General features: G+C 55.3%; 3 protein-coding genes and 1 long non-coding RNA gene across 9 annotated transcripts in view; all 4 read left to right on the top strand.

The window, feature by feature from the left end:
* The first annotated feature begins 9,441 nt into the window (after positions 1–9,441).
* Positions 9,442–19,093, top strand: LOC122186999 (proline and arginine rich end leucine rich repeat protein). Its single transcript, XM_042884105.1, has 3 exons — positions 9,442–9,545; positions 15,859–16,819; positions 18,112–19,093. The coding sequence occupies exons 2-3, from the start codon at positions 15,874–15,876 to the stop codon at positions 18,288–18,290; spliced, it is 1,125 nt and encodes a 374-aa protein (XP_042740039.1). The 5' UTR covers positions 9,442–9,545; positions 15,859–15,873; the 3' UTR covers positions 18,291–19,093.
* Positions 19,094–22,754: 3,661 nt separating this feature from the next.
* Positions 22,755–25,464, top strand: OPTC (opticin). Its single transcript, XM_042884450.1, has 6 exons — positions 22,755–22,997; positions 23,413–23,557; positions 24,493–24,651; positions 24,750–24,952; positions 25,098–25,193; positions 25,294–25,464. The coding sequence occupies exons 1-6, from the start codon at positions 22,755–22,757 to the stop codon at positions 25,462–25,464; spliced, it is 1,017 nt and encodes a 338-aa protein (XP_042740384.1).
* A 6,452-nt stretch (positions 25,465–31,916) lies between these two features.
* LOC122187046 lies at positions 31,917–40,287 on the top strand. The gene is made up of 2 exons (XR_006181234.1): positions 31,917–32,169; positions 36,859–40,287. It is a non-coding gene; the product is annotated as an uncharacterized LOC122187046 (long non-coding RNA).
* A 15,574-nt stretch (positions 40,288–55,861) lies between these two features.
* Positions 55,862–68,450, top strand: part of LOC122187045 (plasma membrane calcium-transporting ATPase 4-like) — a 34,981-nt gene continuing 22,392 nt past the window's right edge. For 4 of the 6 annotated variants that reach the window (XM_042884234.1, XM_042884233.1, XM_042884239.1 and 1 more), the window contains exons 1-2: positions 55,862–55,947; positions 67,281–67,710. In XM_042884234.1, the coding sequence (XP_042740168.1) occupies positions 67,515–67,710 (196 nt within the window). In that variant the 5' untranslated portion in view covers positions 55,862–55,947; positions 67,281–67,514. The remainder of the gene's footprint in view (positions 55,948–67,280; positions 67,711–68,450) is intronic. The other 2 variants (XM_042884237.1, XM_042884235.1) reach the window with 1 other exon arrangement.

Here is a 68,450-nt window from a genome sequence, read left to right as displayed (position 1 = left end):
ACTTCCACCAAGGCGAGTTTCATTATGAGATTCCATGTACTGCCAGGGGAGGCAGAAGCCTCCGTACTGCCACCACCTTGCTGCTTCACTGCTCAGCCTCCGTGCTTCTCTGCTTTAAAGAGGAGTGAGCAGCAGTTTGTGCTGGACAGGAGGAAGGTTTTCAGTTCCATTGGAAAGGCTGCACATTCTGCTTTTTTTGTTTTTTCTTTCCCACTCCAAAATAATACGAGAACAAAAATAAGAAGTTTCTCGTAAAACTGTGGTCGTTTGGAGCTGCAGGAAACATTATTTTTCGATACTGTCAGAATACCTCCATTCTATTTTTACTCTCAGTAAAGCACTTGGTGGGAAATCGAAACTCTGGGATGTTTCTGGGGATGCGATGTCACCTGTGGCTGATGCTGGGTGCTCCCCCCAGGGCTCTGTGTGCTGGCAGCTGTGGTGGCACAGGGCACACAGCCACAGCCATCCCCTTGATGCCACCAACTGTCTCTGTGGCAAAGGACAGGCTGAAGCAAACGGATTAGGCTTTGACTTTGCTGCTAAAGCACCCCATTTCTGACCCCTGAAATGGGAAAATGGGGAGCCCCAGCGTCTGCAGAACTTCAGTAGCTCCTTTTGGGTGGTAGATGCTGGCAATGGCAGATGCTGGTACCCCCAGTTTTGGATCTGAGGTTTTGCTCACCTCCCCTTCTGAGCAGCTGCCACAGCCAGCAGCTGCCCGGATTTCTGCTCTGTCCCTTTGCACAATTTCCTCTTCGCACAACCGGGCCTCAAATATTTGGGTGATGAGTGGCTGGAGAAAGGGCTGGGTGAGGAGTCCGTGTTCTGAAGCATTCCCAGCTCTCCCAACCCCAGGGATGATCCAGGGTTAATTATAGCCCTGCTCTTCCTGAGGAGAAAGGAATACGTTTTTGGGGGGGATGTGAGGATATAGTCTCTGGAGGATCAGTCCTAGAGTGTTTTTGGAAATCTGATGCTTGCCTTCAATGTACACAGCTGAGAGACATGCAGAGCTTGTGAGGAAGAGTTAACTCTTACCTGCAAATAGCCACTGCAGGGGAGCAGTGGGGCTGGGTCTGTCCTGTGTCTGGGGCAGCCAGCTGCTTGTGTATGGTCCAGCATGTGAAAGGAAGAATATGGGAAAAGTCAACCTGGAGAGAAAAGAAACCCATCTCCAGTGGGATCTGCCTTCCCTGAAAGAGCCTGAGAGGAGAACATGGAGACTTTGCTCTTGTGGGGAAAAGCACAAGGCAGAGCAGCCACACGGAGTGGTCCCAGCAGTGCTGCAAAAGTAGCCATGGTTCAAGGGGACAGGGGAAAGCTGGCAGGAGGGGAGGGGGGGAATAGATGGTAAGACCTTGGGGACAGAAGGGGTGTGAGAGTGGAGGTTGCACCAGTAGGAGCTTGGGGTATGGTGGGATGCGTATTGCAGACCCTCATGAGGAGCTGCAGGGGGAACAGTGTCTGGTGGGATTCAGCACAAAGCCACCAGGAGAGAGATTGAATCAACCTCCCTGGCAGCTCTGAGCATTTAGAGAAATGAGCTGAATTTATAGCTGTAATATTTGGAGCCATTTCTGGGTATCTCTGGGGTTTTGATGAGGCCTGTTTGCTACTCACACTCTGCCAAGCAATATAGGCAAATCCACACTGAGTGCAATGAGCAGCAATAGAATGGGGCCACTGAGATTGCTTCCCAGCTCAGGCTGCATCCATCACCCCCAGCCTCCTGTGCTCTGCTTTCACCTTCTCATCACACACACATGGTGTGGAGCTGGGGACTGCTGCATGCTCAGTGCACAGCAAGGGACTGCATGTAGGAAATGTCCCCATCTGAGATGTGCAGCTCAGCCCCCAGCTCAGGATGTCTCACGTGCCTTTGGCAGCTGTTGCAGTGAGGCTGTTGGAGGTGTCTGTTGCTCAGGCTGGGGTTTTCCAGGGGGCAGCTGAGCAGGCAAGGGGCTGCTGTGTTGGAAGGGACGGTGTTGTCATTCTGCCCAAAACGCACTGTCAGGTCATCATAGGAGGAGCATATTTATTAAGAAGCAAGACCAGCACCAGGATGTCCCCAGTCATGCCTTTCCCAGCTGGGGTTGCTTGCTGGGAAGGAGCTGTTTTTACCCTCCAGGTCCATCAGCCTTAGCCCACATCACCCCAGTTATCGCCTCTGAGGATACTATGGTGGAGCAGATGCTGGGCGTGGGAGCAGTCCCCCAGGCACTGGTGGGCTGCAGCACTTTGTCCCCTACCACCCTGGGGAGCAGCCAGGATCACAGTGCAGCTGATGTCATGTGAGGGAAGCAGCCGGCTGGCTCCTGCCTTTGGAGAGGAAAAATACTGGGCAAGGAGGAGGAGCAGGGATGAAGGCCAAACCCAAGGGAGGGCTGGAAGGGCCAGATGCGCCTCAGGTGTTTCCTTTGCAAACAGCCAGCAGTGACGCCTGGACAGGGCAAGGGAGGTGACAGAGGCTTTGGGACAGCGCTTCAGCCAGTGGGGAGCTGTGTCACCTGCATGCCAACAGCTGGGTAATCCCTTCCATCCCTCCAGGGGCATAATGCATCACCTGAGAAACAGGCAGATGTCCACCACGGCTTGATGATTCCTTTGCTTCTGTGTCCCCAGCACTTTTCTGCTCATTGGAATGCTTGCTCCCATTGCTCCTGCCGCCCCGAATGACAGCGGTCTCCCTACATGTGGGCATTCCCTCACATATTTTTCATGTATTTATTTAAAACCCCATAGAGCCATTTGGCCTGAGAGGCATCTTGTGATGATGGGTCCCACCAGCTAATTGTGTGCTCGGCTTGGAATATTTGCTTTCATGGTTTCCAGTGTGCTTCATTCCATTGAATCACTGCCTTGTTCTTATTCTGACCAACACTGCCCGCTTTTTCAGCTCCAAGCTGCCCCCAGGAGCCCCCATCCTTCCCTGCCACCATGGGCTGTGGCACAGTGCCCTGTCCCTGCCCCACTGTGGGCTGCAGCGTGTCAAGCAGCACGAAATGCACCAGGGAGCACAGTGAGCTCCTGTCCTGTGTGAATAACAAGAAGAGGGGAGAACTGTCCCCTTTTATCAGGAGCTAAATCAAGTGTGCCTGCTGGAGAGCAAGCAGCTGCACAGCTTGTCTCAACTGACAGCAGCTGTGGGATGCCAGAGTGGGGCCATCTGTAAAGCTCTGCTGGAGCATGTGGCACTACAGAGAGGATGTGGGGCACTGTGTCCACCCCACAGGCATGCCATGGGGCTGGAACTGCAGGCCACCCCATTCCTGGGTGGGAGGGGATGGAGGGGATGGTGGGATGGACATGGGGTGGGTGATGTGGAGGAGCTGTGGATGGGCTCTTGGGGAGGATGCTGGCAGCTGCTGGGTCTGTGTTTGCTGGGCTGTTCCCAGTGCTGGCTCCCAGAAAGCTGCTAATGGGGAGCAGGCACTGCTGCTGCCTTCACCTGGGGGGTGACGGGCATGTGGGGGTGGTGGGAGCAGGAGGGCAGGAAGAGGGGGGAAATCCTCCCCATCTGAGGTCTCTGGGCAGCAGCAATATCCCAGAGCCCGTGGGGTCTGTGGTGGCACTGGGGACTGCAGGGCAGGAGGAGGTGGCTCCCAGCCACCCGAGCTCCTTCCAGGAGCTATCTGAAGCATTTCCATGTACTTTTGGCTGTTTCCTGAAGCATCTGGGTCTGAGATGCTGCCTAAGATCACATGAGCTCCCTAGCCTTGTCTCAGGGACGGGTAAGGCAGTCACTGTGGGGTTACTCGGTCACCTGCCCTTGTCACTGTGCCTGTCTGGGGACCCATTTGAGTCATGGCCCTCTGCCAGAGAAGGACAATGAAGGTCCCCACATCAGCACCATTTATCCCCAGGGGTAATAAATTGCTCCCCTGGGGATTTAGGGCTCTGCAGCCAAAAAATAGCCAACAACAAGAGATGAAATAGACATTGGCGGGGCTCCTGGTCTGCTGGGGCTGGGTAGTGCTGCTGCTGCTGCTCATCCTCTGCTCAGCTGCCAAATGGTTTGCTCCCAGCTTGACATTCATATGAGTTGTTCTGTGAAACCCATCACATATAGTTCAGTGAGTGGTCAAACTGCTTGTAAAGAGCAGGGAGAGGATGTCCTGGGGTTTCCAAGGATTGGAGAGGTGGAGCAGCATGTGCTGGAGCTTGGTAGGGTCTCTTGCAGACCCCAGGGATGTGGGAACACGTTGTTGCCTTCTTGACATCCCTGGACACATGCCTCAGTTTCCCCTCTGTTCACAGGGGCCAAGTGGGCAGGATGGGATCTCTGGGATGAAGCACTGACACTGGGGCAGGGTGGAAGCAGCAACTTCCTCAGGAGCAGCCCTAGGGTTCAGCATGAGCTCCAGAGCCTGGGTCACTTTCTCTTTGTTTATCTAAAATATCAGCCTTAATGTCCTTTCCATAGAATATCCAGACAGGGAATGATGGGGGCCATTTTCCACATAGAGGCTACTGTCACACCCAAGACAGCTTGGAAAAATGCAGCTTTTGCTCAGGGGAGGAAAGGTCCTCGTGTCCTGTGCACTCCTAGTGCAAACCACTGTTGAACCATAGCAAACTGGGCCACGAACCCCAGGAGAGGAGAGGACACGATGGCAGGGCTGGGTGGGGGTGCTCCAGGCAGGGGCACCGTGGGGCAGGGAGGGGGCTCTGGTTGATGCCCCGCAGCTCCCAGCCCCCGGCACTGCGGCTGTGAGCTGAGCACGCAGCAGCAACTTGGCCCAGCGCCGTGCCCCGCTGCCAAGAGCTAATGAGTGGCTGCTCGGCCCTGCAGGAAAAAAAAAAAAAAAGGGGGTTTGGACTTCTCTCCCTCAGAGAAATGAGCTGGATGATTTAATCCCCGAGAAATGCGAGGTCTGATGAATTCTGTATCTCCTCCCTGCACTTAAAGCAGCCATGAGAATAGCCCAGGAGATGTGGAATGGGGAGGAAGGGGCTGGGGGTGTGCTGGGGGGGCTCAGTGGTCACAGTGCAGATGGAGTGGAGCTGACAGCTGTGCCGTGTCCACCACCAGCTATTGGCCAGCCCCACTGCCAGCTGTGTGTGACATGCAGCAGGGACGGGGTCCTCATGAACTGCGATGCCACTTCCCTTCTGCTTTGGTAGCTTTGAGCCCCTTCCTCCATTTTGCCTTTTACTTGGGCTACTTCCTCGGGCTGTTCCAGCAATGAGTTTGCTAGGTCTCAGTCCCTTGGGGAAGCGCTGCTCCATCCCCACGGGGTGACTGCAAGCTCAGCACCGGGGGTGAGATAAATCTCAGTGCTGGCTGTAAAGTACTTGTGCTGGTGTAGGTATGCCAGCTCCCCCATGCCAAGGCTGAAAGAGGAATAACAATAAAACCTTGGCATTGCTTGGGAAATACTGCAGGTTGTGTAAAGGAAAAGACAGCTGGTTTAGAGTGGAGCTCCCTCCTGCCTCAGTTTCCCCAGGTGATGGGGGATGCAGATCCACTTTTTCTCCTCCCTGCATTTCGTCCCATAGCAGGGCAAGACCGACCGCCAGTGCTGTCCTGATCCAATCTGGCCTGTTCCTGCTTCATCACGTCTCTGGCAACAGCCAAGCAGGAAGGGGTTTACGGCTGCAAGCGAGAGGCATTGGGGTTTGCATTCCTTTTCTGCGTCAGCTCTGGTGGGGCTGTGGGACGAGAAGCTTGCAGGCATTTTCCATTCCCTAACCCTTCCCTGGCTGCCGCAGCGCCTGTACTCAGGCACCCAACTGCTGAGGATGATCCTGAGAGGTGATTTGCTTGTAAATTTAATGACCAAAACAGCAGCTGTGCTCAAACCAGGATTATCTCTTGTTTTTCCTCTCTTTCTTTTTAAACACCTGGTTGGGGCAAAGGTCAGCTGGCTTTTTCAGCTGTGTTTCTCACTTGGAATCAAGAGCAGCTCGTTTTTTCCAGGCTGGCTCCATCTGCCTCTGTCTGAGCGGGTGAAGAAGCATGTCCTGGTCCATGGGGTGTTTGCATCCTGGTTCCAGCAGCATGAGATGCCCAGGGATGGATGGAGGGGCCCGGCCACGCTTGGAAGGAAGGCAGCAGTGTTTGGGCTGTGCGTATCTGTGAGGAGCTGATTTGACCAATTTCCTCCGCCTCCGTCCCCCACTTTGTGTCGCATTGACTGAAGTGACCCAATCTCCCACCCCAGCCAAGCACTGGGACGAATCTTTTTGCCTGTAGAGCACTTGGAGCTGGGAGCTGCTTTGTTTGATGGGCATTTTGAACACCTTCCACACATCCCCTTTGCAGCTGCACTCACAGTGCATGTTTCCAAATGTTTGCTGGAGGTGGAAATGTAGGCATGGAGCAGCCGTGCTCTGCCCAGCCCTGTGTGCAGCACATCCTGCAGCATCCCAGTGACGGGAGAGCAGGATCTGTGCATGACAGAGCAGCATACTTTTCCCCTTTGCTCACTTCCACCTCCAGAGCTTTGTTTGTAGCCATATGTTTCTCCTGGTGACGCTTTTACAGCTTCTGACTCCTGGGAATGAGCTCTATGGTGAGTCGGCGGGGGTGGGGGGTGACAGAGCTTAATTCTGCAGGCTGGTGGCAACACCGTGCGCTTCACACAGAGGTGCAGAGCCCCAAGGGAGCTGCAGCTCAGGGCTTCCCTTGTCCCTGCTCAGGACTCGTTCCCATGACTCCGGGTCACCGCAGCAGCACCCGTGGGAGGGGTGGCCTGGGGATGTCACTGCTCAGGGCCGGGGCGCTCGGCGAGGGCAGCCTGCTTTGACGTGGTGCATAAAGCACACGCTGATCCGACCCGCTGGCCGCAGGGGCGGCTCGGATTTCCTGTCTTTATTTTTTCCCTTTCTGATTTTTTCTTTTTTCTTTTTTTTAAAGAAATTTTTGAGCTCTCCAAGGGGAGTTTGAAGATCTGGCTGTCAGAAAGAAGCACCATGCCATTAATCATCTGTGTTTGCACAGCATCGAGCGGAGCAAAGTCTTGGCTTGGGATGGGGCAGCCGATGCTGTCATAACATGAAGAATAAGCATCTTCCTCTGTCCTGGGCATTACCTTTGGGCATCGCGGGCTGTAGCATGGGGAAGAGGAGCCCAGCCTGGGCTCAACTCTTTGCTTGTCAGCATTTGAGAAGTCTCTTGCAGTGCATAATTCTACTTCTTACAGCCCTGGGGCTGCTGGCTCTCAATGGCTTTCACAGAGTGCTCTTGTCACAGATTTCCTCAGACCCCCATTCCTAGCCCTCTCTGCCCACTGTTCCCCCTGTGTGTGCTGCAGCTCATGCCCACCCAGGCGCAGCCTCGGAGCCCACAGCACAGCTCCCTGCTCTGCATGGACGCCCTCAGCAGCCGCCTGCTGCTCTGCCTGGTGGGGACAGGCCATTCTCACAGCCCTGGCTCTGCCTGTTGGTGCTTTCACACTCAGACATTTCCTTCTCTACATCCGCCAGACCAAAGAGGTATTTCTGCTGCAGAGCAAACGCACGAGGGAGGGCCAGAAGCAGGATGGGAAGGGGCATCAACCAAAGGGAGGTGGTACCAGGGATGACCAGAGCCAACAAAACACATAGAGCAGGCATGCCACCGGCTGCCCTCCAGCATCCCTTTTGCCTGCAAGAGCTGGGGAAGGTTTCTCTGCAGCCATGCCATGTGGCAGCCAGGGCTGCAGCTCGCAAACCAAACCAGGACAGCTTTGAAGGTGGATTCAGAACTTGGACTCCGTGAGAAATTCCTGCAGAAAGAAAACTCAACAAAGTCTCTTGGCTGAGAGTAAAATTCAGATTTGCAGGATTTTTCTACAGGTTTTTGTTCTTCCCAGCAATGGAAGCTGTGCGAGCAGCTTCACAGCTCTTACAATGCAGTGGATAGTCTGGAATAGGAGACCTTTCCGTGCTGGGCTTTGCAGGAAAGCTTTTGTGCAAGAAATGCCCCTGTTCAATGCCTTAGTTTCCCCTGTGCATACCTCTGTGCTCAGCTGAGTATGTATTAGGTAACAGGAAAAAAAACAAAACCTAAACACATTAAAAATAGCCGTGTTCATTTCAATTTGGAGGCTTTCAACTATTTTTTCAAAGCAATTGGTGTTAATCTCCATGCTGGAAAACAGCATATTCTTTCCATATTGATTTTGATCTTTTTCCAGCTGGCAAACACGTCTCCATCTCAACCCTTTGTTTAAGCAACATGAAGCACCAACATGGCTTCTCTTTGTGCCTCTTCGGTGTCCTGCAGGTTTTGGGGCATCCATGTCACTGGGGCATCACACTCCCAGGAATCAGTCACCAGTGAGACCCCCATTATGGAGCAAGGAAGAGGCCACTGCTGGAATAGTCAGAAGGGCTGCAGGGAGCTCAGGGCCAAACGGGGGATGCCAGCTGGGGGGAGCTTTGGGGAGGGTCTGATTTTGGCTGTTTGAAGCTTACTGCTGATTGACCTATCAGCCAAGTGGGGCAGTGCAGTATCAGCCCCTGCCAGGCAGCTGCCAGTGTCCAGCAGGTTTTGGTCCAGGTTCTCTTTAAGCAAAAACAGCTTTTCCTGGCCCTTCCTGCAGATCCACATGGCTGGAAGGAGGATGAGGAGCGTGGGAGCCCCTGCCCCCAAACCTGAGTGGTGCTTGGGATGGGGATGCTCATGGCCTGCTGTGCCTGTGGCACTCCCTGCTTGGCCCCAAGCTATTTCTTAGCACAGTGAATATTCACCTGGAGCCCCTGGGAGCAAAACGATCCTCTTGGGCACCCACCAGCCCACCAATCCCTGCAGCCCCAGCACTGAGGTTTCCCAGTACATCCCCTCTGCACAGAGCAGTTTTCCAGCCCAGGACCTGCAGAGACTGAGGTTAAAACCCCACAGCCCTTCACCCACGTCCCACTCAGCCACCCAGCACTGCCAGAGCTCTGCTCCTTCCTCTTCACTGAGCATCATCGGGATTTGAATTAAAGCTCTCACCGACTGGGAGCGAATGAAACCTGTACCATGTCTTATGATGCCATCCTCCAGACCCCTGCACGGGACCGGTTCCATTCTGCAGGACAGAGGGCAGCTGTGTGTCCCCGTGCCGTGTCACCGCCTCGCGTGGGACGGCTCTGGGGATGGGTGGCACACGCAGAGTCCCCACGCTCTGTGCTCCCTCTGTAATCAGAAGCACAGCTGGAAAACACCGGCCCAACGGCACGCTCCTGGAGCAGGGGCCGTGGCAAGGGAAGGGCTTATTGAAATTATTAATTAGCTTTGTTTTTAAACACGGGCTCCGAGCAGCCTCCGCAGCAGAAGGAATTGTTATTAAACGCCAGCCCTCCGGCAGGCAGGCCATGTGTGCGGAGCCCGCAGCGCTTGGCTGCCAGATAAAGACGTTATTGTTGTCATCTCGCCTCCATCCCAGCCCTCCGCCTCCCGCGCTCCCACCCACCCCGCGCCCGCGGTTCCCAGGAACAAAACCCCCGCGCAGCGCCGCGCGCTCGGCCGCCGCTCACTCGTGGAGAGGAGGAGGAGGAGGAGGAGGGAGGCAGCCAGAGGGAAACTGCCCTGGGGATTAATAAGAGGCAGGAGGAGGGAGAGGTGCACGCAGGTAAGCGGTGGGCAGGCGCTTCCCCCGAGGCTCACCTCGCCTTGCCCGATGTCCCAGCCTGGACGCTGCACTGATCCACGATGCTCCTGCCCTCTCCAGCGTCTCTTACATGCACAGCAGCATTCGCTGCTCCTTTTCTCTCTCTTCTTGTGGTTTTTTTTTTTTTTTTTCTTTCTTTCTTTTCCTTCTGTTCTTCCACAGCTGGAGTCTCTTTTTCCTTCACTTTGCTCTGTTTTTGCAAGAGTTTTGCTCAGCGTGGTGCAGGGCTGGGGGTGGAGGGGGCTGAAAGCAGAACTAAGTCCCGTGTGTGACAGCATTGTGCCTACTGCCAGGTGCTTTCTGTGGCAGCTCCCAACCACACGCAGGCTCAGTTCTCCAGCTGGGTAAGAAGTGCTGGGGGTGGACAGGGGGCTGCTCAGCCCACGCCGTGCCCAGAGCAATCTCCTGCTTGGGAAAGCAGTGCGGAAAGTGTTCAAGGAGTGGGAGAGGCTGAGAGGAGAGCGCACACCTCTGGAGTCAGGACTGCTCCCAGGGAACCTCCGTCACTCTGTGTGTTGTGGCACCGGGTCACTGAGCTCTGGGTTTGCAGGGAATGGGGTGGGGGGCTGCTGCAGGGTGCTGCTCCCACAGGAGGAAGGCTGGGATTGTAGAGCGAGGTGGGATGAGGCAGCCAAACAACATCTGGGAGCCTCAGGAGCAATTTTAGCATCCTTTTGTGCACGGTGGTTGAACTTTTCTACCCAACAGGCAATGTCTGTGCCTGGAACACGCAGCCCACTCCCAGGGCACATAACACTGCCTTTGCCACCCCATTAGCTGGAGCAGCTTGGCTCACAGCCGGTTCTTTGTGCCTGCTTCAGCAGGCGAAGGGAGAAAGCAACGGGGCAGGGATGCTCACTTAAATCCTGGAAAAAAAATTTTGGTGTGCAGAAGAGATTCAGTTTTACACCAAACCTGCCCTTCTTTGCCTTTTTGAGAGCTGGATGCTTTTAGGAAAAGAAAGAAATAAATAAAAGGATGAAAAACAGAAATTCATTCTCTTGGCAGCCGAATGCAAAGCACGCAGCATGTGAGGGCTTGGAAACTTTCCTAGGAGCTGTGGGCTGCCTTATGTGGTGCTGGGCTGCAGCATCCCATAGCCTGGGGGAGTGCTGGTTCCTGGGTGCCCCTCTGTGCTGCAGGGCAATGGACTGGGTGCTCCCAGCAGGAGGGATGGAAATATGGCTGTGGGAGGTCTGCTCTGCCTTGGGAAGAGTCTGGGAGAAAGGGATGAGGCGGAAGGAGCTGACAAAGCATCAGGGAGTGTTTCTCAATGTTTTACAAAAGCGGAGCTGGCACAATGCGTCTGCTGGGAGGGGAGTGGGGTGTGCATGGGGGTTTGCTTCTGTGGGTGCAGCATGGAGGTGTGCGGGCTGAGCCAGGAGCAGCCTCAGGGCATGCAGTGCTGGAGGAGGAGAAGAGAGGAATTGCTGAGATGGAGGAAGCAGCAGTGGTGCTTTCTGCCTGCGTTGCCTTCTCACAGACCATCCCAGGGGAAAGAGGTCGTGGCAAACACAACGAGCTTTTCGCAATGAGTCTGGTGACTGTGACACAGCGGGGAGAGCACGCATGGGCTGCTCATCGCCATCCCCACAGCCCGCAGTCCTCAAGCTGAGCCCACAGGCATTGCTTGTGAGCCCATGCTCACATTTGAGCTGCTCTCCAGCCGGACTACAGCTGGTCCCCTGGGACACCCATGTCCTGCATGTTCACATGAGAAGAAATGCAGCACCGACCCCAGCTGGATCAGCAGCCCACAGCTTGTCTTTTGGCTGGGAAATTACTGGGAAAGGGCAAGCAGGGCTGTTGTATCACTGCTCCGCTCTGCTCTGCTCCCCAGGCGCCTCAGGAACGTGCGGGTGGCAGCATGTCTGCCTCCCTCAGAGGACAGCCTGGCACTGTGCACTGTGGTTTTCCAGCATTTCCAGCACTGCGGCACTGCTGGATAAAGAACCCCCTGTTTTGGTTAAAACTGATCAGACCCAGAGCCTTGCAGAGAGCTAATGGGCTGTTATGGAGACTGGAGGTGGAGGGAGACCAATAGGGATTCTTTGCTGGCTCCTTTTGGCTGTTTTTAAAGTCACTATTTCTTGTTCTGCTGTAGAGTGCAGGTTCACAGGGAAGCTGGGGGTATTTTCCAGCCTGGGGAGTGGAGGTGAAATGAGAGATGGAGGTAGCAGTGGGAAAGCTGTGAAGGGAGAGGGGCTATTGGCAATGGGCTGGAATGTAATGGTGCAGCAATCAAGTCTTTACCCTCACCTTCCTAAAGACAAAGGTCCCCTTTATCCCTCCTGGCCCCTCCACAGGAGGAGGGGTCCCAGAAACATCTGTCCAGAGCCTGCTGCTGCTCCCTGTATACCCAGCTGCTTCTGGAGGCAGCCCCGATGGCAGGAGACACCTGAGAGAGAGTGATGTGATTTGTGCCTGCTTAAAATCTCCCAACAGCCTTTACAAAGCTCCCTCCTGTCCCAGAGGCTGTGATTTCTGCACTGGTCGGTCGCTGCGCTAGCAGCAAACATTGCTTCGGCGCAATGGGCTCAGATGCACCAAAGGTAAACTATTTGGAAAGCAAAGTGTTGTTTGGGGATGGAATTTCCAGCTGTTGTGCTGAATTTTTGTTGTTTGTCATGGGATACTGAATGCACAGCTGTCTCTTCTTGGGAAAAGCTCCAGGCTGGCATTTATTGGAGGCTTTGCCATAACTCCAACCAGGGTCTTGTAGGAGATGCTGGTCTTGCACCCAAGCCACTCAGCATGGCTCAAGAGGCGCCTGAACTGTTAAAACTATTCACAAAATGGGGCTTTCCTCTGCAGTGAGCAGTTGGTTTCCTGAAGGCATTCATTGCTTCATGATTTAACTCTATTCCTACTGCAGGGATTCCTTGGGGAGGCACCCCGGACCTGTGTATCAGAGAGTGATGGGAAAGGTGGAGGCATCTGCAGAGCAGACACTGCCACAGATTCAGCAGCCAGTGCTCATGCAGCATCAGGGTGTGGGATTTCAAAATCTATTTCTTGCATTCATGTGAGTGAATTCAGTGGTATGAAAGTTGACAAATAACAGACTGCTGATGGCGCTGTGTCCAGGGAGAGCCAGCTTTGAACCTTCCAGTGTGCTGGAGGCAACTGTAAATCTCATGGCAGCCTCAGGCTTGTTGCAAAAAGCCTGGTTAGTGATGTTTTTCTGGACGTGGGTGCCACAGGCCGTGAGCTGCTGCATGCAAATTGCAGGGGAGAGAGTGCTGCTTTCTGTGCATGGGATGGAAGCAGTGGGCAGACCGGCTGCAGTCCTAGCCCTGCAGGCTGCAGGTTGAAGGCAGTACAGTGGTTAGGAGGGTTTGCATCTGCCTGCTGACACTTTCTTTCTACACTGACAAATGGCACATGATGCTGTCGCTCTTGGGTCTGGATTTCTGGCTCAGACACTATTTCTGCAGAGTCCCTGTGGTGATGGAGGCTCATGCGGAGGGGACAGCATGGCTGTGTGTGTGACAGCATTCATGTGCCAGGTGTTTTCTGAATGGGCTGAAAGCTGACCCAGCTCTTGAGTCTGATGGGGCAATGGGGCAACCTCGTCCTCGCCCCTCGTGGTGAAGTTGCCCCTGCGGCAGGGAGGCGCTGAATGGCTGCACCAAAGAGTGCGCTGAACAGCAGCGTACTGCATCCCAGACACCTCCTCCCTCCACCACCAGCCAAATGCAGGCATCAGATCTCCCCCCACTCCACCAAGCTTTGTGGGTGTGAAAATCTAGAGCTGAGTTTTGGAGCTGATGCAAAAGCCCGCGCAAAAGTTTAGGATAATGTGGGGGGAGAGGGTGTGCAAAGGGGGACGTGGCTGGAGAGGAGGGGGATGCTGTGGGGCCAGGGAGGGGCCTGTGTGTTGGGAATTTGTCTGTACTCCGCAGCCTGCTGTCGAATCTGTCTTCCAACAACTCAGAAGCATGCACGTACATCCCCAAAGGGAACTGACTGCAATACTGCTGAGCTGAATATCTGGCGGTGCTGTTCTTCCCCTGTTCCTCCCTTCCCCCAGCGAGATGCCAGAGCTCTGATTGAAAACAGCAGGCATGGGAGCCTTGTAGGGTTAAACAGAGCCAGATGGGAGCAGAGTGAGACAAAAAGGAAAGTAACACAGGCCAGGGGAGGGCGGGGGGTGGGAACAGGGTTTTTTTTCAAGGAGAAAGTCAATTACTTTGAGCCCCAGGAATGCATGGGATTGCTTCAAAGGGAGCAGGGCTGGCACAGCCTCAGGGGCCGGAAGAAGCACCCACCAGAGTTGGAGTGGAAAGGGGGTTGTTATGCTGGAGGGGACCTAGACAGGCATTTCCATGCCAGGAAAAGGCAACAGGAGGAGATTTGGTGGTGGGTGCTGTGGGTGCTGCTATGCCTTGAGGCAGACTGATTTGAGCTCCAGCATCACCAAAGCCTCCTGCCTCATGCTGCTATCCCAGCTGTAATGTCTCCCACGGCATCTGCTCAGTTAGCCTGGGAGATCCATTCTCCTCTCTGTCTCATCTTCCTCCCCGCCCTCCTCCCTGTCTCCCCACTCTTGGTTCCCCTTCCCATCCCGGTTCTGCCCAGCTTCTCCATCTGCTTTGCTGTTCATCCACCTGGGCTCCATTCTCGCTGGAGTGCCAAATGCCTTTGGTAGAAGCCTGACAAACACCCCCAGGTATCTGCTGCCTGCACAGAAAGTACAGAACCTGGCCTGCTCCTGCTGGCCTGGGGAGCATCCAAAGCACCTCCTTCACCAGGCTTTCTGGGAAGCTCATCTGCAAAGAGCTGGATTCTGCCACCCTCCAGGCTGTCAGCTGGAGAGCACCCAGCAAAAATCTTGCAGGGAAGGTTGCTGCTGCTGTTTCAGGCAACAGGGATGGGACAGAAAGCCTCCGTGGGCTTAGTAACAACTGCAGAAATCACAATGTGGTTGAGAAGGAGAAGTGGGGGATGTGAGCTGTTGGGCTGGTGTCCAGGAGGGGGTCCCAATGGCTAGGGACAATCAGAGGCCTTGTCTGATCCCTCTAGATCCCCCACTGCTATTGCACTCCCCCTAAATTACCAGCCCAGCCTAGCACCCTGCAGTGGGGCTGGAGGTGACGGATCAGTTATCTGGGTAACATAGGGAGCCATATGGCAGAATATCTTCAGTATTGCCCAATCGTAATCTTGCAAATGTCCTTTTTTTATCACACAGCCTTGGAAATGGGCCGTCCTGCATTAAATCCTGGTCCCTGAAGCACAACACTATCCATCTTCGCTGCTCTGCTAGCTGCTGCAGGCCTCCTGCTACTGTTGCTCAGCCAGTTTGTTGCTGAATCATTGATTATTTGGCTCAAGAGCAAAATTAACCCTAATCCATCAGGGCCTCTGAAAGGGCAATCCATCCTTCTGGAAGAAGGGTGCAGTGAGGCTCCCAACCCACACTGGGGACATCTTCCCACCACAGGAGATGCTGCTTATTGAAGCTGAAGGGATGCTGCAGTTCAGAGCAAGAAAATGTCTCCTCGTGGCCCATCTGCTCACCTCTGCTCTATTCAGGGGATTTCTGCCCTCCCTGCCTGTCTTTATGACCACTCGTCTTTTGCCAGAATTACTGCACAGTTTCCTGGCAGTTTTAGGACCCCTGTGTAGCTCTCTTCCCTCTTAATGTGGAATGAGTAGGGTTACCTTGATCTCATTTCTGTGCCCTGCTGTAGGTGACTTTTCTCTCAGCTGTGTTTTGTTCTTTGAAAAGCCAAAAAAGTTAAAGTAAAGATCAACCAACCAACCAACCAAAAAAAAAAAAAAAAAAAGAAAAAAAGAGAAAAAAGATACAAGCCCACCAAAAACACAAATGAAATGGAAAAAAAAGCAACCCCCAATGGCATAAAGCTGAGCCAGAGAAGATCTCAGTGAACTCATGCTTGGGAAAGGGGTTGGATGTAAAGATAACTCCCAGGGGGAAGGAGAAAAAATAGCAGGTTACTGGCAGAGTAGTGGAGTAACTCCTGGTGCCAGAAACTGTGGTGATGGGAGATGATGCAGAACCTAAACTGGTCTCTTCACACAGAGGGTGGTGAGGCACTGGAACAGGTTGCCCAAGGAGGCTGTGGATGCCCCATCCCTGCAGGCATTCAAGGCCAGACTGGATGTGGCTCTGGGCAGCCTGGTCTGCTGTTGGTGACCCTGCACACAGCAGGGGGTTGCTCATCTATGAGCACTGTGGCCCTTTTCAAGCCAGGCCATTCTAGGATTCTGTGATTCTTCCTAACCCACCTCTTGTTGTCTCACTTAGGCAAACATCTGGACCATGAAGTTGGCCTTTAGCTTGCTTCTCCCACTTGTTCTCGTGCTGATCTCAGAGGTGAGTGGGCAGCGGAGGAAGCCTCCACGGAAACCCACCCGCCCGCCTCCTGAGCCCATCGAGCCTGTTGAACCCGTGGAGCCCACCGAGCTGCCCCCACCCCTGCCGCCCGGCCCACCCTCCATCTTCCCTGACTGCCCCCGAGAATGCTACTGCCCCCCAGACTTCCCCTCTGCCCTCTACTGTGACAGCCGCAACCTACGGAAGGTCCCCATCATCCCGTCCCGCATCCACTACCTCTACCTCCAGAACAACTTCATCGATGACCTCCCGGAGGAGTCCTTCAGGAACGCCACAGAGCTGAAATGGGTCAACCTCGACAACAATCGCATCCGGAAAGTGGACAGGCGGGTCCTGGAGAAGCTGGAAAACCTCATCTTCCTCTACATGGAGAAGAACCAGCTGAAGGAGGTGCCTGCCTTCCTGCCGCCCAACCTGGAGCAGCTGCGCCTGAGCAGGAATCAGATTTCCAAGATCCCTGCTGGGGTCTTCAACAAGCTGGAGAACCTGGTGCTCTTGGATCTGCACCACAACAAGCTCAGTGATGGAGTTTTCAACAAAAACACCTTCAAAGGACTCAAGAATCTCATGCAACTCAACCTTGCCCACAATATCCTGAGGAAAATGCCGCCTGGGGTGCCCAGTGCCATCCACCAGCTCTTCCTGGACAGGAACAACATCGAAGACATCCCCAGTGACTATTTCAAGGAGTTTCCCAACCTGGCGTTCATCCGGCTCAACTACAACCAGATCTCTGACAAGGGGCTCCCCAAGAACTCCTTCAACCTCACCAACCTGCTGGTGTTGCACCTAGCTCACAACAAGCTCACCAACGTCCCTTTCATCAGCGCCAAGCTGGAGCACCTCTACCTGAACAACAACTCCATTGAAAGTGAGTCACATTGGCCAGCTGGGAGAGATCTGGGAAGCATATAGATTGAGAGATGGCAAGAGTTTTGTTCCAAAGGGCATTTTTCACCTGTGAACCTTTCAAAGGGGGGATGCAGTGATGAGATGAGCTCAGGTTTTAGTGTTGGCAAATGAAGGTGGGTTTGCACGAGGTGAAGGACGAACCACAGATGAGGGTAGCAGCAGAGGAGCAGGGCTGAATGATCCTTGGAGCTGCAAGGCTTTTCTTATTCGTTGCCATGGGCAGACGTTCTTAGGGGCTAGCAGTCATTGAAGCAGTTACTTCCCCACCAGGGTTCAGAAATAGGGCTGCTCAGAAAAGAGTGTCTGTGCACATGTTTTACGAACTGATGCCAAATACACAGTCAAGATGGTTAGAAATAACCCAGATTAACTCTCAAGCAGAGCCTCACAGAGGAAGGAACAAGGAGAACAGGGCTGTGATGGAGGTTGTCTTGGCAAACCAACCTGGGCAGTTTCACGCTGCTCCAGGCAAAGCATAGCGACTTGATGGTGCTGGCCTGTGAAATGTGTAAACACAGCCAGCACATTAGAGAAGAAGACAGAGAACCATTCCTGGTCAAGCCAGATGTTTCTGCTTTTAGAGGTCCAGTGACCTGCTGTCCTTGCTATCTGCAGGGGAGCAAGAATGCTGCACTCCTGCCAGAAACCCTCTGTGCATTGGAGAAAGAGAGCTGGGCTCTCGTATTTCAGGCTCTGGTTTGGGGGCTGCAGGACCTGCACAGGGAATACACGTTTGTGAAGCAGCTGCCAGGCAGGACATTGGTCCCAACAGGTGGCGTGACGCCACCACTTCCACATGCTGCAGTGTTTGTCTATTGGGCAGTGACTGTGCGGCTTTACATGGAAGAGCAGTGTGCTGCCACAGAGATGTAAAATCGTGGACCGGGCTCTGGCTGCGGCATCAGGAAGGGGCAAGGCAGGAGCTGTCTTCTTACCTGCCAAGCACTGACCATGTTGTGATGATCCCTTTTGTCTCCAGATTGGCTCTCTGTATTCCTCACCTTGCTTTGGCTGAGTGACCTGCTTCATTTCTGAACAAAAGCAAGATTTCTCTCTTGCTTGGTCTGCACCCTGCCCCTTGCAGGGGCTGGGGATTCTTCCTTTGATAGCAAAGAAAACCCATCGTGGGGGTGACCCTATGAAGATAGGGACAAATGAATGGAGGGGAGGGGGATGGTTCTCTAGCATCCCACCCTGCCTTCCTTTTCCTCGTTACCTCTAACCCATGCCCTTCTCCTTCTTTCCCTGCAGAAATCAATGGGACGCAGATCTGCCCCACCTCACTGATGTCCATCCAGGACTTCTCCCCCTCCGACCTGGACAGCGTGCCCCGGCTCCGGTACCTGCGGCTGGACGGGAACCTCCTGAAGCCCCCCATCCCCTTGGACCTGATGATGTGTTTCCGCCTCCTGCAGTCCGTGGTTTTCTAACCCTGCGTGCCTCTCCTATGACTTGGCTTTGCACAAAGACTTGAACCCCATCAGCTTTTGACACTCGGGACTCTCTTTGCTTCCCCCTTTCCTCGCTCACACCCTGGCCTCTCTGTTCCTCATCCCCTCCCTCCCCCCTTTCCTTGCCTGCAGTGGCTTCTGTGTCCCCGGGGGTTGTCTGCAGGACAGCATCATGTTGCAGCATCTGTCCCAGGTCCCAGCATCAGCCTGGGCTGCATGGGGGGCTGTCACCTCTCACTATGCTGTCACACTCCTGTCACCCTGCCCCTGCCCTCACCCCCTCCCCTCCCCACCTGGCCCTTTGCCAGCACTGGAGCTGGCTTCATCTCTCCCCTGGACCTGGCAGTGTTTGGGGAGGATGGGCTCGGTCCTAGCCAAAGCATGTCCTGATGGAGCTGATGAAGAGGCTGTTTGGGGAAGGGATGGCACAGGAGCGAGCGGTGCTGCAGGACAGCAATCACACAGCCCTGTGATGGAGCTATTTCAGCTCAGAGCAGCAGTATTCTGCACCAACACCAAACCCAAACAGCCACGAAAGCCGAGACCGGCCTATGTGGGGACAGCTGCATCCCTGCGCTCGGGGCTGCAGCACGCGCTGAGGCTGACTCCCGGCTTTGGGAAGCGCAGCCCTCCGTCCCCGCACCGCCTCCCATCAATCCAAGCGGGTTCTGTGGTCACATCCAACCGACGGCGGCGGAGCGGTGCTGCGGGTCCCAGCCCGATCCCGGGGCGTTCCCCCAAGGTCCCGCGGCCTCCGCCCGGTTCGGTGCGCTGGGCGCCGGCTGGGACCGCCGGGCAGAGCCGGCAACGACACCTCGTGGCCGGAGCCACGGCCCGGGGCCGGGACGCCGTCCTCCCGCAGCTCCGCAGCCTTGCTCTCGGGGCGGCGTGGCTGAGGGCGATTGGGCAGGAGATGGTGGGGGGGGGGGGGGGGGGCCCCCCCGCCGGTGGCTCGGGGGGGGCCCGGCCCGCCGGGGGCGGCGGCCCCCCGCCCCCGTTTTCCGCCCCCCCCCCCCCCCCCCCCCCCCCCCCCCGCCGCCCCCGTGCTGAGATGCTGACGTGAAGAACATCTGGGCTCTGCTGGCTGGGTGACCTCCGTGCCACCCCCCGCCCTGCCCTCCCCTCCTCCCTGCACCCCCACCTCCTGCAGGTTCCACTCTGTCGCTTTCTTGGACCGAACACACGTCTGGTTTTGCCTTGTGGTTTTTAATTTTTTTTTATTATTATTATTATTTTTAAGGAGAGGAAAAGAAAAGGGAAAATTACTCTTTTGAAAAAGCTGTTTTTTATCCCCTCTTCTCCCCATTTCCACATGTATCACTTCCCTCTTGGATAGCTGTGCCTGCATATATAGGGTGTCCGGGTTTAGAGGGGATTACTCTTTTTTTTTTTCCTTCCTGATTCTCAGGACTTACATTTGAGGAGAAAAAAAATCCAATCAAAACAAATATAAAGCAATAAACCAAAGAAACCAGCCTTGGTATTCATCACCCAAAGTGACCCTTCTCTGGGGTGGGCATGGACAGGCACTGTGTTCCACTCCCCAGGAAGGGGTGGGCATGCTTCCTACAGGTGCCCTGCATGCACCAGAGATAGGAAGGATCAGCAAACTCCCATGATATTCAGGATTTTTTAAATAATATGAGTCTCTCCAAGTCTTCTTCCAATGGGCTTTGTTGGGTTTGACAGGTTTCAACCTTAGACCCGGAGACCCTATGTATATATTTATATATAATGTGTATATATACTGGTAGACTGTACAGATATATCTAGAGACATATGTAGTTCTCAACTGATTTCAACTTAATGGTATTTTCACTCCTACTCTCTGCAGCAGTGAAAATAAAGTGATTCACAAGGGACCTGGAGCCGTGGTTGTCTCTGCATCTTCTCTGTTGCATGGGAGCAGCTCCGTTTGGGAGCACAGGGCAGCCCTCCCAAAAGCTGGAGCTTGTCTGTTGCTCACCCAGGGCTCTCCTCTACCTGTGGTGATCAGGTTTCTGGAGCATGGGCCTGGCCTAATGAACAGTTCTGCTAATTAGGAATGCCCAACTTTGACTGCAGCTCCCAGGGCTGTGGATGCAGATGATGGGTGTTGTTGTTTTCCCGGCATGGCTGCATGCACTGCATTGGGGTGGGGTCTCAAACTGGGGCTGAGGTGCCCCACCTCACTTTGGTGCTCCCAGGAAAGACAGACAAATGCCTTTGGGGTGAGTTTGCCCCTCCAGTTGGCACAGGTGGACTTTGGGACACGTAGGAAAAGCATTTCTGACACACTGCAATAAGCGTGGACCCCCAGCGCTGTGGTTGTGCGGTTTGCATGCGTGCTTTCACATGAGCAGAATTGGTGTGGGCAGCAATTTATCTTCTGCCCATCACTGCAGGTTCAAAATCTCTTTTTGCTGCTGCTCTCTCCACGCGAATCATGAGCAGAGAGGGGGGGTGGGTGTGGGTCTGGAGGGAACGTGTGGGCTCTGGCATGGGGCACACAGGTGTGTGCGTGCGCCGTGCAGAGCAGGCAGCTAGCTCTCCTGTTTTTCTGCTGTAGAATAAAATCTGTGCTTTGTGATGGGCACATGAATCCCATGCTTCGACGTGGCTGCCCCTCCAGACGAGGAACCCAACACCGAAGAAATGAGGGGGCTGAGCAGTGGTGCTCCCGAGCTGCCATGTCGTCTCCATCACTGTGGCTGCTGAGCCGCCTAATGAGGGGCTTAATGGGGATTAGCGGCCGCCCTTTGCTCCACTGCGTCCAGAGGGGGCCAGGGCTGCGTTGGCAAGAGGGGAACATGCGTGGGACTTGGGATGTGTGTGGGACAGCTCAGCCACACCACACAGCTGGGTGTGCTGGGCCTGTGGGTGCGTGGACAAGGATGGTCCCCGCTGCGAGGGTGTCCTTGCCTGCCAGAAAGAAGTGGCAGATGGGCATGACGTCTGGGGTGGGTGAGTGTGTGGGCTGCGATCTGTGTGCAAGAGAGAGGAACGTTTTCACAGTGGTGGGTGGCTGCATGTGCACCGTGCTGCCCAGTATTGATGGAGCCGATGGGGCTGGTGTGCACACCCAGCCCATCTTGAGGTGTCCTAGCCCTGTAGGACACATCCCCAACACTCAGAGGATGCAGCAGGGCTAGGAGCCACAGGTGGCAGGGAGCCAGCAGCTCTACTGCACACATGGGTGCATGGAGGGGAAGAGGGGGAACTTCTCTGGTGGTGAGAGTGGTGCTGCCCCCAGTCTGTGCCTGCTCCCTCTCCACAGACCGCTCCAAGTTTCCAAAGCAGCACTGCACAGAAGGACTGAGCAGAGGGGAAAAGTGAGAGGGGCAGATGAGCTAAATGTCACAAGGTACTTGGCTGCTTCTGGGCATGTGCTGAGCGAGGACCCCCAAAGGCTGGGGAGCAGGAGTCCCCACACACCCTCCCCAAGGCTGGGGTGCTCACTGCACCTTGATGGAAACCCCACTCAGCAGCAGGGGCTGCACCTGATGCTCTGCCAATCCTGCATCCATGAAACAGCCACATGTAGAAATTGCTCCTTGCCTTGGTAGGATCTGGGCTGCTGGGGCAGCCCACTATGCCCTCTTTGAAAAGGACTGCGTGTCCCTATCATCCTTGGGGGCACAGAGTGTAGGGAGTAGAGTACGGTCCTGATCCCATCCCATCTCACCCATCACAGCCCCAACACAAACCCAGGCAGTTGGAGGAAAGCCACCACGGCTCTGGCTTGTCCGTGGAAACAAAGTAAGGTCGCAGTGGAGTGCTGGGGACAGCTGGAGGCTGCCAGTCTGATTGGCCACGTCTTACCTCTCCCCCCAGCAGTAACTGCGCCAGGTCCTTCCACCCATCCTCTGCAGGTATTAAAAACCCAGCAGCACTTTCCAGGCCAGCAACAGCCCACAGGAGTGGAGTTCTGCGCCAAGGAGAGGAAAGGGGGTATGTGCATGCTGTCTTCTTTCTTTCTGCTCCTTCAGCACTGAGCCCAGTGGCTCCATGTGGGGTTGGGGTGAGCGGTGGGTCTGGGTGAACTGGGTGTTGATGTTGCACACAGGAGGCTAATGGATTTTATTGCTCTTGTAATGGTTTGATCTGCAGGAAAAGTAGAAATTAGCGAGCAGCATTCTCAAACCAGATGCACTCTGGGTTGTTTGTATGGGAGAGTTATACTGGGGGGCTGCTGGGTGCCAGACTGCTCTGCTTGCTTGGCTGGGAGTGGGTGGTGCTCCGAGCCCCTCATCACCTCCTCTGGGGTGGGAAAGTGAGGGCAGCCCAGCTGCTTGGGGCCTTTCCTGCACAGCCGTGCAGCCAGGCGTGAAATGGGCTGAGAAGAAAATAAAAGCTCACCTCCCACTGCAGTCCCTGGCACGGCTGCAGAGCGAGGCCAGCGTGCTCATCCTGCCTTCCTGCCCTTCTCTTTGCTTTCACCGCTTTGCAGCTGTCTTAGGGTAGATGGCTTTAGGGCACAGGATGCAGACTCTGGCCTGGGTGGGCATCGCCAGCCTGTGTTTGGGAGCAACCTGGGCTGTCCCAGCCAAGAAGGAAAGGAAGAAGGTGGAGAAGCCAAAACCTGACCTTGTGCTTTATGAAAACCTGGATCTGGAGAACTATGACATGACTCTGGACAGCTATGGGGACATCATGGACCTGAACAACTATGAGGAGCTCTATGACTATGGTGACCTGGCTCCCAAGGTGAGGGGAAGAAGAGGGCATGTAGGGCAGGGCTCACCTGGGGAAGGAGGCAGGGGATGCCCCGAGAAATGGACCACAGCTGGTTCTTGTGGGCCATGGCTGGAGAACAAACTCGGCCCCTTGCACAAGCCTATGAGCGTTGGTGGTTCTTCCACTTGTTTTGCTGTTGGGAAGGCTTTATCCAATCCCAAATTTCTCCTGCTTCCTTGTGTCCTGCCTGGGCTGAGTGTTGCTATAGGATGAACCATGCGAAGACGAGGAAAAAGTGTCTGCATCCCTCTGGGTAGTAGAGAGTAGATTCTGAAGGGCCAGGAAAGCTGCTGAAGGAGCAGCTGGCTTTCCTATGAGAGGTGTCCAGTACCCCAAAGGGGAGTGGGAGAACTTGCTCAGCCTTCATACCCCATCTGTTTTGCAGATCGAGGTTGGGACTTTGGCTCCTCGCCCCAAGGACCGCGGGACTCTGCCAGAGCTGGGCACAGCAGCTCCAACACCAAAGTTGCAGCCTCTGGCCACCACCAATCCCACCCGCCCAGCACCACCAGGACCCAACACTGCGCAGGGTGAGCACAGACCGACAGGGTTTCCATCCACTGCAGCCATACGGCCCAGGGTGGGCATGGATTGTGCTCTGCAAGAAAGAGAGCAAACTCTTTTCCAACAGCAGACAGCAGCAGTTATTTGCTCTGCCCATGCAGCAAGAAGAGGAGGGGTGCTGGGGTTTGCCTTATTGCACAGCAGGCAGGAGTGCTGCAGCAAGACATTTCTGAGAAATGAGCTCCAGCAAACACCAGCAACATCTTAATGAGCACAGGCATTGTGAGAGTTGGATAGAGTAGCAATTAGATTAGCGACAATTAAAATCCTGTAGTGAGGGATAAATATCTTTATTCGTTTTCTGTGATTCCGGACTGGGACAAATTAAGGAGGAGGCAGAGGGAAATTGTTGCCTTTCTGCTTTGAACTCTCCCATTAATGGATATAGAGCCTGGTGGCCCTGGGGGAGAGGAAGCCTGCATGGGAGGCACCCAGCTTTGCCCCTCCTGCTGCCCCTGCCCAGCTTTGCTGGGACCACCTTGCTTGCACAGTGGAGTAAAGTGTTTTGCTCAATGCAAAACTATTTTCTTTTGCTTTCTTTTGCCACATTTTTTCTGTGAGAAAAAACAATGTGTCCAAATGAGCTTTATGTCCAGCTCTGCTGTGCTTGGGAACCTCGCATCTACCCTTCTCCCATAGGAGCTACCCTGATCCTGAGCAGATTCATTTATTAGCAGACCTCAGGCTAGTGCTTCCTGACCCTTCTTCTGCTGGTTGGGATGCTCAAGGGAGATGGAGCAGCCCAGCTGTGCCATGCTCAGCCATGTCAAGCCATGCTGTGCTATGCTGAGCCGTGAGGTGCTGTGCTGTGCCATGTTGTGCTGTGCTGTGCTGAGCAGTGAGGTGCTGTGCTGTGCCATGCTGTGCTGTGCCGTGCCCAGTGCTGCCTCTCTGCCCCCAGGCCTCCCCAGCTGCTTGCGCTGCCTCTGCATCAGAACCTCCGTGTACTGCGATGACACCGACCTGGAGCACATCCCACCTCTGCCGCCCGACACCACCTACCTGTACGCCCGCTTCAACCGCATCGGTGCCATCCGGGCTGGCGATTTCATGGGGCTGAGTATGTTGAGGCAAGGCAAAGGCCAGGCCCTGGGGTGGCCTTGCAGGGACAGGTGATGATGTGTGACCTGCGCACCCCCTCCCTCCCTCTCCCATCAGAGAAACTGAAGCGAATAGACCTGACGAGCAATTCCATCTCCTGGGCAGACGTGGATGCTTTCCGTCTCCTCCCCAGCCTGCAGGAGCTCATCCTGCCTGAGAACAGGCTGACAGCTCTTCCCGAGCTGCCCCGCAGCATTGTCAGGCTGGATGCCCGCCTCAACAGGATCCCCAGTGCTGGTCTCCGGCCCGAAGCTTTCCAGGTAGGTGCTGGAGCTGTTGGTGTGCACTGAGCTGTGCTGTGCGCCCACAGACCCATCTGGATGGTTTTAACCCCGTGGCAAGGGATGATGGGGCTGGTGCTGGGGGCAGGGAGTGAGGAGCTTCACCTCTCATCTCTTCCTGCAGGACCTCACGCAGCTGCAGTTTCTCCATCTGTCTGACAACCAGCTGGACTACATCCCTGCACCCCTGCCAGAGAGCCTACGCTCCCTGCACCTCCAGGTGAGATGTCTCTTTTTTCATAGCAAATCCTCATCTGCAGAGCTCCCTGCAGCTCCTCTGCACTTCTAAATCCCATTTTCCCCTTTCTCTCACCTTCCAGAACAACAACATCCAGACCATGCATGAGGACACATTTTGCAACAGCCAAGACCAGAGCCACATCCGCAGGGCGCTGGAGGACATCCGCCTTGATGGCAACCCCATCAACCTCAGCCTCTTCCCCAATGCCTACTTCTGCCTGCCCCGCCTGCCCACGGGGCGCTTCCTCTGAGCCCCAGCATCAGCCCCTGATGGCGAGCATCCCCAGGTCCCTGGCGCTCCACCTGCACTCCCTTGTTTCCTGCTGTCCCATAGAAAACATGGGATTAAGGCAGACGTGTTTAACCTTAGTGTGAGCTGAGCATCTGAATGCGGGTGAACTCAGTTCTGGGGCAAATAGAGCCAGGTGTGAGCAGCTGTAATAAAATGAAGACTTTAAAAATGAATTCAGTGGGTTTTTTTGTTTTGTTTTTGTCTCTGGACAGTGAGAACAATGGAAAGTTCTCACCCAACCCAACAGCTTCTTTGTGACCTGTGCTGGATGCAAGGATGGGCACTGCTCTGTGTCCCAATTCTTGCTCAGTTCCCTGCCTCCTGGGGACCTTGGGAAGACTTTGTGAGTTTGCTTTAGGGGTTTCCAGGCCAGGAGTTGCGTTGTTGCAAGGAGGTGATGCTTTGACCTGTACAACGGGCTGTCCCTCACCTGTGCCCAGGTCCATGGAGAATCTGTCCCTGGCTGGGACACAGAGCTAATGTGAGCTGTGTCTGGAGGGTTCGTGCAGAAGCTCCCTGCGTTTTGGGGCTGCTTCACAGCCCAAAGCCTGAAGGCAAATGTCCTCTCATCCAGCAGCAAAGAGTCACTTGGATGTAGTTAAAATATCTCATGTCAACCCAGCGTTTCAAACCTGAAGAGTTCTGCCCAGTGGTGAGATATTTTAAATGTAATGTATTCATCCTCAATATTTTTAAACACATGTAATAAACATGCGTACAGTGAGAGAGATGATGCACCCCCGGAGAATCCAAAATCCTGAACTGAAACCACTGAGCTCAGCCCACATCCTCCAGCCCTGGGGATGCAAACTAAGGCAGCTCGAGAAAAGATTCAGCTTCTCATATATGGGCACACTGTGAGCACTGCTGGGTGCTGGTGCCTCAAGTCTGCCTTGCTGGCACGGCTCGGCGACACGCTGGGTGTGCCTGCGTGCACTTTTCCATGCAAAGCCCTAAGAGGGGCTGCTCTGACACAGGCTATGTCCATCCAAAAGCCAGGACCTTTAATAAACGGTGAAAGGAATTTGTTTCTGCTCCAACCATTCCTTCCAGGCTCTAGATGCCAGGATTTATTAGCTCCGTTTCCTTGCCATCCTGGAGTCACCCGGCTTTCCCCAGCAGTGAACTCCGCTCCTTCACGTTCATCCCACTAGATGGCAAGGCAGAGTATTTGGAGACGCCTGACCTGAACGTCCGACTGCAAACTGAATCTCTGCTGTCTGTATTCCTTTTCGGGATGTTTTAGCGTTTTTGAGAGATTCACGGGCATGCCCATGTAGCTGGAGAAGAGCTAGAGCTGTGCCCAGGTGTGCAGAGAAGGTGATAAAAGCAGCCGCAGGACGGAGAAGGATTTGCTTCAATTAGCAGGGGTGAGGTAGGTGGGGATTTCTCCGGGCGTAAGGGCTTTGCAGAAGCCAAGCTTTAATGCCAGCAGTGCGATGACCCGGGGGGCTCTGCTGGGGGGAGCTGAGGTGCGTCTAGTGTGGCATTCAGGTCTCTTCATGTCTAAAGGAGGAAGGGGCAGCAGGCCTCTGTCTTCCTCACCTCCAGAGTACCAGGGGTCTGCTAGGGAGCTGAGCCCTGTTACTCCGCATTTGGTACCTGTGCTCCTGTATCCTTGCTGCTTCTGAGGAGAGAGAGAAGAAATGAGTGCCTCCCTGTGCAGGGAATAGGATGTGGGATGTCTGATGCTTCTGCTGCTGGCCCATGGCTGTTTCCCACCCTTCTAAACTCCTTTGTGACCTCAGTGGAGACCAGGTGCTCAAACTCCCCCCAATTACCTCGAAGAGGTTGGAGGAACCTACCTGGCACTTGCATGGGGACACAGCCTGCCCTGGTTCTGAATGTAGCAGCTGATCTCAGGGGTCTCCGCCCAGTCATGTGTCCTCAAGCTCCCTCGCTCCTGCTCCCCATGTCCCCAAGTTGTGCCCAGGCAGTTGGCAGTCCTGGCTGCTGTCCATCCTTGACATCCGTGGCTCTGCCCAGCTGATGGCTTGTACCATTTGTGGAGACCTGTTTGGATCTAAAGTCATTTCTGTGGCAGAGATTTTTAGGGCTGCACAGACTATCCCACGGTTATACGCATGCAAAGTTCTGTGCAGCTCTGCTCAGATTCATGAGCTGCTTCTGCTGACCTGACGTGGGCACAGCCTGAGCACAGCAATTCAGGGCCGGCAGCTGCCAGACCTGCTGCATGTATGTGGGGCTGAACAGCTGCAGGGGAGGGAGTGGAGCAGCCCAAGAAAGAGAAATGAGTGCAGGGCCCTCTGCTAAGAGCTGTCGGCTAGAGCTGTGTGAAGGCAAAACATCACTCTGATCTCAGGAGCTTTCATTGAGGAGCAGCGGGAGCTGCAGGGCTTCAAAGCTGCTGTGAAACGGTGAAGGCTGCACTGCTGGAGATGGTGAGATGAAGGGGGACAGGAGCATCCCTGCTTAGAGGGGATGGATGGGACAGGCAGCTGCTTCTGAGATCTTTTAATCTGGGGGCTGTGTACAGGAAACCATGTCCCCACTGGCATGAGGATGAAGAAGGAGGAGCAGAGCTGTGCTGAGCTCCAGGGCTTGTGTCCTGCCTGTCCCTCTCTTTCCTCTGTCCCTCCTCCCTCTCCCATCTCCATGTGTAATTCATGCTGCTCTCCTCTCACTGTCTCTCTCTGCTTGCTGCTCAAGGTCACCTTCCTTGCTGGGCTGGATTTTCACATATTGATTGCTTGGCTCCAACAACCAATGTCTCAGTGAGCTCCCAGGCTCATGCCAGCTCAGCATCTTGTCACTCTCTGAAAGAAGCTTCTCCATATGGGCCCCCCTCCTTTTTCATCCTGCCCTCCTCTGCACACTCTCCTCCCATCCCCTGCCCAGGCACGATTAGCAAGCACCAAAAGAAGGAGGGGAAAGCCTTAGAGGCATGGAGGAGCAGCCTTCCCCTTCCTCTGCCTGGTCATGTCCCTTGGTACTGCCTGGGGACACAGCCACCCTTTTCTTCCCTATTGTAACTCCACTGCCAGGGCAGTGCAGTGGGGACTGGAGGTCAGAGGCAGAGGTGGGAACCAGAGCAGCAGCAAGAGGAGGAGAAGGGAGGTTTTCAGCAGTCCTGGGAGCCAGGTGATGTGGGATGAGGTCACAGAGATAACACACATACCATGTCCACACCAGCCAGCATCAGTGTCCCCACAGTGGCAGCCCAGTCCCCAGCCCGCACCCAGGGTGGGCATCCACTGAGTTTATTGGCCAAGTGCAGTATCAATGGCGGGAGGGGAAAAGGCCACTGAGGTGTGGATGCTGACAAGATCCTGGCCTCCTCCAGGCTAGAAATCACCCTTAAATGCTGTTGAAGAGGAAGCGCTGTGGCCCAGCTCGCTCAGCGAGTGAGGCTTGGATGATAACAGTTTTATTTATAGCATTAACTGGCTGTTGGCTCAAGGCACCGATTTGTGCTTAGTGTGTGCAGTCCTTTAGGGTGGCTGTTTGTGCAGCTTGTGGCCGGAGTGCTTGCCTGGCCCTGCCAAAGCCATTGCCGTGCTTCCATTGCCTGGCATTGATCCCACCCTGTCCCAACTCTCATTCCCAGCCTCCCAGTCTGGCCAGAGCCTCATTTCCTACCTGTATGTTTACAGCATCCCATATGGAGAAATCCCACTTTAGTGCCATAGGGTCTGGGAGGTTGTGCTTCGCTAATGCTAATGGACTAATTAGTAATGGCCACCTGGTCACCACTGCGTTGCTTCTCAGCACCTCAGTTTCCAGATCTGTCCCTTATTTATCCATTCTTTAATTTATTTTTGAAGGATCCCAGTGCTGGGATTCATTAGATGGGAGCTGCAATGGTTCTGGAGACAAAATCACTGCTCATGAATTATCGCTGGGGTGCAGACAGCTGCCGGGGCCTCTGTGGGGAAACTCAACAATGGAAACTGAGACAAAATAAAAAAAATACAGCCCCAACTCAAATTGTTTGGGCTTTTCCTCTCCTCATTTTCCTCTTTATTGCTAGGTGAAGGAGGAGGAAAAATACAGCCAAAGAAAGAAGAGAATGCCTTATTTCCCTCTTTACAACCTTTTCGCCCAAATCCTGAAGGTTTAGGGCTGAAATGACAAGCCAACCCCCTCCGTGCAGCCGATCTGGGAGTGCCTGAGCACCCCGGGGCTCTTCCAACCTCCTCCTCCTCCTCCCTGCCCGGGGGGGGGGGGAGTCATTGCAGCAAACTGCTCGGGGTGGAGATGCACCCAAGAAGCAGCTATTCTTAGCGATGTTGCGTTAGGTCTTGTCAGCAGGAGCCCTGATGCCTGGGGGAGGCACGTGTCCCCAGGGGGCCCGCACGACTTAACCCAATTCCTGCAGAATCCCTGCAAAGCTCTCCGGGAGCTCTGCTTTGGGACAAGGGCTGCAAGGAGCCTGGGGTGATGAGGCCGAAGGGCAGGGGTCTGTGCTCTGCTTCACATGGGGGATGTGGCTGCTCTGGAGGATGCTGGAGGCTGCAGCATGAAAGCTGGTGTCCCCAATGCAGTCAGGATTGACAATGTTCTTGCTCCTTGCAGCGGGGGGCAAAAGCTGCTTGGTGTGTCCCCGGAACGGGGGTTATGCCCTCCCTGTGGCTGATCCCAGTTGTGGGGATCTGTCCCACACCCACGACCAGCAGCATCACTGCCCGGAGCAGCCCTGGCTGTTGCTGCAGAGAAAGGTTTCCCAGCACCACTCCTAAGGTCACTCTTTGTTCTCACCCAAGCACACCAAACCATCTCAGCAGAGAGGAATGTTGAAATGGAGGAAAGCACTGATGAATCGGCTCTACCATCTGCGTAAGCCAAGCTTTTCCCAGGCTGCTGGCACCAGCACCAGCACCTCACTGGGCACATAGCTCTCCTCACCAAGCATTCATTCCCCATCTCATCACTTCTCTGCTCCTGCCTTTAGATCTCACTTTTGACCCAAAGCCCTGTGTTGGCTGTGGGGCAGGAGGCAGCAGCCGATATGGAGGACCTGCAGACCATGAGCAGAGGAGGAGAGCCCCCACTCCTCCCAGCACGCCTGAGCGAGTGCCGGCTTTTAAAATAACCAGCCCAAAGCCCTGCTCTTCTGTTTCTGTGGGATGTAGAAAACCTGGAGAGGGGGAAGAGAGAACAAGCTTTGAGTGAGTGCGTGTGAGTATCACTAATTTATGATCAGAGAAATGTGTGTTTGAATTCGAAGATTACAGGGAAGGAGCTGGTATTCAGCTGATGATAAATCTGTTTTACTGGGGGGTTATGAAAAGGCTTCCCCACTGGGCAAATTGCAGGAAGGCAGAACGTAATTACCCCAAATTCCAATTTGAGTAATTATCTCTACATACCTGTCACTCCCCTGGTGCTTTCAGCTGAATGGGGAGGTTTTGCTTTCCCTTGCCTCTCTGCTTAAGAGAAAAAGCTTTTTTGCAGAGCTGCTGGGCTCCCTGAATAGCTGGGCTGCCCCGTGGGGAGGCAGGGGCTGGAGGCACTCGCCTGAAAGGCTCTGGGAGTAGCTGCCATCCCACCCGAGGCTAGAACACCCGTCCCTCTGCCTTTTGCCTGTGGCACCTGGGAAGGAGCCATCAGATGTTTTGCTGCATGTGGGGAGGGAAGAACGGGGGTAGGGGATTCGGGTGTCTGCATCCAAGGACATCTTTGCCCTTGCAGAGAGGGCAGCACCATCCTGGGCAGAGAGACCCATGGGGAAAGACCAAGCAAGGGGCCAGGATGCCGAGATTTCCTCCTTTGTCTGTGAGCAGGATGGCTGAGGTTTGGCAGAGGAGCCGTGGCTGGGAGGGGTGCTGGCTGCTTCAGCTGCAGTCTGGGGCTGTCCAGCCCTGTGCCTCCTCTCCCCGGCCCCTGGGCTCCCTGCAGGTGCAGCATCCCTGCGCCTCCACACCACACATTGAGGCAGCTGCAATGGACTGTAGATAGCTGTTCTAAGTGTTGTCTCCTAACGCTTCCCTGAAGAGCCAGGCAGCGTTTGGGGACATTAGAAATCGATGCACATCACATATGGATTGCTTTCCCTCTCTTCCACACCTCTTCATCCTCTCTGGCTGCCTCCATGCTTGTCCCCTCCTCCCGCCCCCAGCATTCAGCTCTGCTCATGGCATCAGCTGTCACCAGGAGGTAACAAGTCCGCTTACCCCCACCCCAATCTGGGAACAAGGGGCAGCTCCATCTTGATCCAACCATGCCCTCACTCTGCATCAATTGCATCTGCACGACTTCACCCAGCACTTGCCATGCGCCGCAGACAGAGCAGTGGCCGTTTGCACGGGGCAGCCAAGCAGAGAGAAAAACGACGCCAGCGAGAGGCAGGATGGCTCTGCATCTCACGTGGCTCCGGGGAGCTGCCAGACGGGTCCTCCGCCGGGGGCTGAGCTGCAGCAGGTAGAGGGCATTCACAATGTGAGCGCTCTGCCTGCAGCGGGGGCTGGGAGGGGGCAGCCCGGGGAGGGATTTTTCTCGTGGAGTTTCCTCCAACTCCAACGGGTTATTCTGTTTTACCTGCATCAGGGAAAGAAGAATCGGAGCTTTTAAGGGCTCTGAGCTGCGCACCCAAACCTGTGGCTGATGGTTCTGGTCTGCTCTTGCTGTTAGCTTACAGAGAGAAGATCTCTGTAAGTGAAGGAAACTGAGGCATGGAGAGAAAGGGATATTTCCTGAGGGCTTGGTAAGCTGTGTGTGTGTGGGGGGGGCAGCTTCACCTGATCTGGGAAGTAGCTTTCATGTTGACTGAAGCACAGCGCAGGGGTGCACAGACCATGGTGAGGGTTTGGGTAGGGCTCACTTGGGTTGGGGCCTCACATGTCTGCTTACATCCTCCTTTGGCTGTTCAAACACAGTGTTTGAACCTCTCACCTGGAGGATGTCTGCCCTGTACCTACGAGAGAGACATGCACGTGTCCTCTGCACTGCTGGCTGGGGACACAAGGACGGGTGGGCACCATGTGGGTAAGGGGGTGGAGAAACAGAGGCACCTATGGTTTCCAGTGGGTTGTAGATGGCTGTACGGGGGGGTCATTAGGATGAGAGCTGCTCTGGGGTCAGGTTTGTGCCTTCCCACGTGGTGGACGCTCACATGGCCGCACTGCTGAAACTTGCAAGAGGCCATGCAGAAAAATCAATGGTTGTGCTTCCGAATTACCGATCGCTCAGCAGATCGATGCAGCCTGCCCTGCGACTGCTGTACTGATAATGAACACCAGCAGTGGGAGCGCGGGAAGGGCTGCGGGCGTCCTGCTGCAGTGCCTTCCACGTCTCTATTTGTTCATGCTTTCACTGTAGTTCTTTTCCATTTCCTCACGGAGCTGCTTTAAACAGAGATCAGGTGATTGGTGGGGAGGGGGCTGCTACAGAGAGCTGCTTGCCGCTGTGCTGGAGGGGCTAGAATCAGGGGCACGTTCTGTAAAGAGGGATGTGGGTAATTTCTGACTGGAAGTGCTGGCTGGCGTGTGTCATTCCCATGGCGTTATTGTTGCAGCGAGAGCCTTCTCCCACAGTTGTGTAATTGTGACTCACCAGGTCTGGGAGGAGCGAGGCACACGGGGGTGGAGGTGCGTGTGGTGCCACGCTCTCTGGTGCTCCCCATCCAGCTGTGCTCCCTGGCTCTGCCAACAGCCTTTGCCAGGCTCTGGGATGCACAAACACAGTGCCAGCAGGTTTCCCATCCGCCTGGCATTGCTTTCTGCCTGGGGGAGGTTATTTTTGTCCTTGTCATTGTGGTTCTGTTTGCACTTTGGTGACCCCTTGGCACCGATAATAACATCTTTTAGATCCCCGATTAAACTTGCTGTGGTGTCACAATCAATAAGCGTTGGCAGCTGAGACTGTAATAAGTATAATAATCCCCATTAGGGTAACAAATGGGGGGCAGAGAGAGCGGGGCTGCTAATAAGGTAATGGCATGAATCTGCTTCGGTCCGTTGCAGCTGCAGCATCCTCACTGCAAGTGGTGGGGACAGGGCTGTAGCCTTCTGCTTCTGCTGCTCTCGTGTCTTGCATACCCCAGCTTGGAAATTTGGCTTTGCAACATCTCTTATTGGTATTCTGAAATGAATGCTGCTCGTGTCCCCTGTACTCAGTGTGGCAGAGGGGACAGAGCTCGATGCAGCCAAGGAAATGGCAATCCTGCCCCAAAGCTCAAAGGAAAAGTGAAGGCTGATGTTATCAAGTGGAGAAATTCCTGCCCCAATCCATCCTGCTCGCTTGTTTTATGCAGAATGGGAGTTCTGGGGGCTGGGAGGGAGGGGATGCCGATCGCATTAAAGCAGCTGCCCAGAGGAAAAAGATCGATACGTAATTCTGTCCCCATTGATCCACGGCTCCGATGCTGTGGCTGTCCGCTGCGTTTTGATCACATTTCACAGTCACAGATGAGAGAGCCCCAGCAGTGGGAGCCCTTTGCACTGGGAGTACTAAAGGATGTCAAATGCTTTTCAAGTGAAAACTGTATGAGTTTTCCTTAAATAAACCCAAAATAGAGCAGTGGGAGCAGGGAGGGTTGGAGTGGTCACGGGGCTGTTGCTGTTATCATTTCTTGCTGAGGCTTCTATGAATGCAGGAGTGATGCTCCCTGCCCTCCAAATGTCACCTGGCTGAGAGGTGGCCACCAGAAAACCCCACGCCCTAAAAGCTGCTGGCACCAGCATGTGTAGGGGGCATCCGTGCTCCCAACCGCCTTTCATGGGAAGGGAGCAGCCCTACCTGGACCCAGCGGGGAATTTCCAGACAAGTTATTTTCTTGCTCGAAAAACAGAAGTTTGTTGAAATGCAGTATGTTTATAGGGAAACATCAATTTCTACACATTTCTATTTCAAAATGCTTTTTTGGGGAAAAAAAAGAAAGCTTTCGCCAAAAGACCCCACTTGACCACTTTCTCAGTAGAACATAATCCTTTTCTCGCCTCCAAATTACTTTTCATTTTGAAATGTAAGTAAATGTATTGCAAAATCCCCTTTTGAAAAGGGGCTGGAATCCCGCTGGAGCAGCCAGGGAGGATCTTGGTGGCAGGTTAACTCCTTCCAGCCTGGGCTCTGCGTTTTCAGACCCGTTCCCTCTCCTTTCCTTTTGATGCCACTTTGCATCCTGCTGCAGCATGGTTAATGCCAGTGTTTTCTCCCTGGTATGAAGATTACTTCATCTCCAGGCATCAGGTTTTAAGGGCTGGCAGAACGCAGGGCAGAACTGCTCCTTTCTGTGCTGTTTTTCCTCCCATTTACCCTACTTTGCAGCAATTTCACTCGCTTGGGGACAGGATGCTTGTGGTTGCCCTGGCCCTGCTGCAGGCGTTTCCCCACAGTGGGTGCGAATGCTCTGCTGCCACACTGCTGCAAAGGCTGCTGATGGCACCAGCCCAGCAACAGTGCCCAGCAGCACCACATCAGTGCCCTCTCAGCCCAGCACCACTTCCACTGGTGCTGTTCTGCCCCTTTCTGAGCCATTGCAGGCCTCATCAATAGAATAAAACACGCAAACAAGATGCATTCCGTTAATAAAACGAACATCTCCATTGATCACCCCTGAGTTATTAATTCAGCTAATGGCTCAGTTGCAGATTTTAGTTTCCCCTCACCCCCAGCATGTGCGCTGCACCCTTGCATGTGCAAGCACTCATCAGAAGCACCAGTGCAGCTGGAGAAATCAGCTTTGCTTCTGGGACTGGGGCAAAGGCAGAGGTTTTCTTATTTGTGAACTACAGTTGAGACCAATTGTGGCTATGAAAGGAGCTTGTCACCTTCCACAGGAGAAATGCCAGCTTGGCCACAGCCCTGCGGCAGCTCCCAGCCCAGATGGATGCCTCCAGTGATTTCTGCAGGAGATGAAAGCATCCATCATTACCTCTCCAAACCAGTCTGCTGCTGCGTCTTGCAGAGAAAAATCTGATCAATTAACATCTGTTGGGGTGATTCAGTGCTGTGCAACGCAGAGCGTGCTTCCAGGTGCAGGGATCCAAGGTATTTCCCGCCCTGATACTGGTGCCAAGACCCTTCGTGCCTGCAGCACCCCCCTGGCATGGCTCAGCATGGACCCCAACGTTCCATGCCAGCTCCTCCCCAGGCTTCCTGCTGGAAAAGCCATATGCCTAGAGCACATCAGCCCCTTCTGCCCTGCCCAAAGCCTTTCCAGCATTGGAGGGGTTTGAGGTTGGGACCCCCAGAATGGAGCAAATGTGCTCAAATCTTGACATAGCAAGCAGTGACTGTTGGTGAGCAGCCAAAATCTGACCTGCTTTTCTCTTTATTATATCTGCTTGGAAATCTTGTGCAGCTCTTTAATCAAATGCTTCAATGCCTCTAGAGCTGGAAAGGATTCAGAGAATGTGCCTGGACTGTTTGCAAACTTCTCCTGGCTCCAAATGCATTCCCTGCTTTCTTTTCTTTGGGGACAAAAGGAACTGGAGCAGGGAGCCCTGCACACATCAGCTTCACCCCAGCTGTGCTCTGGAGAAGGGTGCAGTTGAGCTGGAGCTGGAGCCAGTGGCCATGCTTAGGCTGGGGCAGGGGTGTGCAGCAATGCCCAGGGCATGTGGCAGTGGGAGCCACTTCCCTGCTAAGCTCTGTGGGATGGAAGAGCCCATGAATTGGGCTGCACCCTTTGTAGCTTGCCAAGGGTGGTGTTTTGGTGTCCATATGGACTTCAGTGGCTTTGAAGCTTGATGCCTCCTTTGGAAACGGAAACCTAAAATTATAGCAAGCACATCAATGCATCTGCTGGAGAGTACCCGATGGGCTGGCAGTGGGATATCCAGTTCCCAGCTGGGGAAGGCTTGTGGAGAGATGCAGGAAAAAGCCAGGAGCTATTTCAGCTCCCTGTGCCACCCCCTTCCTCACACAGCTCCGGTTTCAATGCTAACAAATGCTTTGCAGGGAGCTGTGCCAGTGATGCTCAGAGCACGCAGCATGGGAGCAAATTGTCACCCTGCCCCGTGCAGGGAAATCCCTTTGATGCTAATGTGGCTGGAGGGGGAAAGAAGAGGAGTGGGCATGAAGGCATCCTGCTTGGCTGGTTCTCTGAGCCCTGACAGGCTTTGCAGTGTTCTTCTGTTGCTTTTCAGCTTTTGCTGTTAGATTTGATAATTGCAGCTGGCTGGCTTGCTCCCTCCTTGCTGGAAAAGCACTGACTTGTTATGCGCTTCAGTGCACCCAGGGCAAGGCTGGATCTTGCAGAGCTGGTGGGGGAGGATGGTGAATGCATCCATTGCCTAGAAGGCTTGGAAGTGAGCCTGATAAAGGAGAATACGCCTTGCTGGAGTCAGGCAGAGGTGTTCAACACTTGGGATACAGCCAGAAGGAGGAGCAGGGTCTGCAATGGGCAAATAATGGGGTTTTCCAAGTGTCTGTTGTGCCTCTTTCCTGGCAGCATCAGCGGCCTGGTGTGGATGGAGCAGCCGTCCGGGTGTTTCCCGGTGGACCTGAAGAGTGATGCTGCGGCAGCTCCGCGCTGTCATCCGTGATGCAGATGTGTCACCGTCCCCCGGGGTCCCCGTGCGGCAGCCAGTGCCAGCTCCTGCTGCCACCACCATCTCTGAGTCTGCGAAGGAGGGAACCTGAGGCCGGAGCATCTGTGCACACAGCAGGGAGCTGGCTGCTGGCCCCGAGATGCGCTGAGCGGTCACAAACAGGGGACAGAAATCCCTGCCTGGCCTGGAAGGAGCCCCTCGGGCTCAGGAGAGGTGGATGTGGTGGATGTGCTGTCTCTGCCTCCCACATCCCTTTGTCACCATGAAGCTGAATGCTGGGAGCCTGGTGGTGCAGCCCTGCTGCAAATCCTGCTTCTGCTTGGGTTCTTCTGGGATTCATGACAGCCTGGAGGGCTCAGGGTGGGTGCAAGGGAGGAATCCAGGAGGCAGAAAGAGCTGGGAAATGTGAGGGAAGAGAGCTGTGGGGGAGGATAAGGACCTGAGCTGGGTATCAAGGGATGGAGCAGCTGCTGCTAGCAGTGTCTGTGCCCAAGCAAGCTGCTCCTCTCTCTTTTGTAGCCCTCCCTGAGCCCACTGAGCTGAATCCCCCCCATATTTCTGCCCTCCTCCTTCCTCTGCCCCTGGGTGTGCCAAGGATGTCCCCTGAGACCCCACTACTGCCTTTCCCCTGCAGCCTCCCTGCAAAAACACTTTCCTAAGAACTCTGGAATAAAAAAAGAAAGAAGAAACAGCCCCCTTGTTCTGCTGTGACCAACTGGCTCTTTTTCCAGTCACAAGGGCGAGCTGAAGCAAAAGTTTCCATGCTGAGCAGGAACAGAAAGAGAGAGGGAGAAGTAACAAACCCTCCACTAAAGAAAAAAAAAAAACAAAACAAAAAAAAAAAAGACAAAGGAAAAAAAAGGGCAGCAAAATCAAGCATTGCTTCCTTTCCCTCATCTACTTCCTTTTTGGAACAAGGCAGGGTACTTGGAAAAGTGTGCTCTAAGCAGGCGCAGATGCATGTGCTGCTGAGCTGGAGATCAGAGTTGTGCAAACGTTGGTTTAGTTCTGCTCGAGCAGTGGAGTGAGGGGCGTGGGGCGCCTCTGAATTCGGGTGCTTTGAGGTTATTGCCACGTCAGTGTGCAAGGCTTTCCTGGCTTGCTTGCTGCCGGGTCCAAAGAGGCAGAAATGTGGTTTAAAAGCTGATGGTCCCCATGACATCTCAGGATGCTGGGCTTTGGAGAAATATTGAACAAGGAGAGATGGGCACCAAGTGCTTCCTTTTGGGTTGTGCTTCTGGGAGGTCAGCTTGGAACCACCAACAGAGCTCAGGTCCAATGTTTTGCCGGCAGCAGTGTTGTTGCTTTGGGGGTCTGGATGCACATTGGAAGTGACAGTCCCTGTCCCACGGTGCTTCCTCTCTCTGCACCATCAGAGTGATGAGACATTCTTGCTCTGGGGCAGCTATGAATAGCACTGGGATTTTCAACCTGCAGATTTTCAGGACAGAACCTCTATCCAGGAATCCTCACTGCAGCCTTCTGTAGGGCAGTGTGGGGCGGTGCTGGTGGCCTGCTAACAGCATCCCTTCCTCCACCACTCAGCTGTGTGTCGTCTGCAAGCATGCTGGGGGTGCACTCAGTTCCACAGTCATCATTGACAAAGATGTTGAAGATCACTGGCCTCAGCATTTTGGTTTCTCCAAAATCTCCCCTTGAGGTTCCTCCCTTGGTCCCCTCCTGCTAAATGGTTCATCCTGAACGCCCTCCTTAATGCCCCTGATAGTCACGCTGGCATAAATGCCTTTTGGACAGAACGCTGTCTCTCTGTACTCTGTACAGCCCTGATGAGCTGCATCCTTAAAAACTGATCCAAGTGATGTGACCTTTCCTCAGTCATTCCCCACTGCCCCAGGAATTTGGGAATGATGCACCTGTTTGTCTTTGCTGGGCCATAAAGGAGAAGAGAAACAAAACAGCAAAAGAGAAATAAAGCAGGGCAAGAGCAGCCGGCCCTCTCCTGGCTTGTTCTTATGGGTGCCAGGGGCAGGATGGCCCTGCCAGCAATGGTAATTCCCCACGGTGACAATTCCCTGGCAATTTCCTCCTTTCTCCTCCCTTTTCCCAGCATCACTCTCACATGCCAGCTCAGGCACGTCTCCGCAGCTCCAGGCAGAGATGTGTGCCTGGCGCTGGTGTTGCACGGAGGTGATGCTGCTCTGCTCTGCTCAGGCGGTCCCCTGCAACCACAGCCCCGCCATTCCTCTTGGAGAAGCAAATCCTGCTGGCTGTGACGCCGGCACAGGGGAGCAGCCACCCCGAGCGCCCTTCCCCAGCTCTCAGGAAGGGTGGATGCTGTTTGAGGAGGCGATGTGGGAACACTGCACCCCACATCCCCTGGCTGTGACCCTCCCTTGGGGAAACGGCGCTTGCTGGGAGCCAACTTGCTGTCGTTTCTGGAAAGTGGAGCTTTGAGCAAACTATTTATAAATGGAGTTTTCTTTAACTCCTGAAATTGAGCCATAACTTCAGACAAACAGGAAAAAAGAAATGCAGGCAAATAAACACAGGCAAAAATAAATATATTGGCAGCCTAATTTTGCAAACAGTCCAGTGGTCTTGGGAAGGGTCCAGGTTTGGAAGCATTGGCACTGGAGCTTGCCAATGGCTTTTGGTGGCCTGCGGGGCTGCAGGGGTTTCTTTCTGCCTACTTTGCTCAAGGATGAATCCTCCAGAGTATTTGCCCCCCAGGTTTTGGAGGAGCACAGACGGGACACATCACCCAGCATGTTTGCCTCCCAGAATCTGCCATCCCAAAAGCAGAGCTAGGGTGTGCAACCGTGATGGGCTCCCCGTTGTTTGTCCCTCCACAGGACTGTGGAAGCCAGCAGTGCTTTGCTGTGCTGGGGCCACCGTTCCCTCCGCAGCACAGGACTGACAGCAGTGCTGTCAGCCCCCAGCATAAATCCTGCTGATATTTAAGCTCTGAGCCATCTCTGCCCACCCACAATTACCTCGGTGGGAAATGCCAGGCACAGTGACCTTTCTCCATGCGGGGGATTTATGGCCTTGCATCGCCAGGGCTTTTACAGCCTGGTTTGTCGACACAGCCTCAAATGCCACCAGGGATGGGTGCCGCTCCATACCCACAGAGCGTGGTGCTCCTGCATCTGCAGGGCACGAGGCTCGTTGGATGGCAGCACCTCACCCACTGCACTGTAAGCCCTGCCCAGCCTTGTCAGCACTGCGTGCCCCGCTCCCTGCACTCCCACCGGCAGCCCCAGCCCATCTCAAACGCGTTCATCCATTTCTGCCACCGGAGAGAGCAGCTTCAGGAAGCAGGGCCATAAATTACTGGCAATGATTAGAAATAAAAATCATTACTGTGATGAATGGGGTTTTATTTCTCTTTTAAGAGAGATCGTGGAAAACCAGAGCGGAGGAGAGGCTGGGGAAGAGGAGGTGTTACATTTTCAATTTTTGACAAGTTAAGGAGGATAAAGCTGACTGCATGAGAGATCTTTGAAACAGGCGTTTGCTGTGTGTCCCTTGCTGGGGATGGAGGGAGCATGAGTGTGTGCGTGTGAGTAAGGGCTTCAGTAACCAAGCCTGGCCTCCAGCACCTCTCCTACCAACACACCGCATACCTTGAGCTTCCCATATGGTTCTGCATTATCAGGACAGCGTATTGCACTTCTCAGGGCGATGCTTGTGCCTTGGAGAAGTTGTCTTGGCCACTCATGGCGAGGTACTTGGTGCTGTACAAACCCTGTGAAAGCAATGTTCGTAGCTTCAGTCTGCGGGGAATCATCTGCTGGTGTCTGCAGTGCCCACATCCCACGTCCTACAGCATCCCCGTCCCATAGCGCCGGCATCCCCGCATCCCTCTGCACCCACGCTCCTGTCGCTGGCTCAGCTCCTTCTGGCACTGCAGCTCCCAGATCCAAAGGGAAGCTACGCACATGATGACTTCAGGATTGGGAGCTTGTATTAATTAAGCAGCAATGATCCAAGTCACAGACCATTTCCTGGGGATTAATGACTGCCTGGGAGGAGTTAATGACTTGAGATGAAGCCAAAAACCCCATTTACCCCAAATGATGCTGAGTGTGAGCACACACCCTGTGCCAAGGTCAGCACCACCATTTTAAGACAATATTTTAAATCAGTGCTAAGGGTAATGAGGTCTAGGAAATGGATTTTCCTTCTCACCATGGTAATGCAGATCAATCGTGGGTAAGTTTGGGGAGAGAGAATGCCCTTGGCATTAAAGCATGGGCCCATTACTGGGGGCAGGATGGTGCCCAGGGAGTGCCCCCCACCTCTGCTTGCAATTTCTAGCTGAGCTGCATAGGCCAGAAGCACTCAGAAGATGCAGGCGTGAAGAGCAAGGGAAGCAGTGAGGCAGAAAGAGCCCCACTGCAGCGTTGTGCCTGGAGTAAGCCAGAATCCGTCCACTTGACGATTACTGCCGATAAATGTTTTAGAGTTGTCATGGCAATGAAAGAGCCTGGCTAATCCTTGGGTTGCCTTTCCTCAAAGGGAAGAAAGTTTGCAGCGCCGTGGGGTGGGTACCTGCCTGCGGGAGGGAGCAGCCCTGCGGGTGCTTTCATCTCAGTGCTGCCAGTCCTCCCATGCGCCGATGAAAACGAGTCCTTCTGGAGGAGGGGGAGAGCTTCTCCATCCCCACCAGGCAGTGAGCGATCCCTTTGTGATCACTGATTATTTATTTGCAGTATATCCCTGCCTTGTATGTCAGCGCATCCCTGCCTTCCCTATCACGGGTGGGATGAGTGAATGCAGCACCAGCTGGTCACGGGATGCTCTGAGCAGACTGCAAATGGGGATTAAACTGGAGGTGGATGTAGACAACATGATACTTGGGGAAAGAAGAGTCTAAATGCATCCTGCCCAAGCATCTGTCGCTGGCTGCAAGTAGAAATCATAGAATCATAAAACACTTGGTTTGGAATGGCCTTTGAAGTTCATAGGACTGTACAGCGGCTGGGTTGGAAGGGACCTTACAGCCCTCCTAGCCCCAACCCCTCCCTCAGCCTGTCCCCACAGAAGAAATACTGCAGCCTCTCCAAGCATCTTCATGGCTCTCCTCCAACAGCTCTACATCCTTCATGTGCTGGAGGGCCCAGAGCATTGGCTTTTCCCTTCATCCCAGTCAAAGCAGAGCAGTCCAAGGCACCAACAGACAGCAGTGTGGTGGGAAATGGGGCAAAAACACCCAGCCCAGCAAGTATCTCTGTCTCCTGGGCAGATGAACATCTCCAGCCAGGTGTCTCCCCTCTCTGAAGCCAGGATGGAGCTGAGCACTTGGTGAACAACCAGGCACCATCCACCTCATGGGGCACACACAACTGCTTTCCCACTGCAGCCAAGAGCTTCCACAGAGCTGCTCATTCAAGGCTCACTCCTATTACTGGAAAGTTTTATAGCCACTGACTGTTTGTGATTAATCATTTTGTTTTAATCGCTGCTCCCTTGGCTGGCAGAGGCTCAGAGGGGATTTTATGCCTCTTGGCTGCTTCCCTCAGGTATGTTCCAGGATGGTCTGATTGCAGAGCACCAAGCATGAGAATAGTCAAAGCATGCATGCAGGTTCAGTGGGGTATGGGCTTGGTGGCCGTGCCACCAGCAGTAGCTCAGGAGCCAACATGCCACGGAACCCCTCACTCAGCATCTCTGCTTCCCAAGCAGCACAGTGGGAGAAATCTGCACTGAGAGCATTGGATGCTGGCAGCCCCCTGCCAAGAGCTGAAAGCAGGCGGATGCAGGGTGAGATGCAGCAGCTGTGAAATATCCTCCTGTGCATCACTGCACACTGCAGGAAAGAAATGCAAGGAGCAGCTTCAGAAGGCAAATTAGGAATCCCCGAGATGGAGTGTGCCCCAAGATGTAGGTGAGGATGCCCTTGCCTCTGCAAACAATGGGGTGTTCCCAGGCTCGAGCCAGTCCGAGTTCCACATCTCTTTTGTGGGAAATGATGACATCTGAAAATGGGATTTAGATTCAAGCAGTGCTCAGGATGCTATGGTCAGCTGGGAAAGCAGTGGAGCTGTTGGCATCCTGGGGCTGGCTCCCTGCACCTGCAGCTCCTGCAGCCCTGGCAGCAAGAGGATTAGAGCCCCAGACCTGACAGCTCTGCAAGAGTTCCTCCTGGCTTACCTCACGAAGAAAATCCTCGTGGGTAGCAGTTCGGAGTTTTCATGAGAAAGGGGTTACTCAGAAATCATTTCCAATTGCCATTTTCAAACATATGTGGGGGGACACTACTTGGTACCACTGCAGCACTGCAGGCTGCTTCCAAGCAGGCACGCATGTGCTCCCATGCTTTGGAGCTGCAAGTTCATTGCTCTGCTGATCCCAGGAGCTGCGCTTCTTTCTTCTGCCTCCACTACACATTGAATGAGGCATCAGCTGCTGTCCTCCACATTGCATTGAAGTTGATCATCAAACACAGCCTGAAATAGCACAAGTATTCCCTGTGAGATGATTTTGCTGGCAAAGGGGCTTTTTCCCCTGAGGTTTCTCCCTGCAGGAGGCTTTGAGCTGGCTCATGGGTCCCATGTGGCTGCTGTGTCCTTTGCTGTCACAAGGAGAGCGTGACAGCCCAGGATGCTGCCTGCACCTTGCCTGCATCTTCGCACTGAATAATTGAAAGCACATGCAATGGCCACAAATATTTAATAGCTTGTTCATCAAAAATTTACCCGTGTTAAACCTGTCATTCCATATGTCTTACAGGTCTGGAGAAAAGGCAGCAGGGAGGAGATGCTTCAGCCAGAGACAGCTATAACAGATTGGGGATGGGGTTGTGCCAGGGTGTTGTGGGCAGATGGGTGGGCAGGGAGGGGGCTGCAGGAGATGGGATCCCCTGTGCTGATGCATCTGAGCACAGCAATGTTCGGGCCTCGCATTCACCCCCTTTGCAATCTGCTGCAGCCTACTCTGTCTCAGGGAAGGCACTGCAGGAACTTGGTTGCTTTAATTCCCCATCCCTTGGTCCCAGCTCAGAGCCTCCTCATGGCCCTCTGGGTGACTCTGCAGAGCTGGTCTGTGGTTGTGCCTGGTGCAGCCCCCTCCAGCGCTGCACAGCCATAGCAAGGAGCTGCCCAGCTGCACCCACCCTGATTGCTCTTATCCACCACTGCCAAGTAGGCAATCTAGATGGCTTGGAGGGCTGGAGCCTCCACAGCTACCAGCAAAGATGGGAGAAAGATATAAAAGGCCGTCCTACTTAACAGGGTTTATATAAGGAGTCTGTCTCCATGGCAGAATGGGAAAACAGACGGATATTGGAAGTGATGCTTTGAGCACTGTGTTCACAGGGGCATCCCTGTTGATGGGTGAAGAGGCACCTGGAACCCACTGCATCAGGTGGGGGGCTCAGCCACCCCATGCTTCATTCCCACCGTGTCCCCATGTGTCCCCACTGCATCTCTGCTCTGTCCCTGCTGCAGCATGGGAAGCCCACAATAGGGCCCTTAGGCAAAGCTGCCCTGCTGAGTTGCTCCAGCCAGCTCCTCTCACTGCTGCCTGCTTTCCCAGAGCCTCCTAATCTCCAATGAACACTCTCATGAAGTCATTTATACAGTTAGCCTCTCCGCACTCCGCTCCAGTGCTGCTGTGACCAGCAGTTCAGCTTCCGCTGAGAAATTTGGAGGGGAGAAGCACCGTGCTGCTGGGGGTGCCCAGCGGACACTGGGGTTAGAGCTCTCCCTCCCCTGGCTGGCCCCATAGGGGAGCGGGCTGGAAGTGAGCCGGCAGCGGGCTGCACCTTGGCCAGCAGCGTGCGATGCCGGCAGGTCCGCTCCCCTTATGGAAAGGCACGTCGAGAGCGGCTGCGGATGTGTTTATTCCCGTCAGCCCTTGGCTGGTGGCAGGGAGCAGGATTAGGCGGTGAGGAGCTGGCACCTGCTGCCAAGTTCCCCTGATAGGCACTCGGAGCTGGGCATGGGTGGCAGAAAATAGCTGGGGAAAAGGGGGTCCTGTTTGCTGCAGGGACTGAGGAACGGGTGCTGTGTGTCACAGCCGGGCAGGGTGGGTGCTGATCCCACGCGGGGACCTGCGCCCGTGGGAGGAACACAGCTCCGCAGCCAGAGGCTGTGAATCCAAACGAAGAGAAGGAAAGAGCAATCCCCCTAATCCCAGGGCTCCACAGGCATTGGGCCATGCACAGCTTTCCTCGCAGCCCAGCTCCTCTGCCAGTGGCTTGTGGCAGTGTCCCAGCTACAGTGGGAGCAGTGCTGGGCCGCGCTGGTGCTGGAAGCTATCCCATCCTCTGGGTGCTGCAGGGCAAATTTTGGGGTGCACCAGAGACCATGAGCCTCTGGCACTGCTCTGGCTATGGGATTCTGCTGTGCAGCCATCGGGATACTCAGAAGGGCACGGTCTGACTAAATGCCACTTGTTGTGGCTGGCTGCTGTTGCAAGCAGGTTAATGACCTCGGGGCTGCCTGGAGCACAAGGCCAGAGCAGGAAGTGGGCAGGCAGGGCTACAGCAGCCTACATTCCCCAGCCAAGTGGAGCCTGGCACAAACATTTATTCATTGTCATTGTTCATCAGGTGGCTTTTTGCTCTGGAGGTAGCATGGGCACCTGTGCTCCTTGCACTCAGCCTCATCTCACCCTTCTCTCCACCGTGCCTCCTGTGGACTCTGCATCCTCCATCTCCCCACCCATGCAGTCTGTGTGGCTATGCAATTGTCTCTCTGCCCCTTTGCATCCATCACTCTGCCCACTTCTGTCTGTCTGCTGCCCAGTTCAGTATCCATCGCTCTCCTTGCAGTACAGATTTATCCATCGCCTACCAACCATTCTCTCTCTGAGGCTGGAGGGGAACTTGAGGGGATAGGGGTATCCAGACAGGAGCAGAAGGTAGCGCTCCCTTGGACAAAGGCACAGTTCCAGGGGCACTGAGATGGACCACAGAGAATATTTGACTCCAGGTAACCAGCTCAGCCCCTCCTGGCAAGGAAGTGTTTGGATGTTAAGGAGCTGTGGAGGAAAAAGAAAGGTGGCTTTAGGAGGCTGCCCACAGCCACTGCTGCTGCCTTATGAGAAATCTGTCCAAGTAAAGAGCAGAGCCAGCAGCCAGCAGCCCCTGTCCCAGGGCCCAGCACTGAGATCCCAGCCCATCCCCAGGGGCTCTGGGAACTGGTGGCCATCACCCGCGTGAGTCACCCGTCAGCCCGCAATGAACACCTTCTCCCACTCAGGAGTGGCGTCCCAGTTTCCCTTGCTGTTTACAGTCTTATACCTTCAAGGGTTTGTTTTGTTCCAGTTTTTCTAATGTAATTTCACCAGCCATTAGCAGCCAGAATGCAGCTTAACTCCTCTGTAACTAAACACATTTTTTTCCCTAATCATCTCCAACTGAGGGCACAACAAACCATTTGACAGCACAGAAGGCTCTGTCCCTTCCGGGTGACCTGGCAAAAGTAGGAGGGAGTGCAGAGCTCACACACCACCCGAATGCCCCGAGGATGGCAAAACTGCTAAAAGAAAAAAAAAAGAAAAAAAAAAAAAAAAGAAAAAAAAAAAAAAAAAGAAAAAGTAAAACTACTGAAAAACAGTCTGAACCACATTGTATGAGCTGCTGCTGCCAGTGGCTGCCAGGTCTGGGTCAGTGGGGCAGCCCCAGGGCCACCTGCATCCCCATCTGGAATTAGGGGAGGTGGTGGGCGCTGAGGGTGCTGGGGGTGCAGCGGGGGCTGCAGTGCTGGCGGTGTCCCCAGTGCAGGATGGTGAGTCCTGGAGTGGGGTGAACTTGTTTCCACACAGGTTGTATTAGGAGGAAAAATTCGTTGCTGAGGCACAGAAATGCCTTCACTTCCCTTAAAGCCAAGAATAGCACTCAGGACTCTTGGTGGTGATTCCGAGTGGCAGCCAAAGAAACTCTACCATAGGAGATTGTGACTTGGTTAGGAAGGGCTTAGGAAAGGGTTTCTGCCCTTTGTGTCCCACTGTGTCACACTGCTGTCCCCTGCGATGAGGCACGATGGGGGATGTCGTGTGCCCATGCTATATGCTAGGCTATGTGAGCCAATTCCCAGGCCTGCAGTGCCAAATGCTCAGAGAAAACCCTGTGTCAGGCTCTGGGACAAAATGGGCTTCTGCACCCCAGCAAAGGATTAATTCCTTGGAAGGAGTTGATTCAGCCCCAGCTCTAGGTGAGGGGCTCTCCCTGCTTGGTGCAAAACCCAAACCCATCCCCTTGTCCCAAAGCTTTCTGCTGGAAGCCAGCAGGCTCTGCTGTCCCCTGGCCAGGCACAGAGGCTCATCTCTGTTGCTTTCACTCGTCGTTATGCATTGATTAGCCACTCTGCTGCCTCCTCTTCCAAACAGACCTGCTGTGATATCTAGTCACTAATGAATGACTAGCAAGTAATTGCAGGGGTAAGTCCACTCCTAATTAGGAACAGATTTAGGGAATGAGCACTAGGAGAGCTCTTGGACTGCTGGCTGTCTCTAGTTCAGCATACACAAGGAATTCTGGTCTGTAGGGCTTTTTAATTAATAACTGAGGGGCTGATTAATGCTGAATTAGTGCACAGGGGCTCAGGGTCATTTTGCTGTCAAAGAGCAGTTGTGTGAGGGTGACGCAAAGCCATGCAGTACAGTGTGGGAGATGAAGCAGGGCTCCCATCACTGGGTATGGGGCTTAAGCCAGCTGGGTTCAGGCTCCCAGAATGAGCTCAAACACCCAAACCGAGCAGCCTGTCCTTGGGTTGGCATGTTTTGCCCCCTTGGAAAAGGCTCCAGCCCGAGGTACTGTGTCCTGGTTAATTCACTCAGCTCACATGTATCTGAGTGTGGAAGCACTGGGGTAGCAGCTTCGTCCATTTCACTGTGGGGCTGTGTCCTTCCCCTCCTGCTCTCTCTGGCTGCTGTAGCATCTCTGGAGCCCATCCTCAGCAGAGCTGAGCCTATAAATGCTGCAGCAGCCCCAGATGCTGCTGTGAGCTGTTGTTTATATGGCTCTGTGGCCAGTAGCATCTCCCCTTCAGCAGGAGCTGTATGCACCCAATGACCCATGCCCACATTGGGCTTGAGAAGAGAGCACTCATCCCTGCAACTCACCCGTGATGGGGTGTGCTTAGAATGAAAGCAAACAAGCCTCCTGATTGCAGGGAACAGTGCAGTGCTGGGGATGATGCTCATCCTGCAAGGGCGGTCTGTTTGGGACAGATGATGCTAAGACACAGCTGAAACAAAACACAAACACCCAAGAAAAAGACAGGGACTGGGCAACTTTCCGTTAGCGCTGCAGAAATATCAGTCACTGGAAAATCTTAGTGAGGAGCAAGAGGGAAGGAACCAGCTTCTGCTTTCTGCTGGTGGTTCCTGCCGCCAAAGCAGAGGGTGTGTTAGGAGTGAGTTAGTCATTGTGGGCAGGTCACTGTGCCACGCCAGCCCCAGTCCCACAGAGCTGCTTCATGCTGCAGCACAGCCCTGCTGGTGCCATGGGGCGGGGGTGGGAGGCAGGAGGGCAGGATGACGAGGAAAGGGAGGAAGGAAATCAGTCAGAGAGACTGGGACAAAGGATAACAGGATCAGCATGGCTGGAGGGCTCAAACCATCCCAGCTGCTTCCCAGCAGCATGCAGGCCTCCTCTCTAGCCCCGCTGCCCGCATCTCTTCACTTTGAGAGAGAGAATTGAGCTGCACCAGTCCCAGCCATTTCCCTGCTCCCTGTCCACCTGCATTGTTGCCCGCAGCTAATGACTGAGATGGGAATCTATTCTTCAGACCTGATGTTTGGATGCTGATATCCACAGCCAATTTCCAGCTCGACAGAGCAGAACAATCTTGTTGAGCATAGCAGAGAGAGCAGAAAACTCTGCTTCCCAAAGGTTATACTCCTGTGCAGACAATTGCAGACGCTTGGCTCTTGCTTTTCTCTGCAAATTGTGGGCTTGATGTGTTTACAAACAAGTGCACAAAGCCCCACTGCTGCCAGATCACAGGGCACACAACAGTGGCAGCTGCAGCACTGAGTGGGGCTGGCACGCAGCTGTCCCTTCCCTGAGCACAGAGTGCTGCCATGCATCCCTTGGGCAAAGCATGCACACACACACCTGTGACCATGCACACAGAAGTGCAGTCCTGCAGAGGTGCCTGCAGTTGTCCTCTCTGCAGTGATATCCATTGGCAGCCACATGCTCAGCTTTAGGGACAAGCACATACTCATGCTCCTACCTACACACTGCATTCTATTGGCAAAAATGCTGCTTCCCAAAGCGACTGCTGGTTTTTGCTGGAAGCTCTGCTCTAGTGTCAAACACACTTATCCTTTACACACAGCATGTATCATGCACGATCTGGGCTCACCATGAGCTGCCAGCTCTGCCCTCTGTTAGCTGATTGCTCCTTGGGAGGCCAGTACGTGCCAGTTTTGGGTTCAGGGACACCAGCATCATTCAGGGAGATGCATCGCTGCCTGTCACATCCCACATAGAGCAAATGGGGGCTGGCAGGGAGGGGAGAAAGTAAATCTATTAGTGCCAGTGGAAATTAAGGGCAAGATCCCACATCGCAGCTGAGAAAGAGCTGATCAGCCATCCCAGCAGTCAGCAGGGAAATAAGTTGCTGGCGTCACTGCCAATGTGAGACACGTCTTGCAGAAGAGATGTATCTGTGCCATATTTGCAGCACAAGCTATTCCAGCAGCACGTTAGTGTTAGGCAATGCAGTATTGTCAGCGCTTGGGATTCGAAGTAACTCCTGTGCCCACAGGGTCTCGTGACCACGCAGGAGGTTGATTGTGCTGCAGGAGTGCAGCCCTTGGTGTCCTCCCAGCTTTGGGGACCCAGATGCTACACAGAGAGGAGCTGTATGCCCAGACCTGGTGTGCCTGGATGTTGAGCTGGGGGTTGATGTCTGCAGGTGTCCTGTGCCTCAGCTGCTTTGCACTTAATCTCTATCCTTCTCGCCAGTGCATCAAAGATGGTCACGACTCCAGACGGTGCCTGGCACTGGCTTTCATTTCAACAGTGATTTGCAGACGCCATGAACTTCATCTCTCCCTGTCACGACTCATTTCTTTCTCACTGAGGCTTTAATTTTTAAAGAGGTACTCTTAGGCACAGAGGTTTTAATACCTGCAGAGGCTCCCAGCAGGTGCAGCTGAGCTTTTCCAATCAGTGTTGATGGGGACAGGGGAGGAGAATGGCTGTGGCCAGTGGCATTGAGCCCAGAGTCCTCTCGTGCTCTTCTTGTACCCAGAGTGAGCTGGGACAGAAGGAGCAGGGGGAGCCCATGCTCAGAGCTGGGGAGGAGGAGCATGATTGTTCCTCTGTCCCGGCTGCTCAGGAAGTGGGCAGAGAGGACAGGGACATGCCCAGAGTGCCTGAGATGGATGGGAAAAATTGGCTGAGAGCAAGAGGGGAGAAAAGAAAACAGCTTGGCCTTGGGAGCACTCCCTGCCCCGCCGCCGCACAGCACAGTGCCTGATAAGCAGCAGTGCCCCATGCTGCTATCACTCGGCTCCAGGTACAGAGACGTTTGGGATGGGTGGGAATGGCCCCAGCTGAATGGCTTTATCCTCAGCCCTGGGAAGGGAGAGCTTCCTCAGGGAACTGTTTGCTGCCAGCCAGGAGACAGCAGTGTGGAGGGGGATGTTTGCTGCAGGGCTGCTGCTCGGTGCCTTGCTCCCTTCCCTCCATCAATGGTGACCAGGACAAGCACAGTGTGGTCAACCCAGCACCTGGGTATGTTTGCTGTTTGGGTAGCAGAGCCGCTATTTGGATAGTGATAGGAAGACTGCAGCTGGTGCTTGCTCTGCAGACAACAGGGTGCAAGGTGCACATAGCGGGGCTGTTCCCAGGGGACACAGTGCCCTAAGGGCCTCACAGTACCATCCATCAGAGCACCCATGTGCGGAGTTGGTATCACACAGTGCCTGGCCAGGCACAGCCAGCAGCACCGAGGCACCTTCTGGAGCAGCCCCCAGCCCACCCCACGTCAAGAGGCCCAGCGCCCAGGAGCCCCCAGAGGCACTTTGGCTGTGGGTGGGCTCACAGGCTCCTTGAGAGAACTTTCTCCTCCGTTCCTGTGATTAATTCCTCCCTCCCACCATGGACGCCCGCAATCGCATCTGTATCGGTAGCTCCCCACTCTTCTTCGGCTGTGAAATATTTATAACCCCCCACAGTAGGGCTCTCCTTTCTCCTCGCCTCTTTTTGCTCCTTTTATGCCTTCCACCCGGGCTCCCGGCTCTGCTGAGCCGCACCAGGAACCACTTCATTTTCATATAACTTAGAGAGTGGGGAAGCTGTGAAGAATAATTTAGATTTCGCTCAGGGAATGCGGTGCTTTTTTTAATTGCAGTCATCTGCAGCTTCTAAGCAATGTATTATTGATGGTTATTATTCAAATAAAACAGTCATTGCTTGTTTTCCCGTGGACGCAGTTGGCAGTGTTTATGGATTTCTTCTCTCTTTCTCCATTTCTGGAAGAGGTCACCTTTCATCTCGTATGCATTCTGCCTCTGCTGCCTCTCTGCAGCTCATGCTGGGGTGCTGCAGGGCTGAGCTCTGCCCGGTGCTGCTGGGGCTGCAGAGCAATCTATGCTTTCCATCCTCTTCCTCTCACTGGAAAATACCAGCTGGGTGGCTGACAATCAGTGCAGGGAGAGGGGAAAAGGGGGTTTGGTCACTGCACACTGGAGCTCAGTGCAGCAAAGCACATGGAGTGGAGGAAACGCCTGCGAACACCTATGCTAAGCAATGCCAGTAGAAGCCCACAGCTCTCTGCCCAGCCATTCCCAGAGCTCTGGAGGCATGTTTTGGGGAGGGCCTTCTTCTCAGCTGCCTTTTCCTGACACTGCAGCACCACAGGGGGCTGTGAGGTGTCACAAAGGCACCCTGCCCTGGTCAGAGCTGCTGGCACAGCACTGTTCCCCATCCCTGGAAGGAAGGCACTGAAATAGGACTTGGAGAGCAGGACTCCTCCACTCCCCACTCCCCCAGGAGTGACAGCTTGCAAGTGACAGTGATGCGAGCGGCTCTCCCGTGCTGTCACTTCTCCCTCCTCCCTTTCAACACTACCCACCACGTTGTCATTCCCAGCAGCAGGGACTTTCCTCAGTCCCACCGAGGTCCCGGAGGTGTTACTGTGATGCAAACACCGAGTGCGAGGTTCCTCCTCGATGTGACGAATGAAACAAGGTCAGAACCGGGGGGAAAAATGTTCATTTTGAGGTGGAGCAGAGGATCTCCCTATCTCCCTCTGACTTCCTGGGGAGGGGACAGGGGTATCCCCAGGGCCCCAAGAGGTGGCCTTTGAGTTGCACTCACCAGTGCCATGCAGATCCCCCTGGGAATCACCATGGCTCCGAACACAGCATCCTGTTACCCTGCCCACAGGTGTCTGAGAAGGGGCAGCTCTCCCTCAGCTGTAGCAGATAATTGGGGTCTTCATCGATTTAGGGCCTGCCGTCCCTCTGGCTACAAGTGGGAAGGCAAAGGGGTGGGGAAAGGAAAAGCGACATCAGTCCCTGAGCTCCCGGGACTGGAGGCAGCCCTGAGCTCAGTGTGGAGGGCAGCCCTGAAGCACTTTGGGGACGAGTTCCTTAGGTGAGCAAACAACTTTGTCTCTTAATTGCACTCATAAAGGAGAACTGGGCCCAAATCCCTCCTGTTCCACCTGGTTTTTATTTGCAGCCCCCTCCCAACAAAGTGGCTGCTCAGTTACAAAGCAACCATGCTGCTAGAGCAGTTGGTAGCAGAGATGGTCCAGGAGAGCTTTGGCAATAACGTGCCAGAGAGGCTCTGGGATTTTTCTGGCCACCCCCTGCAGCAAGTGGGAAGCCCATGCCGTAGCTGAACAACCTACAGGCAGCTGAAGGGGGGCAACCCTGTGCCCGGGATGGGATCAGAATGGGAGCATTCTGCAGCCCCACACTGCAGCAGCACCCGGGCAGCCCCGCGTCCCTCAGGACCGACTGCCAGCAGCTCACAGCAGAACAGTGCTGGGGGTTTATTTATCCGTGAGCACTGAAAGCTGAATTGCTCTCTCTCTCTCTCCCTATATTTAGCTCTGAATGGAGAAAGATTTCACAGACGCTCTGCCTGGTGCTCAAGGCTCAGTCAGTGTTTCCATTAGAAACCCTGGGGTCCAATCCTGCTCGCTGCCTCCCGGCACAGTGACAAAACCTTCCCTGCTGACTCCAGCACAGCCACGCTGGATTTGTACCCTCAGAGATGAGATCAGGATCTGGCCTCGGGTTTTGATGAGTTTGTATCTTGGCGGATACAACTTGGCTGATTCAATTCATTTTGGGCTAAAACTCCACCTACAAGTTCCCAGCCTGGGAGACATTAAAGACAAATTATTATGAAGTTTCATACACTTTGTAAAGGAAAATTATCACTTAAGCCTAATTTTTACAGAAGAACCTGGCAGACTGATCCTTTCTATTTCAGGGTACTTTTAGGCTACACACCACTCAGGATCGCTTTCTCCTTTGCTCACAGAATGTATGGCCAAGGAGCAGCGCTCTGTCCTCTTCAGAAAAAGAGCACCAAATCATGGCTAAGAGCAGAGGATGCCAGCCCAGCAGGGCTCCCGGCAGGAGAGGGTTTAGGAGACAGTCCTGGTCCTGAAACCTGATGCAGTCCCTCAGCTGTGAGCGGGACAGCAAGGAGGGCTGAAGGATGGGGAGAGAAGGAGGTGACGAGAAGAGGGAGCAGAGCACAGGCACTGTCCAGGCAGCGCCCGCACCTCGCAGTGGGGTTGGCTCAGCACCAGCCCAGGGCTTGGATGACCCTGAAGCTCTCTGCAGGAACTCTCTGCTTGCCCTGCATACGCACTCTGCTCACTTCTCTGTGGGGCTGTCTGACTTTCCTCCATGTGCTTTTCCTTAAATGTAAAATGGAAGGGGCTTTCAGCCTCAGTGTTTATGGTTGCTCTTGATGTAATGGAAAAGCACCAGGCAGGAGCTGCTGAGCACCAGTGCTGTGATTGTGGGCTGACACGTTTTCCAATGGATTTTGGCTGGTTCCTTCAGCTGTGTGCAAGCTGGAAGAGCCTTCCCTCAATTTCAGATGGAGCCCAACGGGGCTGCAAATTCAACAGGTTCCCCGGGGCAGGAAGGCTGATTTCCTTTGCAGAGTCCAAATCCAGATGGTCAGAGATTCCTTCCAAGATCAGAAAACCTGTTTTAAAAGGCCAGTATGTCTCAACAGCCATTCTGCATCCCATCCTTTTGGAAGCACTGTCCCTCCATTCAATTTTCAAGCTGTTCTGCAGTCACTTGGACCAAACACGGTCAGTGCAGCCCTGTGTGCTCAGGAATGGAGGATGGCTGAGTTTACTTTGAGATACAAGACTTGCTTTTGCTGCGACAATGCCCAGATTTCATTGTAAGGAACAACAAGCACCAAAGAAAACATCAGTGATGAGCCCAGGCCCCTTTCCCCTGTCCTGCTGCAGAGCATTGGAGCAGTTCAGTGCCTTCTGTGTAAAGTCCCAGTGAGACACTGTGTCTGCCATGCCTGATGCTCTGCAGTCGTTCTGCTGATTTTGGATAACTGTCCCTGCATTGCAACCCGGGGTGGCTACAGGGCTGCAGGGTGCCCACTGCTGCATGCAGCTGTACAGTCTGCTTGCAGAGCACTACCCTGAGAGCTCAGCAAACAGACAAAGCAGCAGGGAGGAATCCCCTTGCTAAAGGCCCAAAGAGGAACCCCCCCCCCAGGACTGTTCAGGAATGCAGTTATTGAGGTGCAGGCCCTCAAGGCAGGGGGAAACGTTACAAGCGTTAAATAAGGGCTTGTGCACAGATGTTACACTGGTTTGACTTGAACTGGGTTGCATGCCCAAACAACAGGATTAGTGTTGACTTAAGGTTGCCTACACCCAGTGTTACACCAGCAGGGCTGCATTGATGCCGTGTTACGTTTTCCTTACAGCCACTGTGTTTCAAGGGCTTCCATTGAGTTTCAAGGCATACTTTCCTCTTTGCTTCCATAATAAAAGGGGGGAGTGGTGGCTTTTCCTGGGAGAGGGGCTGTGATTCATGCTCTGCAGCTCAAGGAGCAGCTGTAGTCCTGGGTTTCACCACCACCCCACGCTGCAGGGACAGCAGTGGCTGTGTCCTGAGTCGCAAGGTGGGGCAGACGTCCCCAGCACGTGTCACCAAACACAGTGACCACGAGGAACCCCGAGTGCTGCTCCAGGGATTTTGTGCTCCATGCTCAGAGCAGGGAGGACTTTTTGTGCATCCTGTTTTGCAGTGACCACACTACCAGAGGAGGTCCCAGCTGCATGCATCATGGAGAGCAACCTATACTGCTTGAGGGAATTTGCACCACCCCAGCAGGGGCTGCAGCACAAGCAGAAGGGGGATACACAGATTTTGGGGGTGCAGGCACTGTTCTGCACCCGCAATGCCAGGGGTGGGGCATAGAGTGCTTGGGGGCACACCACCCAAGGGGGGATCCACAGTGCCGGGAGTGCATGCAGTGCTGCCCTGCAGCTGCTCCTCCTGGAGGTACACCTCTACAGCTCGAGGTGGGGGGCACGCACGGACCACAGTGCTTGGAGGGGAGGTCCACTGTCCCCAAGGATGCGGTGCGCTTGTGGCTGCTCCACAAGGGTGACACTGCACAGACACGCACCTCCCGGGGGTACATCTGGGCTGCTCGGGGGGGGGGGGGGGGGGGGGAAAGGGGTGGTGCTTCTGGGGAGGCCTACAACTTATGGAGGTACACGTACCAACACCGGGGTTCACCTGTACTACCCGACGGGGGCTCCTGGGGGAGAGGGGCGGTGTCCGCGGGGTACACCGATATCGCCCGACGGGCCTCCCGCACCGCAGCGCCCGGGGGACACAGCCCCGCCCGCCGCCTCCCGTCCCCCTTAAGCAGCGGACGGGGCGGGCCGCCACCTTAAGGCAGCCCCTCCCCCGGCAGGCCCGGCCCGGCGCGGGTTGCCATGACAAGCATTTTCTCCCGCTAGCTCCGCAGCCGTCACCGCCCTCCTTATGGCCGCCCGCGGGGGCTCCGCCGACAGCCGGGACGGGGCGCCGCGCCGGTGAGTGCGGGACCATAGCGGAGGGAGTTTGTTCTGGGTGCCCCCTCGGGTGGGGCGGGCGGAGGCGGCCGTGCTGCCTTCGATGTTCCGTTGGGGGGGGGCGGCCCGCGGAAGGAGCGCGCGGCTTTCGCCTTCCATAACGCCGCAGCTGCTGTGGGGTCGTTTGCTGGGGGGGGGGGAGGGCCGTCGGTTGGGTGCACGGGAGAGGTGCGGCAGGTGGGAGGGAGCGGCGGGGACTGGGGATCCTTCTCCCATCGGAACTTGGGGAGCGCGGGGGCCGCGCGCATACCCCACATTCGAGTGGAGCGCGGAGCGGTTTGGGGGGCGGCCGTGACACCCTGGGTCTGTGCGAATCCGGAGGGGTCGGTGAGGAAGGGGGAGCGCTCCGGCTGTAACCGCCACCGCCACTTGTTGCTGCCCTTGGGGAAAGGGGGAGCGGGGGGGCCTGCCGCGGCGTTCCCGCGTGGCAGAGCGGTGTGGGGGGTGGAAGGGGGGGGGGAGGGGGCAGGCACGGCTCGTGGACGCGGCCGCGGCCGGAGGGAAGGGCAGAGCAACGCGGGCTGCGGGGCTGGAGGGGGGAGCGCCTTGCGGCAGCCCGAGGGCAGCGCCGGGAGGTACCGCAGGGGCGGCTCCCCCTCAGCCCGGGGCAGGAGCCGCTCCCAGCCTGCGGCAGCGCCGGGTGGGGCGCGGGTTGCGGTCACGGCCCGGGCCGCGGGGCTGCACGGCCCCCCCTTCCTGGTCGTTCTGGATGCGGGCGGAGAGGGAGCGGGGGGAGGGACAATGGGTTATTGTCCTCTTATCTCCGGAGACCTGAGGGCGGGGGGGTGCTCGGCTCGCAGACCTGTTTGCGCCGCGGGGCGGGGGCACCTCTCTGCATTCTCCCCCCGCCCCCAAACGGGCGCAGCTCTCCCGGTAAGCGCTCGCGTCGGATGCTGCGTCCGCTGCGCTCAACGTGAGCGCCGAAACGCACCTGAATCGTTAAACAGCGAACGGGAGGGGCTGACACCCCCGCCTCCCCCCGCTCCCAGCCCGGCGCCGTCCTGCGGTGTCCGTCCCCGAGCGCTGCCCCGCGGGGTGCTGCCTCCCCCGAGCCGCCCGCCGCCGTGCGGGGCTCTGCGCTCCGCGGAGCCCTGCGCTGAGCATCGCCGTATCCGCTCGTGCGGCGCTCCGGCCCCGTGCTGAGCGGCTGCGGGGAGGGACCGCTTCGCTCTGCCATTGTTGTGCGGCAGAAAGCGGTGGGGTGGAGCCGTGTGTGAGGAATTCCCCCTTCCCCGAGGCCTTCCCTGGCTGCTGAGATGCCCCGGGAGCTGCTTGCACACTCTCAGCTTCCCTTAGTTCCCTGCATTCTCGCTGATTGTCTCTCCCTCTTTTTTTTTTTTTTTTTTTTTTAATTAATCGATGTGTATATAAATACATCCGCGTGTGTATGCATGTATATAATTTATTTTCTCCTTGCTATGCCGTGAGCACAGTTTGCTCGTAGCATTTCCACTGCCTGTTGCTGCAGTGCTGTGAGCAGCCCGCAGGGATCTGCTGCCCTGTGCTGCAGGCACTGCTGCTGCTGGCTGCTCCCCTTCTACAGCTCCACTCCAGGGCTCGCTCCAGTCCGGATCCCTCCCTGCTGTGTTCTGCAAATCCTTGCTGCTCTCTGAGCTCTCTGGAAGCTGCGCTGCTCAGCATGGCTGGGGCAATGGATGCAGGTCTAAGGGGTGGCTGCTGCAGTGCAAGGAGGTGATGCTGCCTCCCAAATTCCTCCGCCTTGTTGGAGGCTTCTGGATTGGATCCCGGGGATGCGGTGTGAGCACAGGATGCTGATGCCTGATGTTGAGGTGGATGGAGGCAGTGGTGTCTCTTCTGTTGTACAGGTGCATGAAAGGGGAAATAAATGGGTCTGGGTGAGCAGGGAGATGGAGTGCATCCCTCTTTCACCAAGGCGATGAGGACCTGTCATGTGCTTCTGGTGTTGTGGTAATGGAGATGCGCCTGGGGTAAGCAGCTCTGGGCTTTGGGCTTAAGTAGGAGGAGGATGGGATCTCTGCATCCCTGCTTGCAGGATTGGTGTGTGCAGAGCTCCTGCAGCAAGGAGGGATTGAAGCCCCAGCCTCGGGCTCCTGGCTCTTTGTGCCTGGTGTGGGGCTGTGCAGGAGCTGCATCCCTGCCACCTCCTGCTGGAGCTTCCTGAGCTGATGAGACATCCCACTTTGATGTTTTAATGAGTTGCTTTTGGCTTTAATGCAGAAGGATAATAGAGTTTCCATGGTCTTATAAATCCTTACTCCTATATTTGCTCGTTGGAAAAGGGGGAGGGAAGGAGAAAAGAAAAAAAAAAAGGGAAGAAAGGAAACGCCTGGCACTTGTGGAGTGCATGACACTGCTGGTGTGTCACCCACCTGTGTTGCTCACCAGGACTCCCTGACACTCACTGATCTCACCGAGTAAAGGCTGTGCTGTGTCCTGCTGCCCTGGGGAGCTGCTGAGCTTCACCTGCAGGAGGCTGAAGTGTGGGTCGTGGGGCAGGGAGGGGTTGTGGGGCAGGAGCATCCCTATAGCACATGCAGAGGGACGCAGGGGTGGCGGTGTGGTGTGCGGGGTGTGGAGGTTTGGCTGTGGTTTGTGCTGATGGGGAAACTTTTCCTTCTGTGGCAGGGATGAGTCGGCAGCAGGCTGGGAACCAGCAGAGCTCTGGCATCCGCAGGCTGACAGAGTGGAAATCTGTCCCTTTATTATTTTCAATGCCCAAAGTGTGTATTCCCACCTACTGAATGATCTGGATGGGGTGAGCAGTGGGTGGAAGCCCTACCTGTAAGAGTTTGTCCAGCAGGGAGGAGGGATCCTTGCCTGCTCCCTCCCAAGCGTGGCACAGCGCTGTCCCACTCCTGTCCACGCTGCTCTGCCACCTCCCAGGCTGCTGCTGTCTTCTTGGATGCACAAAGGTCAGTGCGGCGCCCAGAGCTGGGAGTGCAGTGGAGCCCTGTGCTGCAGGTCCTGACCCCAGCATCCTCCTCCTCCTCCATAGGCAAAGGAAGGCTCGGTGCTGAGCCGTGCTGAGGTTTGGGTGGGAGCTGAGGGGATCCATTCAGGCTTGTTCTGACTGGGAACCAGCAGCAAAGCTCCAGCTTTCCTTAGGCTAAAAATAAGCTGGTGGGGCCGGGGGGGCTGCGGGATGGATCAGCCCCGCTGGGGGGTCTGGCTGGAGCTCACTGTGACCTTTGCTCTTTGAACGCTGGATCCGCTGGTCAGGTTTGCAGCTCCAGGCTCAGATTTCGGGTAGAAGGTGTCTGATTTTCAGCGTGGTTTCCTGTGATGGTCGTTAGGGACCCTGAGCTTAGCTGTCCCTTCCGCTCTGCTCCTGGCTCTGCAGCCCGGGCTCGCACAAGGCTCTGTTTGCTCCATCTGAAATGCCCATGTCCTGTCCCAGCCCTCCTGCAGGCAGAGTGCTATCCCTGCTGTTGAAATCCCTCTTCCCACCTCCTTGCAAGCTGCTCTGGAGTTACCCTGGGTTGTCAGAGTGCTTCGTTTGTTCCAAGCAGATCTCTGGCTGCAGCTCGCTGATGCTTTCAGCTGATGGTGGGAAAGCTGCTCTGGTGCTCGTGCTGTCGCTCAGGCTGTCACTGCTGTGGGCAGTGGGATGTGAGGACCGGCGTGGGGATGGCTCTGTTCTTGAGCACCTGATGGATTGTGTGCTCTGTCTTGGGTGTCTTTGTACAGATGTGGTTCTGTGTTAGCGCTGGAAGTCATGCAGGGCTGCTGCTGCTCCTCGCATTGCGCGGGCTGTCCCCGTGACCCGAAGCTGCCGTGTCCCAGGCTCCAGGCTGTGCTGCAAGCTGTGAAGCTGCCTGGCTGTGCTCTGCAGGGTGATGGTGCCAGCTATTTTTAGGTGTCAGGACTCAGCTTGGCTAAATGATGTCTTTTGAGTTTTATTTGAGGGAGGAGGGGTGAGGTGTCGTTATTTCCCAAATGACGAATTGCTTGTAATGCTGATCCCAATGGGACCAGCCAAAAGTGAAGGGGCCGAAGCAGCTGACTGCACTCCAGCAGCATTGCCTTGTCAGAGAGTGCTGGACTGTGAATTCTTCCCCATCTTCCCCATTGCCTGTTTCCGTGTGCTTGGGATGCTCTGTGCCCCCTGGTGTCACCTCATCCAGGCATCTTACCCCACATGCACCAGGTTGGAGGTGCAGGTGGGTGGCATCCCTTTGTTTCTCCTTCCCGCAGCATCTGCCCGTTGCTCTGCAGGGCAGCAGGCAGGGGTTCCTCTAACTCCTGCAGTTGGACGTGAAATGCATCACATCCACATGAGATGCTGCAGCTTGTGCTGCTGCAGCGCAGGGGGAACTTGTGCTGTGCTCCCCAGGCAGATGCTGCAGGGCTTGTGGTGCTTCCCGTGCTGTCTGATGCTTTGCTTCAGGGGATGTCCCTTTTCCCTTTGGAAAGAACACTGAGGGATCCTCCCTTCCTCCTGCCGCTTCCCTGCATGCAGCTGTCTGCATGGAGCAGCCTCGCTGTTCCTCAGCCCTGCAGTATCTCCTGACATCCTGCTGCCAAGAAGGGACCCAGGGAAGCACGCTGCCCAGAGCCTGTCTGCATGCAGAAGGGCAGTGGGGAGGACAAGGATGCCTCATGCACCCCAGTATCACGCTCACGGAGCTGCCTGCTTTGTTCTAGGCTGCTTTGTGCCTGCTGCTGCAGCAGTCTTCTGCCCTCTCACTGCTTTCCCTGGGTTGGAGCCCACCGGTATGGCTGTCTGTGGGGGTGGGTGCTGGCCACAGTCTGGTGAGCACAGCGCAGTCCGTGCCTGGCTGTCACCTCGTGTGACCCTGCGGTCACAGAGCAGTGTTTGGTAGCTGGATCTGAGCTTGCAGGGGCGCAGCTTGCTGGGGGCTTTGGGGCGCATATGTGTGGGTTTCTTCCCTACTCAGCCTACGGCTGGATGGGGGATGCAGGAGGAGGGGGTGCCCCAAACATCAGTTTCCCATTCTTTGCTGTGGTTTTGCTTCAGTAGCTCTTCTTCCCCCCCGCAGAATGTGGGGACCCTGCGGTGTGCATGCAAACCCCTGCGGCGTGGTGCGTTATCCTGAGCAGGGGTGGGCTGCTCCTTCCTGCCCCTCCCGTGGCCCATCTGACTCTCACTTATTGGTATGTGCTTTCCAGGCTCTGATTTGCCTCTTCCGCAAAGCTGCCGCTCTGCCTCGCTGTGATCTCTCTCGATGATATCACAGAGCTGCGCTCTGCAAAGGGTCTAATTTGGTGCCTGGGCTGCAGCCTTTCTTCCTTCACATAAACGTTGCTTTTTGGTTTTCTGCATCTCTCCTTCTCTCCCTCATTCCCTTTAATTAGACTTCTTACTGCATGGAACAGTTTGCAGTTATATATGGAAAACAGCCTACACTTTCCCAGGAGCGGGGCATGTTGGGAAGGGAAGTGGCGAGCAGCCGGGGAGCGGTGTGTTTTTCCTCTTGCTGCTGCCGGCTTTGCTTTTTAACCCTTTGGGAGGGGGAGGGGGGCTCACAACCCCCCCCTCAAAGCCCCTCTGTCTGCTCGGTGTCTGGAGTGGTGGAGCATGGATGTCCCTCTGTGTTCCCAGTGCTGGAGGTGCCCTGTGCTGGGATGCGCCCCATGTTTTGGGAAATGCTCTGCTCATCCTGTGGTGTATGCTAAGTGTTGTGTCTCCTGCCTCAGTTTCTCCTGCTGTCATCAAGAGGGATTATTATTATTTTTTTTAATTGTGGCTATTTTATTTTGTTTCTTGCATGCACTTTCTCTTTCTGCTGAGGGTGTAGGCAGAAGCATTGCATCGTGCTGACACAGGTCAGTGCTGCAGCATTGCTCCGGTGGGATAGGGGTAGGTTCCCCTGGCCTAGGATGCTGCAGGACCCCTGCTGTGGGTGCTGGGGGGATGGGGTGCTCACAGCACTGCTGCTTATTCCTCTGCTCACAGGAGGAAGTGCCGGGGCCTATTTTAAACCCCCGGGGATGTTCAGGGTAGGAATCCCCTGTCCCTGTGTAATACTGCTAAAAATACCACGACTGTGCCCATGTGGCCCCAGCTGATTGCTCTCCTTCTCCGGGTGTTGTTTTGCCCGTGAGACGCCCTCGTGCTCTGCAGGTTGGTGCCCACCTGCTGCTTCTTGTTTTATTTTAAGTAGAGCTGTTAGCCTGCTCCCAGTGCAGGGCGATGGTGGGGCTGCCTCGGTTCCCCCAGCAGTGTGCGCTGCGGGGGAGCGGTGCTGCTCCGGGATGTTGCTGCGTTGTGGGGAGCGCTTGGGAAATGCAATGTGGGGAGCTCAGCTTTCTGAGTGCTGCTGTAGTTGGAGCCCAAACCTCAGCAGAGTCAGAGCTGTCTGCCTCTCACCACGAGGGAACTGCCTAACAGATGGATCTGGATGGGCAAAAAGCCATAGGAGTGAAGGGTTGCCCAACAGGCAGCCAGCTGGTGCCGTATCACCACGCACGGTGCTGGGGCAGGAGGAACCTGTTCCCTGGTGCTGAGTGGGATGGAGAAGCAGAGGGCAAAGGCTGTCCTGCCCCATCCCTGTGCCCGTGGGGCTATGGAGCCCAGCGGTCCCAGAGCTGTGGGAGATGCTGCCCTGTGGTGGGGCGCCGGGTGCTGCTGATGCAGGAGGGGCTGCTTCGTGTGCATTCCTGCGTTCCTCCACCAACCCTGCTGCCTGTGCTACCTTGTAAAGCACAAAAGAATAATGAGAGGAGCTCGGGTGACTTAGTGCAGGCGCCGGGAGAGAAATACCAAGGCCTTAGATGGAAACATTCCCCTTGACAGCTTGCCTGGAGACTCCCTCCGTTTTCTTTTTTCCACCCCCCTGAAATTCCTCTGCTCTGTGTCCTGCAGCTGCGGGGAAGCCCCATTGCGTGGGCACATTCCTGAGCCCCCAGCACAGGGCTCCTGGTCCTGCATGGATGTGCCATGCAGGATCCCCACTCTGGGCATGGAGGATTTTGGGGAGCTGTGGTGGTGTCCGAGTGTGGTGCGCGCTGCTGCGGTGCGCCTGCTGCTCTTTTGCAAGGGCTGATTGCTGCCTTGGGCGTGTGGAAAAAAGTTTTCCTACCTTAGTTAACAAGAGGCAGTACAGGCATGAAGTGAGCAACGTTAATTAGTGGGTTGCTGGCAGCTGCTGGCTCCCTGTGGAGTGATGTGCAAGGTGAGCTGCCCTTCATCTGCGCTGGTCCTCCTTTCATCTCAGTGCAGTCCACCCCTGCTTCCCTCAGCCCTGTGGTGGGGGGAGGAAAAGGAAGATGTGTAGTGGTGTGGTGTTGTGGGCATGGGGTGCTGCTGCTGTGCCTGCTGGTGCCATGGCCGTACAGCGTGTGTCTCTGTGGGGTGGCTGCTGCCCGTCTTCCATCTCCACAAGTGTGGGTTTTGTGGGTGTATTGGCAGGGATGCAGTGGTTGGAGATGGCTCATCCTGGGCTGCTTCAGATGTGGGAGGGCAGTGGGGCACTGTGTAGCTCCAGCCGCACGGTGCCATGGGGATGCAGCAGGGTGACAGCTCTGAGGGCTGTGAGCCCTGCCCTGTGCTTGCAGGCAATGTCTGTGTGCTGGGTGCTGCACGTGCTGCTGGCAGCCCTGAGCGTGGGGCAGCCCAGGTTGGAGCGGCTCAGAGCCCCTCCTGACCCTGCAGCTTGTGTTCCAAGTGGTGGCAGCCCTGTGCTACTGGAGTTGCTGTGGTGCAGTGGCAGTCTCTGTGCGGAGGCTCCTGCTCAGCTGTACTGCTGGGCTGGCTGCTTCCTGCAGCTGAGCCCCTCATGCCGTGCTCAGTGCCCCTCTCTTGCAAGATGAAGGCTGGGAGGTTCTTCCCAACTGTGAAGGAAAGAAAGGCACTTGCCAACTTGTTAGAGTCTGCACTGGACTTTGACTCTTGTGCTTTGCTCAGTGCTGGAGCTGTCCTCATGCCACACGCCTCAGCTCCCAGCGAGTCAGGTGGCTGTCAGTGGCACTCAGGGTTTCCCCATGCAGAAATACTGCATGGTGCTGTCACCTCCTTGGGGCTCTGGCAGCCCCAAACCAAAGCAGCACCAAAGGATGCAAAGGCAGCAGATGATGCTGCAGCTGGGGGCAGAGGTGAGAAGGTGACGTCCTGTGGGCAGTGGCCCTTTGGGAGCCATGCACTGCCCCTATGGAGTGTGTGGTTCACAGCTGTGAGCTGCAAACTGCTTCTGTGCTTATTTTTTTTTTTTTTCAATTGCATGAGTTAACATGCCCTGGGGCTGGCGTCCCAGCACGGGAGGGGTTAAAGCACAGTGAGGGGCAGGCAGCCCATGGGTGTTGCTGGGAACCAGGAGTGGAGCTGCTGCCATCTGCACATTGCAGTTTGGTGAGTGTGCAGGGAGGAGCCCGGGGCTCCCTTGCTCTGGGGTCGGGGGGGATTGGGGACTGCGTGGGGTGTGGATCATCCGCTTGCAGCACTCCATCCTCGCTGAGGGGCTGAAGCCCAGGGCGCTGATCCCTCCTCCCCTCTCATCGCAGTGGATGTGGCTCCGTGGGGGTCTGCGCTGGGGGAACCATTGTGCTCTCTCATTGGATGCTTTTTCATTTTTTTTTTTTCCTTTTTTCTCCCGATTTGGCAATGTAAACAGCATCCCTGCCGCAGCTTTACTTTGACTTTTCCATGGCAACCTCCAGGAGCAGTTTTTTTAGCCCCTGTTGCTGAAGCCGGGGAAGGGATGGCCCTCAGCAGGGCTGGGACAGGGCAGCTGCAGGGGTCAGGGGTGGGGAGGGTTGGGGGCGAGGAGCTCCATGACTGGGGCCTGTGTCTGCTTAGGGGGCTGTATCCTGCGTGCCCCAACTGAGGCTTGTTCTCCTTGCTGTGGCTGGGAGATGCTCAGGGCTTTCTCGTGCTAAATGCAGGAAGATGCTGAGCCAGAGTGCTGATTTCCCCATCTGTCATGGGTAAAGGAACAGCTGGGCTGGGTTGGCTGCTGGGTGCAGTGCTGGGCTGGCTTTGTGTTCGCTGTCTGTCTGCTTTCTCCAAGCAGAGGTGAGGAGGGTTTGCATTAAAGCACAGCAGAGGACACAGGAAGCACTGCTGTTGCTGTCCCAGGAGCATGTGGTGGCATCTGGCAGCATGGGAATGGGGATCTCCATGCAGGTCTGCATCCCTGCTGCCTGAGCAGCAGCTGCAGGTTGTGTTGTGCCGGGGCTGCAGTGCTGCTGGCATTGCAGGCATAGCTCTGGTGCCTTGGCATGAAGGAGTTGTGTGGGAAATGTCCAGCCGGTGTCATGCAGCCAGTTTTTGTTCCTGCGTGGCTTTGCATCCTTAGGGAAGAAGCTGTGAGCCCTGGGCGCTTGCACTGCTTGTGCCACGGAGAAGCTGTGTGATTGTGGGGCTGCTCCGGTGCCCATGGACACAGTCTGCATCCTGCAGCCATGTTCCTCTCCCTGCTGCCCTCTTTCCTTTCCCCACATCTGACAGCAGATGGGTTCCTGCCCTTGTGCCAGTGGCTGCTTTCTGCCTGGTGCCTCGCTGTGTGCTGAGGCTGTGCTGGCATGCAGCCGCTCTCCCAGCCAGGACGGAGGTGTAATGCAGCCGCTTATTATTCCGGGCAGGTTTGTCTGCAGCACTGCATCGGATCCACGGCTGCCTCCTCTCTGCTGCCTGCATGCTCGCTCCTCGGCTCTGTTCCTGGGTGTCCTTCCTGCTGCCGGCTTCTGGTCTGGGAACACTGCTCAGGAGGTGACACCATGCTGCTGGTCTGGGCTCCCCAGCTGTGTGCTCCTGCCAGCACTGTGTTCACTTGCTCTGCAGGATGCAGGCACCCAACGCCTTGTCTTCCAGCAGAGGAGACAGCACTCCTTCATCTCCAGCACCTGGATGCTCTGGAAACTCATTACAGAGTGATGGGCAGCCCTGAGTGCTGCTGGAGTCATTAGGAACTCATTAGAGTGTTGGCTTCTGGGGAAGCCCTAGTCCTGGCCAAGGTCTTCCTTTATTCCTGACCGCCGGAGTGAGTCCATGGGGCTGGTATTACTGCTGGGACTGAGCGCCTGTGGGCTCCTTCAGGGGGTAATTAAAAGTTAGGCACTGCAATATGAATTACCTGCCCTTCCTTCACCCTCTCAGCTATGGGGTGCTGGTGCTTCAGTTTTTGTCCTTCTATGGGGTGCAGAAGGCAGAACCACAGCACCCGTGCAGCAGTGGTGACCCCACACAGCCATGCCTTTGCATGGGACTCTTCATTGGTGTGGCATTGCAGGCTGGTTGGTGCCTACTGATAGCTTTGCAGTTGCCGGGGCAGGGGTTGGGGTCAGGCCATGGGGCAGCAAGAGGGGGGCTGCTTTCTGCAGGTCCTGCTGCCTCGGGTGGGTGCCAAACTGCTGTGATTGGGCTGAGTTAGGTGTGAGGATGGTGCTGAGATGTCCAGGGCTGCCCTGGTGGATTTGCTAAGGGCTGTGCATGTCTGTGTGCTTGCACTGATTTTATTTTATTTTTTTCCCCTCTGCTGGGCTTTGGCTGCATGTTCTGAGCCTCTGCGTGCTCATACAAGAGCACATACCTCTTTTATTACTCCTCTTTAAGAAGAGGCTTTATTGTCCTTCTGCAGAGCCTCTCCTGCAGGGTTGGGGTTAGGGTTAGCATCCCTTGTGCTGGAGCTGTGTGCTGGAGCTGAGCAGGGGAGCAGAGCCAGAGGGTGTCTTTTTGGGGGAGAAGGTCCTTCTTTCCCCTGGCTCTTGCTGTGCTGCTATCTGCTCCATCTCCCAGGCTGCCACCAGTGTTGCTCTTTCCTGCTCCAGATGCCAGGGTAGGGGATGCTGTGCCCAGGAGAGGTTGCTGCCTGGATTCTGCCCTTGCTGCAGGACTCAGCCATTGTCTGTCCAGCAGCATTTGGGGGCTTTGAGAGATGTCCTTAATGCACCAACTTCTGTGCTAGAGAGATGGGGGAGTTTCTGTCATTTCCTGTCAACTCTTACTAGCAATCAGAAACCAGCTTGGCGCTGTGAGCCCCCTCCTGTCAGACACCTGGGATGCTTTCTGTACTTGCTCTGACCAGGCGCTCCTGCCGGGGGACCGCAGTGTAGGGAGGAAACAGCTGCTTTCCACTGCTGAGATGTATTTTTAAATCCAGCTCTTTCTGGGCTGCCCAGCTGCGGGCTGAGTGGAGAACCACCTGGCTGCCCTTCCTGCCCCCAGCCCTGCTCAACACAGAGTTTTGCTCAAATAAAGCCAAACCCTGATGTTCTTTGGGGCCGGGAGAGCAAGCGTGGCTGGTGCATGTCCCCAAACCCCACCACTTCCTATTTCCATCTGCCATCCCCACAGTGCGTGTTTCTTCACAGCCCTCCCCATGACCATCTCCTCATTTTGCCATCTTTTTCCGCAGCTCCAGTTGCTGTGGTATCCAGGGAGCCCTCCTCCTCCGGCAGGAGATGCACGCCGGCCGTTGCTAAGGTTGCCTCCGCGGTAACATGCACATCCTGTTTACACCTTCATCCGGAGGACTCAGGCTCGCCTAGAGGTACCGCTGCACCCAGCCCACCCCAAGGGACAGGGACATCTGTGGGGCTGCCCCCAGCTCCCCTCGAAAGCAAGCCTTCGTGGCTCTGTCCTTGGCGAGATGACGAACAACGTGGCTGACCACCACCCTGGGAACTCGGTTGCTGAAGGCAACCATGAGGGGGACTTTGGTTGCTCCGTGGTGGAGCTCAGGAATCTCATGGAGCTGCGGAGTGCCGAGGCAGTCGCCCGGATTAACGACTCCTATGGCGGCGTGCAGAGTGTCTGCAAGAGGCTGAAGACGTCGCCGGTTGAAGGTAAGCGGCCCCTTGGCCAGATGGGATGTGCACGGAGCTCAAGCCAGAGAGCTCCCAAGCAGCCGGCGTGATGCTGCTCACCCAACTGCCGGCGGAGCTTCAAGCGTGGTTCCATTGCACTGCATGCCTGCTGTGAGCTTTGAGGGATGCAGTATATTGAAGAACGAGGGGTGGCCGGTGGGGCTGAGGCTCCTCTCCCTGCCCTGCTGTTGCCCCACGTGTGGCACTGGCTTTGCAGCTGCTCAGTGATTCGCAGTGGGGCTGTGTGGGGTGTTGGTTGTTCTTTTGGTGTGAGCATCTCAACCCAAAGCGCTGATGGGGACGGGGAGATGCGCTGTCTTCCTGCTGATTTAGGGCTTCTCATGCAGCCGTGGGAGCTGGGAATGTGACTGAGTCGTTCTGAGCACCATAGGATGGAGTGTGGTGGTGGGTTTGGTGCTGCCTGCCTTCTGGAAAGTTGTGGTGGAAGGATGTCACCAGATGTCACCTTTCCCCTTGGTGTGGGGTGTAGTTTTTGGCCCCCCCCATGTGATGCTGCGGCCCTGGCACGGAGTAGCTTTGAGCCTTTTCCATGGTTTTGAAAGGGGCATGGAGGGAGAAACGCCCTGCTCACAGCACTGAGGGCTGTGGGAATGGCGTGGGCAGGATGCGGCCCTGTGGGGCTGTGGGATGGGGCTGTGTGGTTTGCTGGTGCTGTGAACTGGGTTAGCGCGTTTCCCAGCTGTGAGCTGCACCGGGAA

The sequence above is a fragment of the Lagopus leucura genome, unplaced genomic scaffold, assembly GCF_019238085.1.
Source record: "Lagopus leucura isolate 7727_CA_CO unplaced genomic scaffold, USGS_WTPT01 Super-Scaffold_100043, whole genome shotgun sequence".
In the NCBI taxonomy this organism is placed as follows: domain Eukaryota; kingdom Metazoa; phylum Chordata; class Aves; order Galliformes; family Phasianidae; genus Lagopus; species Lagopus leucura.
Note: the sequence above shows the minus strand (reverse complement) of the source record. Positions and strands in the feature narration are given on the sequence as shown.

Coding starts and splice junctions, on each gene's coding strand:
- LOC122186999 (XM_042884105.1), top strand. CDS start 15,874: ATGAAGTTGGCCTTTAGCTTGCTTCTCCCACTTGTTCTCGTGCTGATC. Junction 16,820..18,111: donor GAACAACAACTCCATTGAAA/GTGAGTCACATT, acceptor CTTTCCCTGCAG/AAATCAATGGGACGCAGATC.
- OPTC (XM_042884450.1), top strand. CDS start 22,755: ATGGCTTTAGGGCACAGGATGCAGACTCTGGCCTGGGTGGGCATCGCC. Junction 23,558..24,492: donor AGGACCCAACACTGCGCAGG/GTGAGCACAGAC, acceptor CTCTGCCCCCAG/GCCTCCCCAGCTGCTTGCGC. Junction 25,194..25,293: donor TACGCTCCCTGCACCTCCAG/GTGAGATGTCTC, acceptor CTCACCTTCCAG/AACAACAACATCCAGACCAT.